Source organism: Gastrolobium bilobum, unplaced genomic scaffold (assembly GCF_033153095.1).
Source record: "Gastrolobium bilobum isolate Gb01-03AN ecotype WA unplaced genomic scaffold, APGP_CSIRO_Gbil_v1 utg11804, whole genome shotgun sequence".
Classification (NCBI taxonomy): domain Eukaryota; kingdom Viridiplantae; phylum Streptophyta; class Magnoliopsida; order Fabales; family Fabaceae; genus Gastrolobium; species Gastrolobium bilobum.
In genome coordinates, this window is record NW_026897403.1 from 222,444 (window position 1) to 294,532 (window position 72,089).

At 33.1% G+C, this 72,089-nt stretch overlaps 5 protein-coding genes across 13 annotated transcripts; all 5 read right to left on the minus strand.

Annotated features, from left to right (window-relative positions):
- Window positions 1-10,275: 10,275 nt before the first annotated feature.
- LOC133306664 (uncharacterized) lies at window positions 10,276-11,051 on the minus strand. The gene has a single exon (XM_061506990.1). It carries the CDS (start codon window positions 10,987-10,989, stop codon window positions 10,276-10,278), a length of 714 nt encoding a protein of 237 aa, XP_061362974.1. The 5' UTR covers window positions 10,990-11,051.
- Window positions 11,052-25,918: 14,867 nt separating this feature from the next.
- Window positions 25,919-28,395, minus strand: LOC133306681 (glucan endo-1,3-beta-glucosidase-like). The gene is made up of 2 exons (XM_061507022.1): window positions 28,305-28,395; window positions 25,919-26,865 (listed from the first exon to the last, which is right to left on the minus strand). The coding sequence occupies exons 1-2, from the start codon at window positions 28,393-28,395 to the stop codon at window positions 25,919-25,921; spliced, it is 1,038 nt and encodes a 345-aa protein (XP_061363006.1).
- Window positions 28,396-29,862: 1,467 nt separating this feature from the next.
- On the minus strand, window positions 29,863-37,735 carry LOC133306675 (uncharacterized). Of its 6 annotated transcripts, XM_061507005.1 has the most exons (9): window positions 37,656-37,735; window positions 37,138-37,354; window positions 34,123-34,188; window positions 32,133-32,176; window positions 31,931-32,017; window positions 31,681-31,782; window positions 31,208-31,586; window positions 30,216-30,266; window positions 29,863-30,114 (listed from the first exon to the last, which is right to left on the minus strand). In XM_061507005.1, the coding sequence occupies exons 5-8, from the start codon at window positions 31,979-31,981 to the stop codon at window positions 30,235-30,237; spliced, it is 564 nt and encodes a 187-aa protein (XP_061362989.1). In that variant the 5' UTR covers window positions 31,982-32,017; window positions 32,133-32,176; window positions 34,123-34,188; window positions 37,138-37,354; window positions 37,656-37,735; the 3' UTR covers window positions 29,863-30,114; window positions 30,216-30,234. The 6 variants fall into 6 exon arrangements, with proteins under 6 accessions (XP_061362989.1, XP_061362995.1, XP_061362991.1 ...); XM_061507011.1 differs by lacking the exon at window positions 37,656-37,735 and having other exon boundaries at window positions 31,211-31,586; window positions 37,138-37,437; XM_061507007.1 differs by lacking the exon at window positions 37,656-37,735 and having other exon boundaries at window positions 31,931-31,996; window positions 37,138-37,435.
- Window positions 37,736-48,262: 10,527 nt separating this feature from the next.
- LOC133306677 (uncharacterized) lies at window positions 48,263-52,352 on the minus strand. Its single transcript, XM_061507014.1, has 2 exons — window positions 51,943-52,352; window positions 48,263-49,376 (listed from the first exon to the last, which is right to left on the minus strand). Exons 1-2 carry the CDS (start codon window positions 52,013-52,015, stop codon window positions 48,562-48,564), a joined length of 888 nt encoding a protein of 295 aa, XP_061362998.1. The 5' UTR covers window positions 52,016-52,352; the 3' UTR covers window positions 48,263-48,561.
- An 8,814-nt stretch (window positions 52,353-61,166) lies between these two features.
- Window positions 61,167-66,770, minus strand: LOC133306678 (DNA repair protein recA homolog 2, mitochondrial). Of its 4 annotated transcripts, none has more exons than XM_061507017.1 (8): window positions 66,531-66,770; window positions 66,316-66,371; window positions 65,955-66,178; window positions 64,846-64,933; window positions 63,131-63,303; window positions 62,255-62,401; window positions 62,003-62,137; window positions 61,167-61,773 (listed from the first exon to the last, which is right to left on the minus strand). In XM_061507017.1, exons 1-8 carry the CDS (start codon window positions 66,581-66,583, stop codon window positions 61,495-61,497), a joined length of 1,155 nt encoding a protein of 384 aa, XP_061363001.1. In that variant the 5' UTR covers window positions 66,584-66,770; the 3' UTR covers window positions 61,167-61,494. The 4 variants fall into 4 exon arrangements, with proteins under 4 accessions (XP_061363001.1, XP_061363003.1, XP_061363000.1 ...); XM_061507019.1 differs by having other exon boundaries at window positions 62,003-62,126; window positions 62,235-62,401; window positions 65,955-66,172; window positions 66,316-66,376; XM_061507016.1 differs by having other exon boundaries at window positions 66,316-66,376.
- Window positions 66,771-72,089: the final 5,319 nt, after the last annotated feature.

The window sequence follows — 72,089 nt, forward strand, 5'->3', positions numbered from 1 at the left end:
TTGTTGTTTTTCTTACTCGGTCTCTGACGAGTCGGGCATCGTCCTCGAGTTTCGATGTAGACCTTCTGCATGTCTTCCACGTCAATGTATTTATCCGACCTTTGTCGGAACTCTTCCAGATCGTTCACCGGGTTCTTATAGATAGACCTCGCCAGTGGGGAGTCGCCATCTAATCCTGAAATGATTAAGTGGAGGTGCACTGCTTCAGTTAAGCCCCGGACCTTGAGGACGGCATCCTTGAATCGATCAAGGTACTTCCTCAGTGATTCGTTCTCCTTCTGCCGGATTCTTTCCAAAGCATAGGCTGGCATCGGATGCACCGTACTTGTTGCAAAGTTAAGTCGGAAAGTCCGAGCTAGGTCCTCAAACGAATCGATTGAGTTCCTAGGGAGCCTGGTTATCCAGGTCATCGCCTGACCAGTCAATGTCGTCGCGAAGATCCTGGCCTTAATAGGTCCAGTGAACCCGTTGAACAACATCTCGATTTTGAAAGCCTCTAAATGGGCTTCTGGGTCCTGACTTCCGTCGTACGGAGGTATCCTGGTGCTCTTGAATCTCGGCGGTATGGCCAAGTTCATGAGCCTCCCAGTGAATGGGCTATCATTAGCCTCTTCATCATCCAGATAATTTTCGTCCTGGTTGTCGTTCGGACCTCCACCATTCCGGTTGTTGCCGATGTAAAGGTTCTGCATATTCTGCGCGTTTCCTTCGACTGTAGCCGCGTTCTGACATTGCGGGCCATCATTAACAGTGTGGCCTTTCCTACCAGATCGGCCTTCAGCGTTTTGATGTCGGAGGTCTTCGACTGTAGCCGCGTTCTGACGTTGCGGGCCATCATCAACAGCGTGGTCGTTCCTTCCAGGTCGGACTTCAGCGTTTTGACGTCGGAGGTCTTCGGTGTTCCGATTTTGGACGCCTTCAGCATTTTGCTGTTGAGGTCCGGAGGTTGCGGCCTGTCCGGCTACCCTAGGTCGGCCTTCCGTGTTCAGATTTCTCAGCTCGGCCTCAAATGTCGCCATCCTTTGGGCATCCATTCGTTGCTGAGTCAGGAATCTATTTTTCATCTCTTGTAATCTTTGAAGGATTGCACCCATGGCCATCGTGGTCACGTTCGGTGGCTCATTGTGTGGAGGCGGACGAGCTATAGCCGCCATCGTACTGATCTGGGGTCTGAGAGTCGGTCCCTGAGTGTCGACCTCGCCGACCTGTACCTCTACTAGCACCGGGTTTGCGTCCGATTGGAGCTGTTCCAATGCAGATTGGTGTTGAGGCATACCATAAGGCTAAGGCTGGGATTGATGCGGCGACATTTGGGCGTTGCTAGACGTCGAAAGAGTGTTCGTCATCGTGGAATGGGAGTCGAAATTTATCGTCCCCACAGACGGCGCCAATGTTAGGTCCTGGATAAATCATATTGCTATACCGTATGGTATGCGCTCAGAGATAATGTATACCAACTGTATACTAGGCTTGTAGCCGAGGTCCCAATCACTGTGCACAAGCAATAGGCTTATAGCCAAGGGGTGGGTGTGTGCACAGTGTGGGTAGTATTAGTAAATAGGTTAAAAACGTGTTTACCTGGGGTCCTTAGGCTCTTATTTATAAGATTACCTTCCTAGGCTTGGGCCTTTTGAGCTCCCCCAACTGCATTAGGATTTAACTCCCTTTCTGTTGGGATATGATCCATATCTTGTGCCTCTTGGCTGTTTAGAGCTGTTGAGATGTGTATGACTCTATCTCTTAGTAGATTCTTAGATGGGTAGTTGGGATATGATATTCATGTCCATAACAGATTCTATCCCCAAGAATAATCATTCTGACTATTTTGCCACTCATATTCTTTTGCATGTTCAACAAGAGCACAATGCTGTTCCCAAGAGTCCACTCTATGATTTTCATGCAGATTTGAGTCCCAACCTTGGTCAGCAGGATTTGGATCTGAAGGCTTTGGTATTTCTGCTTCCGCATCCTCCGATCCAGTACAGGAAAATGACTGATTCGAGAGTAGAGAACTACCAAGAATCACATCCTCCTCATATCTTTCTTCCTCGCCGAGTACAGTTGCTTCTCTTTCCGAGTCCAGAACAAGTTCAGGGTAAACGCTTAAATTCCAATCTACATCGTCAATGTAAATGTCAGGATCAGGCACAGATATGTTGCAGGGAAGGCCGTTGATCTTAGCCCAAAACCTCTTTTTTGCATTGTCAAATGCCTCTTTGACAGCAGAGTCATCCCAGTGCACCACATTGTCATGTGGATACATGTACCTCTTGCAATCTATTAGCTTTTGCCATGGAACTGAACCAACTATAGCACAAAACATCTTTTGCCATGAAGGCACAGTTGAATGACTACTATCTGTGAACCAAAAAGAATAATTCAATCAGCTGATAATTAAAGTGAGGACCTACTGTGATACCAGGAACACATAATAATAAAAAGTGTCTCATTGTCTAAAGCAATTAGAAAACATGATTTGCATGAGTAGGAATATGAATGAATGGACACAAGTCATATTCATATGAGAATTTAAATGAAAAACCAATATGAATGAATACATAACATGACAGGGATTTCGTGATGGCACCAGGCACCATCAAACCAGAACTCATCCCATGTGAAAAAATTTCAATTTTTATATATATCTAACTAAAGCTAATTCATATAAACTTATGACTAGCAAAAAATTAGTAATTCATCCCATGACACAGAAAAGCAAGAAAACAATTCAAAACCACCCATTTAAATTAATTAATTAAATAATAAATAAATGAATAAGTGAACCCCACTTCTGAAACCAAAACCCCAATTGAACCCATTCAAAAGAAGGAGGATCATGATATATTTATCAATTCTAAAACTCACCCATTTTTTTCAAGTCTGTCTTGAAACAAATTAAAAAGAAAAAAGAAAAGAAAAAGAATAATCCATGCAAAAAAAAAAAAAAACCCTCTAAAAAACAATTTAACGCGCTCAAAAAACCAAACTAAACAAAATTAAAAAAACAAAAGAGAAAGAAAGAAAGAATGAATGGTACTAACCCAAAGATGGCTTTCTGTCATTAGACGACGATCGACCTTGTTTTCTCCAATTAGTCATGCTCCAAAGCAAAATTAAAAGACCCAGATTGTTACAAAAAAAAAAGAGACCCAGATAAAGAACTTTGAAAACTATGCCAAGCAGTTTAGAGGCACAAAACAACAAAAAAATTACCAAACTTTGGTACGACACATATCTCAGGAATTCCACAACAGATAGAGAGTGAGAAAGACTTTTATATGAATGTACAGGGACACTACGGTACCAACAAAAAGAAAAAAATAGATTGTGGGCAAAAAGACAAAAAGGAAACAGCAGCAGCAGCAGCACCAGAGAGTGTAATTAAGGAGTGTGAAGACACCCATTGACCCCACTCAGAGACAGCGATAAATCTACAGAGAAAGCGCTTTTTAGAATTTTTTAACCCGCAAAGAACCAATTCGAATAAAAGCTTTAATTCGTAAATAATGAGGGTTTTTCAATCATTTATATTACTTTTTAACATATTTATTATGGGTTAAAGAATAGATAATGTATAGCCCATCTAGGCTATTTGATCCTTTTACTCCTTATTAATTAATTAATAATTATTTTGTCTCTTATTTAGAATTATCTATCAATCTGTCTCTATTTAACCGATTAACTTAAAGATTTAATCGATTAAAAGGTCAAACTGAAAAAATGGTTGATTTGAAGATTTAATCAATTAAATCTTCAAACTAATCGACTAAATCTCCCTCTTAATTTATTTAATCGATTAAAACTTATATTTAATCCATTAAATATACCAAATGAGCGTGAAAGCATTGATACCAATTCGTAAAACGCAATCAGCTATTATTAAATACAAAACACAATCATCTCCTTTTATTAAATACAAAACACAATCAGCTCCTATTATATATGAAACGCAATCAGTTCCAATTAAATACAAAACGCAATCAGCTCCTATTACATTAAATTCAAAATTCAAATAATATCCAATACACGAAAAACTGATTGAAGATTCTGCTAAGTATTACATTAAATTCAAGATTCGCAATCAACTCCTTTTGTTTATGGAGGAGATTTGACCTTTGTTGTCTGTTGCGATTTGATAAGAGCTGATTGCGTTTTGTATTTAATAGGAGTTGATTGCATTTTGTATTTAATTGGAGCTGATTGTGTTTCGTATATAATAGGAGCTGATTACATTTTGTATTTAATAATAGGAGTTGATTGTGTTTTGTATTTAATAAGAGCTGATTGCGTTTTATTAAGAGTTGCCATTTTTTTTTTTTGATAACAAGTTGCCATTTTACGAGTTGGTATCAATGCTTTCATACTCATTTGAGATCTTTAATTGAATAAATATAAGTTTTAATCGATTAAATAAATTAAGAGGGAGATTTAATCAATTAACTTGGAGATTTAATCAATTAAATCTTCAAGTCAACCATTTTTTTTTTTCAGTTTTGACCATTTAATCGATTAAATCTTCAAGTTAATCGATTAAAGAGGGTTGATAGATAATTCTGAGTAAGGAGCAAAATTGTTATTAATTAATTAATAAGGGACAAAAGAGTCAAAAAGCCAGCCCATCTATCTATATTAAGAAAATTTAAAAAAGAAAAAAAAGAAAGGTGAAGGTGATTAATCAAATCTATCATATTCGTTTTTGTATTTATAGCACGTGGTTTCTTTCTGATTATTTTAAATAATGTATTCATATGGGTGCCTCTATTTTTAAGACCAGGTCAGTGTAGCACTTTTATTTTATTTTATTTCTTTTATTTAAAACATTTTTCTAGATTCATTTTTTTGGCGATTAATATAGATAAAATATTTACATTAAGTTTAAAATGATATTTTTCTAAGATAAAAATAAATAAATAAATTCAGATTATAATTTATTTGAGGATTATAATAATTTTTTTCACTATAATTTTAAATAACTTATCTATGACTTATTTTATTTTGGAAAAATCTTCAAATTCTTTGAAAATCTCGACATGATAATGTTCTTAATTTAAGAAAAAAATTTAAAAATACAGGCCTTTCATTTTTTTTTTAATTTAGAACAAGAAAAAGAAAAGCTTAATTTTTATTTTAAGTAAAAAAATTTCTTATTTAATTTTTGTGAAAATAAGAGTTATTATGTACGGGTGTTCGCGTTCTAGATTGGATCGATTTTGAAACAAAAATCATCTGATCTAATCTCTTCAGTTTGATCATTAAATCATCCATTCGGTTTGAATTTCTTTAAAATTATGATCCTATCCTATCCAATTTTATTCGGTTTGGATTGAATCGATTTTTTGATTTTTCAAAAAGTCTAAGATTTCAGCCATATAAATTATTAGCTATATCAAAATAAGTTTCAAGTTACAAACTACGGAAAAATTCAAATCTTCAAACGAAAACAAGTCTTAAAACTCGTTATGAGTTAAGATAGATTAATAGATAATAAAAATATAAAACAAGATAGTTTACTATCAAGAACATCTAAGATTCAAAATAACAAGATTTCAAGTATGGGTGTAAATGGATCAGGCTGGCCTAGCCCAGCCTACAGGCTAGCCTATAGGGGTGTTCAAAATATCCAAATGAACCGAACCGATCCATAACCAAACTGCTCCACATTTTAAAAACCAGTTATTTTTAAAAACCGGTTTCATACGAAAATGCATTTCATTTTAATGGGTTATTTACCAAACCATAAAAATAATTGGTTATCCATGGTTATTCATGACCACCAAACTGCTCTACAATTTTATATATACTTTGCGCTGCTGCTGAAGATACCTCTCTGCATAATAAATGCAACTTTAAATCTATTGTCGGTGCTTCAATTTTCCTGGTTCGAAAATATCCAGGTTGCTTACAGTTTTTGATGAAAATTGAATGTTCACTCTGCATACAGAGTATGAGGTTGTGAAGGAAAAGAGAAAGAATAACAATTACAAGGGTAAGAAATCAAGATAAATAAACTTAATGCAAATTTAGATTCAGTATGCGCTGACATGTGGTTATCTTTTACGCATGTAGCTTTTTGTTAGTTGTAAAAAATAAGAGTGGTTTAAAAAAATAGTTGGACAACCATCAGTATATTTTAAGACTTTAAAGGGTGAATAAGTGGATGAATTAGAACTGATCAGATCTTATATAAATTCATCATTGTTTCTTCTGTATTTGCGCAGTGCATCACTTTGGTGGACTATTATACACAAGAGTTTCTACTTAAGTAGAGTCCTACGTAACCATGGAAGGAAGGAAGAAGAATACAAAGAGTTTATACTTAGGTATTTTTTATTTATTTAAAAAAAAATAGCACAACTCATCAAAAATTAGTTTTAAATTTGTTACAAAACCGGTTTTAACTTAATAATCAATTTATGATTCAAAACCGGTTTTGATTTAAAATCGATTTTGAATTAAAATCGGTTCAAAATCGGTTTTCAATCAAAACCGGTTACAATTCATAAACCGATTTGGAAAAACTAAAACCGATTTTTAAAATAGAAAACCGTTTCGGTTTAAAAACCAAATCATTTAAAGCCGCTCCATGCGCATCCCTACTAGCCTATATTTGGCCTGGTCTAGCCTAACCTTTTTTTTTTCTCTTTCAATAATTAAGGAGATTGGTAAACTACAACTTATAAGAGAATTTGCAAAAAAAGATTTCAATTTTTTTCCCATCAGTTTGCCTTTCTATATTATTTTCTTCGTTGGAGCGGACGTTGCACGTAATTAGAAATGAGATAAATTTTTAATATTTCCTAGTACGCATTTTTTCTAACTATATTTATTCTACCCATTTATTTTATTTTTAATTTCATATAAGCTTAAGTTTTTCTAAATTTAATGAAGAAAAATAAGTACTACATTACACAGTTATGAATATCGTACGATATACGATACAATTCACAAGTTCAACGATACATATCGTGAGGTGTATATATTAAAAAGAGATTTGTATCGAACGATACGATACTGTATCCTACGATTTGAAAATTCAAGCAAATTTTTTAACTTTTAATATTAAAAAGAACAAGAGCAAAATAATATCAGCATACTTGATAAACGAAATAATATTGTTAACAATAATGACAAGGGAAAAGTACATCAGATTGTTGAATAAGAAATGAGAGATGAGTCAAATGACCATTCTAATAAAGAGGATGATAGATTAATTATGTCACCAATAGATACTGATAGTAGTAATAATATTAATTTTAATTATTAATGAGTGAGATAATAATTGGTTTGCAATTTAGTTACTGATCCGGATAAAATATAAGCTCAACCAGGGCCCAATAGCACATGGAAACCCAAACCCATTAAAGACCTAGAACAAAGCACAAGGAACAGGCACGAACGCGATGACCATATCGCGGCACACAAGGCAACGCCACCGCGCCTTAACACTAGTAAGCAACAGACAGCTCCAGCTCGCCACAACTCTACCACTAGACACTATGAAAGATAAGGCTACGAAAGGTCCCCTGTCTGACCTGCAGCCCAAGACTGGCCACTCAGAAGCCATGCCGCCTTAACAAAGGCGGCATCACAACTACTATATAAACACACGATATACCACCAAGGTACGATCATCTTTTACTTTCACAACATAAAACACCTGCCTCTGATAGTGACTTAAGTATCAGAGTGTCTTCGCAGGTACCCCCCATTTGGTGCAACGTGAAGGACAAAGGGCTCAAGCTCGCTCTAACAGCAGTACCAGGCTCAGGCCAATAACCACCAAAGGAGTCTCAACTGTGTGTGATTGGGCTCAATACGTATCGGACAGTCCATACCGTATTTGGTCCGATCAGTTACTAATGTATTTTGTTTATTGGATCCTTTTTAGAATTTGGATCTATCTGTCACTTCTGCTATCTATCTCTGTCTTTAAAAAATGATTCTATTTGTCATTATTTTTGTCATATATCTATTTCGCTACTTCCTCAACTGCAATACGCTATAATGCTATTGGGTTTTTCGAGATTAGCCGCAACATGCTGCAATTCGCATTTGATAACTATAAACCAGGCACCATCAAACCAGAACTCATCCCATATGAAAAAATTTCAATTTTTATATATATCTAACTGAAGCTAATTCCTATAAATTTATGACTAGCACAAAATTAGTAATTCATCCCATGGCACAGAAAAGCAACAAAACCATTCAAAACCACTCATTTAAATTAATTAATTAAATAATAAATAAATGAACAAGTGAACCCAACTTCTGAAACCAAAATCCCAATTGAATCCATTCAAAAGATGGGCGATCATGATATATTTATCTATTCTAAGACTTACCCACTTTTTTCAAGTCTGTATTGAAAAAAATTAAAAAAAGAAAAAGAGTAATCCATGAAAAAAAAAAAACTCCAACCCGCGCCCACAGAAACCAAACCAAACAAAATTAAAGAAACAAAAGAGAACGAACGAAAGAAAGAAAGAATGACACTAACCCAAAGGTGGCTTTCTGTTATTGGACGAGGATCTCAAGTGACCCACTTGATGATGACCCTCACCTTGTTGTTTTCTCCAATTAGCCATGTACAGATGAAAAAGGGAAAGAACCGAGCCACAAAAGAACAAATTTTTTTCCAAACTTTGGCACAACACGGATTTCAGAAATTCTCTCAACAGTAAGAGAGAGAAAGAGGGGTACATGCATGTATGGGACATTGACCATGTTGCCGCTCCTTTAATAAAAAATTATCGGATTGTCAAGCCAGGAAAAAATTTGTCAAAATGCCACATCACAATCTCTCTAGTCTGACAAGCAGGAATGGTCTGGACACGTGTCAGCGTATGAATGGTCAACCATTCTCGCTGGACTGTCTAGGTAGAATGACAAAATGCTGACACGTGACAAAAGTACAGGCATACAGAGAATGCTTGTACTTTTGCAGAGTGTTAGCATTCTGTCATTCTAGCTGGGCAGCCCAGCGAGAATGGTTAACCATTCAGACGCTGACACGTGTCCAGACCATTCTCGCTTGTCGGACCAGCAAGATTGTGACGTGACTTTTTGACGAAAATTTTTTTTGACATGACAATCCAGTAATTTTTTGCCTTGACAATATAGTCAATGTCTATGCATGTATAGGGACACATAGGTACCAACAAAAAGTAAAATAGAGATGGTGCGGAAAAAGACGAACAAGAAGCAGCAGCCGATGCAAAAGAAGACGGTGTAACTGAGGAGCTCATTTAATGTGGGCCGGGAGTAGAAGCTCCCATTCTAAAAATGAATAAAAAAATGAATTGAGATGTAATTTAAAAGAAAAAAAAGGATATAAATGATTTTTTTTTTCTTTTTTAATAAAGGACCGCAACATAGTGTCATGGTCCTGGGCCACATTAGAAAATTCCGTAACTGAGGAGCGTGAAGATGCCCGTGGACCCCACTCAGAAACAGAGCAACCACTCCGAGGTTTCTAAATTTTTTTATAACTGCTAGAAAATCAATTCAATCAAATGTTTAAATTTGTAAATGAGAATTTTTGAATGATTTATAGTAATTATTTTTTAACATGATTTTGGTGAGCTTAAAGGGTAAAAAATATCCAGCCCATTTCATAAAAGAAAACGAAGGCACTAAGAATTAAATCTATCATATTCGTTTTGTATTTATAACACGTGTTTTCTGTCTCTTGTATTTTTTTTTATTCACTTTTTTTATAATTTACTGTACCGGTTATATTATTTTAATTATAATATAATGCATTCATATGAACATAAATATAGATCATAATTTAATTAAGTCAACTGGTTAAATTGATAATTTAATATAGATCATATTAAAAAATATAAAGATAATTAAATCAAATAAAGCTGGTTTGCACTCTTACCGATTGAACCAACCGAGCCGTCCATTCATGTGAAAAAATATGTAAGCAACAAAGAAATACTTAAAAGAGCTAATTTTCTCCATTCTAAAAAATATAGCTTCTCTCGACCTCCAAGAAGATTTCTGTGGTCTTTCTCTGGTTAAATATTTATACTAATTTCAAACATTTTTATTATAAAGTTTTTTCCTAATGTCAATAAAAACAGATCAGAGATGAAATTATGAACAAAAATAAATAAAAGCAGCAATAGATCATCAAGGATAAGGCCTTATTGTATATTACGTGCTACCCATATAACAAAACTTGTATCTTCGAGCCACATTCACAAAACATAAGTTTCATAGGAGTCCTTGCAGTATAAGACCTTTGATCCTTAGCCTTTATCTTCATTTATCATGCAGCAAGAGTAGGTATTTTGTCAAGTTGTCTACATAGGGACGTTCATAAGTAAAATTTCCCCTCTTTCCTCTATTCATCTGATACCCGTTACCATGATATGCAGGAGAAGTCTTAGACAATGCCATGTTTTCTCTTTTTCTATTATATTCATCCCATGTTCCCCATTTCCCATTCCCACCAGTTCTTCCTTTGCCCATGTTATTCAAGTCACCACTTTGGTGCTCCCTCTGATTCCATCCCCAAGAATAATCATTCTCACCATTTTGACACTCACATTCTTTTGCATGTTCAACAGGAGCACAATGCTGTTCCCAAGAGTCCACTCTTTGATTTTCATGCAGATTTGAGTCCCAACCTTGGTCAGCAGGATTTGGATCAGAAGGCTTTGGTATTTCTGCTTCCGCATCCCCCCATCCCGTACAGGAAAATGACTGATTCAAGAGCAGAGAACTACCAAGAATCACAACCTCCTCATATCTTTCTTCCTCGCCGAGTACCATTGCTTCTCTTTCAGAATCGAGAACAAGCTCAGGGCAAACGCTTAAATTCCAATCTACATCGTCAATGTAAATGTCAGGATCAGGCAAGGATATGTTGCAGGGAAGGCCGTTGATCTTAGCCCAAAACCTCTTTTTTGCATTGTCAAATGCCTCTTTGACAGCAGAGTCATCCCAGTGCACCACATTGTCATGTGGATACATGTACCTCTTGCAATCTATTAGCTTTGGCCATGGAACTGAACCAACTGAAGAACAAGACTTCTCTTCCCATGAAGGCACAGTTGAATGACTACTGTCTGTGAACCAAAAAAGAATAATTCAATCAGCTGATAATTAAAGTGAGGACCTACTACGATACCAGGAATACATAATAATAAAAAGTGTCTCATTGTCTAAAAGCAATTAAAAATCATGGTTTGCACAAAAAGACAACCAAGAAACAATATGGAAAATTGGAAGAAAGGAAAGAGCCTCAGTAAAATGAATGGACACAAGTCACATTCATAGGAGAATTTACATGAGAAACCAATATTAATGAATACATAACATGGCAGGGATTTCGTAATGGCAACGGGCACCATCAACCAGAATTCATCCCATGTGAAAAAATTTCAATTTTTATATATATCTAACTAGGCTAATTCCTATAAACTTATGACTAGCAAAAAATTAGTAATTCATCCCATGGCACAGGAAAGCAACAAAACCATTCAAAACCACCTATTTAATTAAGTTTTCCTTTAATTAATTAAATAATAAATAAATGAAGGGTTTTATTAATCTCATGTTAAAGGAGATAAGTTATCTCATGTCATAGAGATAAATTTGTGGGCTCCACCACTTGAAAAATAAAAAGAAAAGAAAAGAAAAAGGTGGCACCGTTATCGAATAGTGTCTAGTTATCGAAGAGTGTGTAGAAGATAAAATTATCATATGTAACATAAAAGTAGTTTTTTCCATAAATGAATAAGTGAACCCCACCTCTGAAAACAAAACCCTAATTGAACCCATTCAAAAGAAGGGCGATCATGATATATTTATCTATTCTAAAACTCACCCACTTTTTTCAAGCCTGTCTTGAAAAAAATTAAAATAAGAAAAAGAGTAATCCATGCAAAAAAAAAAAAAAGAAGCTCTAAAAACAATTTACAGCGCCCACAGAAACCAAACCAAACAAAATTAAAAAAAAACAAAAGAGAAAGAAAGAAAAAATGGTACTAACCCAAAGATGGCTTTCTGTTATTGGACGAGGATTGCAAGTGGCCCACTTCATGATGACCCTCACGTTGTTGTTTTCTCCAATTAGCCATGCTCAGATGAAAAAGGGAAAGAACCGAGCCACAAAAGAACAAAACAATTTTCAAACTTTGGCACAACATGGATTTCAGAAATTCCCTCAACAGTAAGAGAGAGAGAAAGAAGGGTACATGCATGTATAGGGACGCATAGGTACCAACAAAAAGTAAAATAGAGATGGTGTGGAAAAAGACGAACAAGAAGCAGCAGCCGATGCCGAAGAAGACAGTGTAACTGAGGAGCGTGAAGATGCCCATCGACCCCACCCAGAGACAGAGCAACCACTCCGAGGTTTCTAAATTTTTTTATAACTGCTAGAAAATCAATTCAACCAAAAGTTTAAGGGAATAACATGGTAACTTTATACCCTTTTATATTCTAACCGTTGATTTTCGTCCATCGACAGTTATAATTTATTGAATTAAAATTATTAATTAATTAATAATAAATTTGGCCTATTAAGTTTGGTCCAATAGATTATAACTGTTGATGGACGGAAATCAACGGTTAGGATTTAAGAAGATATAAACTTATATCTTCTAAAAGGATATAAACTTATATCCTCTAAAAAGATATAAACTTATATCCTTTAAAATGATAGATATTTTTTTCAAAGTTTTAAATTTGTAAATGAGGATTTTTCAATAATTTATATTATTTTTTAACATGATTTTTGTGAGCTTAAAAGGTAAAAAATATCCAGCCCATTTCATAAAAGAAAACGAAGGGAGTAAGAATTAAATCTATCATATTCGTTTTGTATTTATAACACGTGGTTTCTGTCGACTTTTTTACTCATTTGCCTCTCATTACTTATTTAATAATTATTTTGTCCCTTATTCATAACTATCTATCAATCTGTCCCTCTTTAATTGATTAAGCCAAAAATTTAATCGATTAAATGATCAAAATAAGCAAAAATCGTCGACTTGAAGATTTAGTCGATTAAATCTCCCTATTTAATCGATTAAATCTCTTATAGATAAGGTTGTTCTTCTGATAAAGAAGAAAATTTAATCGATTAAGTTGAAGATTTAATCGATTAAATCTTCATTTGATCATTTAATCGATTAAATATTCAATTTGATCGATTAAAGAGGGACAGATTGATAGATAATTTGTAATAAGAAAAAATAATAATTATTAAATAATTAATGAAGAGCAAAATGGTGAAAAAGTCGATTTCTGTCTCTTCTATTTTTTTTATTCACTTTTTTATAATTTACTGTTCCGGTTATATTATTTTAATTATATTATGTAATGCATTCATATGAGTGCCTCCATTTCTAAGACCGGGTCACTGCAGCACTTTTTTTTTTTTTTATTTCTATATCTTTTTGATAATATTTTATTAGATTCATTTTTGTGAAATAAGAGTTATTATATAAGGGTGTTCACCGATTGAATTGGATTATTTTTGAAAAATAAAAATCATTCATACGATCTCATCATTCAATCATTTATTCGGTTTGGATATCATTTGAAATCCGTCCAATTTTATTCCATTTGAATTGGATCGGTTTTCAATTTTTCAAAAAGTCTAATATTTTAACCATAAAATTATTAGCTATATCAAAATAGAATCATTTAAAATTACAAATGAGGCAAAAATTCAAATCTTTAAACAAAAACAAATCTTAAAACTCATGACGAGTTAAAATAGATTAATAGACAATAAATATAAAAAATAAAATAGTTTATTATCAACAAATTCAAGATTTCAAATCTACAAAATAACAAGATTTCAAGTCATCATATTTCAAAAATCCATAATACATTGGATGGATTTGTTTTCACCAACTAAATCGAAAATTAGTACAATCCAATTAAAATATATATTTTTGGTTAATTAATTTATCGGTTTTTCGCTTCGGTCAGTGTTATTTGGATCGGTTGTTGAACATCTTTTTTTTTTCTGTAACTTATTAGTCATCTTTATTTACTTTTTTATGAATTTTATAACTCCTTCAATTCAAAAATAAAAGTTAATTGTTTCTTTTTGTTTTTCTTTTAATATCCTTCAGTCAACCTTTTTTTTTTCTCTTTCAATAATTAAGAAGATCGGTAAACTACAAGTTATAAGAGATTTTGTAAAAGACAATTCCTTTTTTAATTTTTTTTTCATCAGTTTGCCTTTCTATATTATTTTCTTCGTTGGAGCGGACGTGGCATGTATTTAGAAATGAGATAAATTTTTAATATTTTCTAGTACGCATTCTTTCTATTAAAATTAAAAATAATTTATCTAAGTATATTTATTCTACCCATTTATTTTACTTTTAATGTCATATAAGCTCAAGTTTTTTCTAAATTTAATGAAGAAAAATAAGTACTACATCACATAGTTATCAACATCATATAATACACGGTACAATTCTTACGATACAATACAATTTAGGCTCAACGATATGAATCGTGAGGTATATTAGAAAGAGATTTGTATCGAACGATATGATATTGTATCATACGATACGTGTATCGTATGATATGAAAATTCAATCAAATAATTTAAATTTTAATATTAAAAAGAACAAGAACAAAATAATGTCAATAGACTTGATAACAAAATGATATTGCCAACAAGAATGACAAGGAAAAATGACACTAGATTGTCGAACAAGAAATGAGAGATGAGTCAAATGACCATTCTAATAAAGAGGACGGTGGATTAATTATGTTAATGATAGATACTGATAGTAATAATAGTAATAATATTAGTTGTTTTTGGTAGACGTAATAATATTAGTTTTAATAATTGATGAGTGGGAGAATAATTAATTTGCAATTTAGTTACTTATGTATTTTGTTTATTGGATTCTTTTTGAAATTTGAATATATATGATATGAATTATTTTATATAATTTTAAATTATTTTTTATTGTATTTCTATATCCTATAATTCACGATATATGATAAAAAATCGGTTCATGATATACGATACACAATACGGTTCACGATATATGATATAAAAAATGGGTCAAAATAGGTATTATGATTCAACAACTTTACTAGATAGTATTAAAATTTTACTCTTCAGAAATGGCGTTCGAAAATCTCATTTTCCTGACTTTAAGGGAAGCAGAGCAAGGGGTTCAATCAAAATAATAAAATTAGCATATACTTCTTTTTTCATATAAATTGTTACTTGTTACAATAAAAAAAATATTACAGTATTCTTTTTTTACATTAATATGAAATTCATCGAAGGAAAAAATATTTCTCCTAAAATATCATTTTTTTTTTCAAATTTCAAAATGATATCATTCTAGGATTTTATTATTTGAATAAATAACTTTATCTTGACAAACACTAACTTCTTCATGAAAATACATTCTCATATTTTCTTTTAACATAAGCACCTCATATAAAAACAATAATTATTAATTAGCTGCATAGAATTTTAATTGATCTAAATAATAAATTTATAATTATTTATTACTGTGCTTATAAAATGAGAAAAAAATGTGAAGTTGCTAAGTGCTAACCAGATGCCAATCATTGATTTGTTATCGAAAATTATAAAAACTATATTTTCTCCTCATCTTAAGAGGAATGAATTAATTGAGAAAATTAAATAATATTATTCATTAACTTACAATAAAGACATTAAAAATGTTACTAAATTTCATTTGATTAAAGCAATATAATAGCAATTATATATAATCAATAAATAATATCCACAAGAGAACCAAAGATTCCTCCATCAAGACATGGGTAGATAGATGAAGAATAAGTTGATGAAATCCTTTGCTTTAGGTTCACAAATTTTACTGTTATATTGTTCTTATTTTTAAGTTATAACCAATAAGAAAAGTTTCTCATGTTCTCTCTTTCCATTCGATGCCTAATTAATTTCCTATACTATCTTATTTCTATCTTTCATATTAGTAAATTATACCAAATAAAAGTATAATAATTTCATAATCAAATTTTCCCTCATTGATGTCTTTATTTTCACATTTAATTCAAATATTATCTACTAATTTGTATATAAATTAATTAAGGAATCTTAATTAAACTAAATTCCCGAAAATTTCTCAAGTGATCGGTTATTTTTATGATGAAATCAAATCTTTTACTATGTCATATTTAATCACTTATTTTTCTTTATACTTAAAATGTTTCTCATGGACTACTACACCATTTCTAGTGAGCACAGTGATCACACTTGTTAATCACTTTCAATAACGACGTTACGATATTCAGCATTTCAAGCCATCTCCAACCCCCTAAGAACACCCCATAATTCTGCTTTGAATGAAGAACACCTCCTTAATTTATACGCAAAGCCACCAAACCACTTGCCTCACTCATCACGAATGACACCCCCACAAGCAGCTGTACCAGTGTTACCACGCGCAGCCCCATCCGTATTAACCTTGACAACACAGAATCGGGAAACTGCCAAGATATGTCCGCTACCATGATTCTTTTGTCAGAAGTCAAATTTGTACATTTGTTTGTAGCCTCTTCCACATCCTTTGCAAGATTTCGGATTAGGTTTTCCTTCACGAAAATGGACGTCAGCGAGGCACCATGCGTTCTTTCATTTCGCCAATGTCAAATCTTCCAACATGTTAGAAAGAAAGTAGTTAGCCATTTTTCATCTTGCCTCGTTAACATGCATGGAAATATTTTTCGACAGCCATTGGTCTATATCTCATAAGAAAAAATCATCAACTTTATCACTTGGAACTAGTTTAAGCTATAAGGATTTAGCTTCACTACAGTCCCGGATGACGTGTAAAATAGTCTTCCTCTCTCACAAACTGGGCACATGTCATCTGCCTCACCTCACTGTGTCGTTCTGCTTCTTGTAAGAAGTCTCTTGTGCATCACTTTCCACATCATTATTTTCACCTTTTGTTCACCCTTCCAACGCCAAAGGATTGTGCCATAGATTATTCTCCTCTACCAATACATCATTTTGCTTGAGAAGCACATCATAAATACCCTTCATCGTAATTGTATTATCACCCTCTAGATACCAAAGTTTCCTATCTTGCTCATTAGCCTCATTCGGAGTTAGAGTGCCCTGGAAAGTGGCAATAACATCCTCATGAAGAAGTTTCTTAAGTATTTCATAGTTCCAAGCACCACTAGGGATAACCATATCAGCGAGTGTTACATTATGGTCAATAATTTCCTCCCTCTTTATAACATGATATTGTAGAAAGTAACAATGGGAAAACCATTTATCGTGCCAGAACTTAATGGATTGCTCATCACCAACCTCCCAAACTAGCCTTTCCTCCATGGTCTTCCATATTCTACACAATTTCTCCAAAAATTGCAGTCACCACCACGAGTGACAAAGATACCATCTCTTGATCTTTTTTTCTCATATTTATGATATAAGATCTTCGACCAAAGTTGATCAAGATTTGTGTAGTGCTGCCAAGTCCTCCTTGCAAGGAAGACATCATTCATAAGTTCCAAGCATTTCAAACCAAGACCGCCATTCATCTTTGGGAGCGTTATAGTACTTTATTTGATAAGATGATGGCTTCTATTAATGTCCTTGTCTCTCCAGATGAAACTTCTTTGAATCTTTTCTATCTCTGCAAATAGAAGAAGGAGTCTTGCAACTTTGCATTTGAAAATATGGTAAATAGGCCATAACCGACTTCGCCAATTTGATACGCCCAGCTTGGGATAAACTTTGTTGTTGCCATGCATTGAGTTTTCCTCTAACTCTCTCCACAATTCCAGCATAGAGGTCCCTTGATACCCTCCCATGTTGCATCATTGATCTTATATAACGCCCCACATTTTTAATGAGCTTGAAACCACTCCTCTGAACAATTTTACCACACAAATCTGCATTTGTGTTTTTTGAAATGAAAACACATGTTTTTTCACATTAAGCTTCTCCCCATGCACTTCTTCAAAAATGTTAAAACATCTCATCAAGACTTTAAGTTGACCTCACTAGCCTCCATGAAAATCATCATATCATCTGCAAAGGCAAAGTAAGAAATTTAGGTTCCCTTTTCCCTCGTCCCTATGGGTTTCCACATACCTCCATTAACTACACTATTTATGATGTGGATGAATAAGGTGATTGGCAAAAAAATATTTTTATGCCTTTTGATGCTTTGTGATCGGTATAGACATGTTTTGTGTTTCCTCGTTTCCTGTTCTCCGACCACGCTTTCTTCATCACCGTACGATCATTCCATCACTAGCATCATCAGATGCACATAAAAATACATTTAAATGATTTGAATTACATCCAGCAAAAAAATGACAACTAATTTTAACTTTTGAGATCTCCGTGAATACAAGAAATTATTGAATGAAGTTGTAGCTCAATTTAGGTGCATTAGAATGGGCATGAAAAGTCAAGTATATATTGATCCAGAACTTTTTATGATGAGGCGAAAATAAAAAATATTATATTATAAATAAAAATATTTAAAATATGATATAACAAACATTAGAAAAATAAATTTATTAATTTTTATTTTTAAAAGGATTTTATTAAATTATTTACCAAAAAAAGGATTTTATTAAATTTCATTCCATTCCATTAATCCCAAAGATTATACGTACAATATTAATAGAATTTTCCATAAAGACTTTTACTCTAGTTGTACTAAAGTACACCTCTTGTTTTGAATTTTTTTTGCCTTTAATGTTATGCTAAATTTATTTTTCAACCTTCAATAAATTAAGAATAATGAAATACGTAAAAAAGGACGCGGGCAAAAGAATAAATTTAATGAAATTATGTGAAATTCTAGAGTGATTATCTAAACCACGAATAACATTGTGAACTGAGATATTTGAGGGAAAATGAGATAGATGTCGTTATGGTTGATGCTTTATCTTTTTCTTTAAAACTGTTTTTTATATATAAATAATCTGGAATTCAATCACCAATAAGGATTCTAACAGGCCAGGACCGAAACAAAGACAAAACTCTTTATATTAGGTTTTTAACGTAGCTACATAGCTATGACTCGAACTTGAGATCGTTGGTTAATGTAAGAACCCGCACCGTTAATTAAAGAATTTAATTAATAAATTAAGAGAAAATAGGAAATGATTCCATAATTGACCCTAATAATTATTTATGAGGCTTAATAATCGTAATAAGGGATTAAGAATGCTGAAAGTCGCTTTTCGGAAGAAAAGTGTAGATACCGGTTCTGCTAGTCGGTATAAATGCGTGCCGAAAAAGTATCCCGGAAAATTAATGTAAGTGCATGATAATTACTAGAATAATATGTTGGACTTGTAAAACGAGTTTCAAGTCCAGATAATGAGAACTGGTGCTAGAAACCGGTACTGGCTTGGAAAAGCGCGTACCGGAAAAGTACTCAGAAAATTATAAGAAAAATATGATAAATCTTAGAAAATTATGTAGTTTAATAATCCAAATTTTGGGATTAAAATGCTAAGCGTAGCAATTAAAGTTAATACTGTGTGTTAATCTTTAAGTGGGCTATTTAAGCCTTAGTGGGCACTAAACCCTAGGCCATATTACCTTCTCTACGTGAGTGTGTGAGGGTGGCTGATCAGCTTGGCTGCTCCTTGGGGTTTCCTCTACATTTTGTGTCCAAGACACTTCCTTTCTTGGTTTTCTTCACCTCCAAACACTTGAGCCTTGTGTGAGTGGCCTTGTGAGTGTGTAGAGAGCTGGTGTTCTGAGTTGGGAGGCTGTTGGGAGTCAACTTTGAGGGCTGAGTTGGAGAGTTGAGTGGTGGGAACCTTGGAGTTGGCTTGTTAAGCTTCAAGGTGTGTTCTTTGTGGAGAAAGGACCAACCTTCAACTTACATTTTCGTGTGCAGAGAGAGACAGAACCTTTGAGCTGTTGTGTGAGCTCCAAGAGCACCTTTTTTCTGAGTTTGAGCTTTGGTAAGCCTTGTCACCTTTGATCTTGAGTTTTATGCTTAAAAATGAAAGCTTGATGCATGTTAAGGCTTAAAGATGATAACTTGTTGTGGGGTAATGTTGAACACACCTAGAAATGCATGTTTAGGTGCTTTAAATCGTTAAAAACCCAACCTTGGAAGGATATCTTCACGAAATGCATTTTCTGCATTCTGTCATGAAATATCTGGATATGTGCCCGATGAATATCCGGATATGTGATATCCGGATATGGGTTTTGTGTATCCGGATAATAGATATCCGGATATGTACAGTGAGATATCTGGATATTGCATATCCGGATATGGTCCCGAGGAATATCCGAATATTCTGCGATTTCGTTGAACAGTAGTTGTGTTGTGTGTACAGTAGGCTATTGGGGGTTTGTGGACCCTAGATTGATGAAGTTGAACTTCTGTAATTTATGAACTAAGTCAGAATCGTTGTGATTAAGGACTTATGGCTTGGTATGGAGCCTTAAGACGTAAAACGTAAGGAAAGGCGTTGTCTTTAAGTTTTATGCTTGTGTTGCATTATTATTGATATAGTATTGGTCCATAACAGATTGTGAATCTGCTATGTTTGGACTTTGAGCTGTGGACTCTTGGCTTTTGGAGTTAGCTTGCAAGGTAAGCTTTCGTGTCCTCGGTTTAGCCATGTTGTGGTTCCACCATGTCCCATGGGGATATGGTTTATGCATGCTGTGTACATGCTTTTGGATATTTGATATGTTGATTGAACTTTACATGTAATGGCTTTTAATATGAATGTGTTGTTTCATCTTGACGGGAAGCCTGGGTATGTAGCGCCATACAAGACGGCGTACCGGGGTGAATGCAAGTGGTACTTGCACGGTGTGTAGGTGATAGACGTATACCTGCACTGTCTCTGGCCAGTAGATTAGTATTGACACACATGACATGATTATCTGCTGCATTGCATTGTTTTGAAATGATAAATGATAAACTGCTTTTGAACTTATATTGCACATGTAAGTGAGCTTGGGGTGGAAGATCCTTGAGGACTCACTGACTTACTGAGATTTCTAGATTAGAGATCTTACCCCACGTTTGGGGAATGCTTATTTCAGGATCAGGTAGTATGGGTACTGATGCCTCAGGCGGCAGGAGGCCGAAGCTTAGCTGATCTTGTTGTTTCTGCTTAGTTGTTAGCATGACTGGATTTGGATGCTGTTTATGTTTTCCGCTATTTATAATATGATGTTGTTGAGACTGATGTTGGGCATGTTGCCTTATTTGAGTGAGCATGGGGATTGTCCATGACGCTTTCTGTTAGTACTTTTAGTTTGGAGTTGTATAAACTGTTAGATGGTCCGGTCTACATTGTTGTAGTTCTGTGACTAGAGCCACACTTATATTATCTATGTTATGAGGTATTTCAGTTAGCTGTTTTATTGCAATTACATACAGGCGATGTTTTATTAATTGATTATTAAGCAAGTTGGTAATGTTAATGGCATCATAATTGAAAAGAAAAAGTAATTCCGCATTTTAATTAAGCGCAGCTTAATACGATATTGTGATAACATTACCGGATATATACGGGGTGTTACAGTTAAGCTGAAACGAGCCCGTGCCAATTGTTTCATATGCTTGATGATTTTTTTTTATAGAATTGAGGCAACTGTGGTTGGTCGTGAATAAGGATTTCTTTATTTTTTTTTTTGGTTGAACAAATTTCTTTATTTTTAATTTTAGGGGGAACTAACTATTAGTACTAATAATAAGGAATTATCCGTTTACAATTTTTTTTTACAAACTTACAAACTACACTGTGTCTGACCGGTAATACTCTACTTAAGAGTGTGACCGGTAATACTCTACTCAAGAGTGTATTACCGATCAGACATAGTGTAGTTTGTAAGAGTTTGTAAATAAAAAATTTGCAAATATAACATTTCCCCTAATAATATACTAATATTACAAAAAATTCCATTTTATATATTTAATAAAAAATAAAAATTTAGAGAGGGGTGACCGCCGACCTTAGCCCCTCCCTACGGTTCCAAGCACGTGGATCAACTGGTAAATAATTGTTTCAACTTAATCAGTAGTTTCAAGTTTGAGTTCGTGAGAATGCAATTGTGTTAAAACTTGGTAGGAAGAGCTTTATCACCCTTGTCATTCTATCCAACTTGAATCGAACTAGTCAAGTTATCAATGAATTGATGGATTATCAAAAAAAAAAAATCAAGTATATTAGATTATTATATTTATTGATAAATGGTTATAACTAATTAAAACCTAATTATTATAATGAATACTATGTTAATAAATTACTAATTTTTTTATACATAATAAATTACTAATTTAATAACACCCAACTATAAATATAATTTATATAAAAATTTATAAATCATAAGAAAATATTAAGTGTTTCTCAAAAAATTAAGTCAGATCATGTTTTTATTTATTCATATGATAATAATTGATTTTAATTAATAATAGCATTAAGACTTACTTGGATATTTAATATTTTATTGTTTATCTAAAAAATTAAACATATAAGTAAGTAATACTCTCATTAAAAATTAAGAGTTAAATTGTCGATATATACAAAATTTTACGTGACAGAATAGAACAAAAATGTAATAATATTTCTAGAGTCAATATGTACCATACAACTATTTATTTATGTGAGACTGCACTTTTTTTTTTCAAATCCTTTTAACTAATTTAATGAAGTCGCAAATACGTGACTTCAACGTATACATTTCCGCGTCCGTGTACCATGTGTCAAATGTTAATATGTCTTTTGTGTAAACGTGCAATTATCCCGTATGCGACTTGAACATGTTTGACTTCTTATGTGTGTGTTTTGATAAAATCTTTGGACTTATATTGACCAGTGAGTTGTGTTTATAAATTTTTTATTTATAAATTATATTAGATATTTTGAAAAGTACATTTATTTAAGAATATATTTTCCAAAATATATAATGTAGCTTGTAAACAAAAAATTTGTAAATATAAATTATTCTTATATTGATTAAGTTATTTGGTATTAAATGAATTAAATAGCCATATTTTTTAACTTGCATGTTAGAAGGACATGTGGACCAACCAAGACCACTCCGATACTTAAACTTCATGAATGTCATTATTGGGATAATCAAGTAAGATAAAGTTTCACATTGCTCATAATGAACTAACTAAGTATATACAAATGTGATGACTCGTGAATTTAATGTTTTAAATTTTTGGGTTGAGACATCATATTAAGTTCATGACGTGATTATTCTAACTTAGCTTATTAATAATGATCTCTTGCTATAGACTCTTCGAGACCCACATGATAGTCATAATCATTTTCTATTTTTTCACTCTGGTGTTTCTTGTATCCTTTGTCATGACTATATGTTAGGATGTACTTATGTACACAATCTTTTCTCTTTAGGAGAATATCTTCCAAAAGGAAAAACGATTTTCGAGAGCTTTTTCTAGGACCAAAGGAAAGTACCCGGGTTCTTCCAATAACTAAAAAATGTATCATATTTGAATCTAACTAGAATTTCCAGTGATGAAGGAACTTAATTGAAAAAAGAAAGAAAGAAAGAAAAGGTTTATAGTTATAAGATTGAATCTGTGTATGTATTAAGAATATGCATGAAAGTGAAGAAAGTTTAATGGAAGGGCGAAACTAGTGTTTTGTGTGTAGGGATAACAGTTTGGGTTGATACGATACAAATTTAACACGAATATGAATATATTTAATACTATACGTGTGAATTTGAAAATGGCTCAAAAAATTCAACATAAACATAACCCTCTTATTTTGTGATTTGCGGGTTGACATAATATGACACGAGTAATCCACTAATTTAAAATATGTTGCTTGTTATATAGATTTATCCGATATGTCACGAACAAATAACCTATCAATTTTAAAATGTGACACTTATTATATATATTGATATGACACGAGATAACACGTCATGACACGAATGTCTTGTAAGAATAGTAACACAAGTCACTCTTATATTTGCAAATTGACGCACAACATGACATGAATTTATTTTAATTATTTTTTATCAATATAAATATGACGCAAATTTAAAAATAAATTAATCCAAATACAAAATTCTCTTATCGTAACTGCCGGTCCTAAGGATTGGTACATATAAGACAAAAATGCAGGTTGCATCATTGTGTTCTTATTTTTTTTTAATGGGGGGTTTGGCAGAGGAGAAATTTTTTTATCCGGAAATTTCGATTTTCAGAAATATGATGAAAACATTCAATTTATAATAATATTCTAAAATTAAAAATTTAATAAAGTTCAATTTAATTTCCCAAAAATCCTAAAAAATACCTTATATCAAACTCCCCTAAGCGTTTGGTTCAGGAAATTTTTTTGGAATAGTATGGAAATGAGATAGATAGAGAAATGATTGGAAAGATAGATAAAGTGAGATAGGTAGAAAAATGTAAAAAAAAGTTGTTTGGTGAGGAAAAACTTTACTGGGAAAATTAGGTAACTTTATGAAATCAACAGTGCATTAAAAGCCAGATAACCAGTTTTCCGAAAAATCTCACCTTCAAATTGAGTTTCTAAACAGTGCGGATATCTATGTTTCTCATAAATCCAGACAAATTGGATATATGGGTTTTTGGTGAAAAACGTTGAAACAAAAATGATATTTCTAAAAGCCATACTTGAGAAAAATAGATATTCGCTGAAAGACTCCCAACCAAACACCACCTAAAAAATTATGAGCGATCGCATATACATGCAAAGCCATTGTAATCGATTTATATATATTTTTTCAAGTCAACTTCAAAACTTCATGGCCCCACTTATTATTCAGCACGACGCTTCCGCCGCCACAAATGCCTGCTGCTCCGCTTTGACAGGAAAAAAATAAAATTTATTTGTAAATCTACAATTCTTTCATAATTTTTAAATAAACCTTTGCAATTTGAGGAAGCATCAGATTTAACATTTTTATATTTTCCTGTAATTTTATATAAAATGTAATTTTTATTTACTTAAACGTTGAATTATAATTATTTATTATTTTGATCATTTATTTTCCAATTTTATAAATGTTGAACAATAATAAAAATATAATCATATCCTTTGCAAGATGCAGGGCAAATGAGTAGGCTCCTGAGCTAACTTTCTTTAAAAAATAAAATAATTAAAGAACACATGATACAATTTAATTTGTGATATGAATAGAATCATCAATTCGTCCTTGGTCCATGCATCTTGTTTTTATTTTTTTAGCCCAAACCCTTCAGATGGACACTGGTTATCTGGTGTGGCAATAGCCAACAAACAACCTTAAACATTTCAGATGTTGGCCTAACCAGCTGGATTGGTCCATTGCAGGCTTTTAAAACTCCTTTATTATAATAATAATAATAATAATAATTGTGGCCTGTGAAAGCTGAAAGATATCTAACATTAAAATATATTGTTGTTTGGAAACTTGGAACAATTTATTTAATTTTTATTCCATCAGGCCATTCAATGCTGCTCATTATTTACTCTTTGATATTTGAGAAAAGTGTGTGTCATTCTAAAGGATATAAAGTTGTGTCATTCTAAGAAAGTGAAAGAGATAGATAAAAAAGGAGAAAAAGTTGATAACAAAAATAAAGGTGTGAGTCCTACTTCATTGTGAGAGTGAAAGGATGTAAGTTGGGTCGTTTAAAAGGGTAAACACTTTTCTCTTTATATTTATATACTGTTTCATTTTAAGTTTTTAACACCAGTTGGTCTACTTTGTAAGAAAGTCATAGTCATGCAAGGGGTTCAGAAAATTTAGCTTTAGAGTCAATGCTGTAGAAGAAATTATTCATTTTATATACTATAAAACATTAATAACAAAACTTTTATTTAATGCTAACACTTTGCATATAAATGGGCATTATGAAAGTTTCATTTGGAATCATAGCCCTTATTCCTTACTGAATCTACTTTGCTTCTACTAGTTCAGATTAATTGAGTATTTTGGCCGTTTATTTGGAAGGAAAAGCCCCCAAAATTTCTCATACTCTGGCTGCTTCTGATTTTCATCAAACATAGCAAACACATAAGTTTCAATGGGTCTGCGAGGCCTTTTTGGGGTCCCTCCCTTTACATGTTGAACCAAGTTTGTGTTGTAAGTTCTTGCATTATCAAGTGAAGTTGCTGTCCCTCCAGATGAAGGCCAACCTGTCTCAGACACAACAATGTTCAATGACCCTCCCCCTGCTTTCTCCAATGCAGAATAAGTAGCATCCACAATAGCATCAAAAAGGTTACGGTAACCAAGTGAACCATCACTCACTATCACTGAAGGAGAATTGAAAAGAGCATAATCAAGACTAATGTCCCTTGTGTCACTAATGTAACTAAAGTAAGTGTACACATTAACTAGTAATGGGGATCCATTACTACCTAGAAACCTTATCACATTATCAATATATGCTCCTCTATAATCAGACCTGAATGAGCCCTTTGATGGAGGGTATGATTCTTCTAGAGCACCTGTTTCAATTGCAGTGGAAACTTTGATTTGGTTTCCAAGGCCAGCTGAAGAAATTGCTCTTTGAATGTTTTGCATGGCAGGGAATAAAAACTGTGAAAATGAGTCACCAGGTTTCACTTCATTCCCCACTGAAATGTATCTGAATTTGACATTACCATAGTTTTTGATATTGTCTTGCACCCATTTGTTTGCATTGTCTTGGCTAGTAGCTAGATTTTGGAGTTCATCATTTGGAATATCTAAAAGAAGATCAATGTTTGAACCTCTTAGAGCTTGGAGAACTTCTTGGTCTGGACTATAGATTCTCATCCTGCTAATGTTGTGTTGATTGAAGATAGCCACAACTTCTTTTGGGGATGGCAAATTGTTGCCAAGTCTTCCATAACATACACCAGATTGTGCACCTCATCACATGGAACAAAATGGTTATTAGGGTTGAATTCATAGTACTATAGGTTGTAAATTACATGACATGGTTTTTAAGATGAGTACATAATTTTATTAGTTTTCTAACTACTTAAATACAGTTAGAACATTGTCTTAAATGCTGCCTTTATTTCTACCTTAAATTTTAAGACATGATATTCATTTTCCTCTTAACTCAGATAATAATGGTTGATCTGCTTAATTTTTTTTTTTATGGTGAGTCAAGAAATAATCTCTTTACATAATTAAAAAAAATAAAAGAATTGAAATTAAGAAATATATTTCTCATAAAAACATTAGTCTAAGTATTGAAAAACATAATATAAAATTATTACTGATGAAGTTAGAACTTTATATTATTAAAAAATAAACCAACATCAAATTTATATTAAAAAAATAGCTTATTTGATAAACAAGTTAAAAAAAATGCGATTAGTACACTCGTCTCATTCCACCCGAATCTGCTATACCTCGTAATTAATGTAGGACGAGCTATATGCAGATTGATGAGTTAATTTATATGACTCAACTCGTTAAAAGTAACAAGCTAAACAAGAAAAAAAATATTTTCATGTTATATTCAAATTTAAGTCACCCATGAAACTGTGCACATTGTCGAGTTTCGAAAGATTTTTAAAAGAATTCAAAAGAATAAAATTTTTTGATTTTCAAAACTTGTTATTAGAGATATTTGCAAGAGTGGCGGCACATCAAATCCGTGACATATGCAACGTCGAACAAAGCTGTAAGGATTTTCTCCGAGGGACAATTTTTTGCTGGTGCGTGCAACAGATATTCTCCTTGGTATAGAGTGGTAGAACCGAAACTTCTACTGTGGAGAAACAAACATGACGCATCTTGACTCATGAAGTTGAATAATGAGTTTATTTTTTTGCTGTTGTTGAACTATGCTTTGCACTACAAAATTTTAATATTCGTTTGAGTTTGAGAAAATATGGAAGTAAAAGAATTGAACTTTGTCTGTTACGTACTTATTATTAAATAAAAATTTGTGTAGATATTTAAAAAATTCTGTGTGAATGTTATAATTTTTTAAAGTTCAAAAATAGCACAAAATAGCATGACAATCGTTTTTTTTTTTTTTATATAATTCTCAAGTAAAAAGTGTGCTTTTTTGTTTTTTGTTCCTTCATGTTTATACCACCATCGTAGTATCGTTGAGAACTTGATATCAAGATGAATGTGTTAAACGGCGACAACAATTTCGTTCTTTTTTCTCCGGACATCGCATGAGTAATTTACTAGTTTATATGTACACACAAACACACACTTGACATATGATATAAGTATCAAACATTGACGCGAGTGCCCTTAATTATTCAAAACTGGAAAAATAACAATATCATGTTTCTAGGTGAGTGCGAAGAGAGATAGAGAGGGAAGAAAAAATAGTCACCTGTTGTGGCTGTGCTAGCAATTAGTAGCACAATAAGGAGAATTATACAAGTCATGGAAGAACTTTTCCTAGTTGAATGGGATTGAGCCATTTGAGATAAGGGAAATGGTTAAGGAATTAAGAACTGATAAGGCTTGTATATGGAATCAAGCTCCAAAACTAGTTGGTTTATATATAAAAGGGTTATGATAAGAAGTTGGAACAGTCATGTCTTTTCGTTTGCGAACAGTCGCGTTTCTTCGGTTGTGAACAATAACACCTGTTCGCTTTCGAAAAGTTATATCTCTTCGTTTTCTGATAGACGTGCCTCTTCAGCTTGTGATCATTAATCTCCTATATATACTTATCTTCAGTGAATCCAAAAATAAGTTTTTCCGACTTTTTACTAAAACTCTACCAAGATTAATCCTTCCATATTGCCTTTGTTTCCGAATAGTCGTGCCTCTTCGGCTTGTGACTGTTCATCTCTTATATATACCTATTTTTAGTGAATCCAAAAAAAAAAAAAATTCCTGACTCTTACCAAAATTCTACCAAAATTAATCTCCTATATTGTCTTGGTCTGCGATTGATTAGCGTTTATTGTGTCCACCGATATTTTTACTTATAGTAGTGTCACTTTCAAAACAAAGGTAACTCGTTCTATCTTGGGAGATATTTATATACAAATCTTAGGCACCGTTGAGGGGGCAAAATTGCCTTAAGAACATAACATTTAATACTAAGTTCGAGTTTAATTTTTTGCAATTTTTATGCCTTGCATATTGCATTCTAATTTTTTGTGATTGCGTGCAAATTTGTGTTTTCTCTTATGTCTCCCAAACCAATAACATAGATTTTTATGATGTTACACTGATTTTATGTGATTGTGTGCAAATTGAGAAATAAAGTTAGAAATTAAATAATTAGAGTTTATAACTTTTATGGATATCTAATTTCTATTATTCATTTCTTAATGTTACACATAAAATATGTAATTTTAAATAAAGAAAAGTGTTTATCCTTTTAAATGACACGACTTATATTCTTTCACTCTCACAAAGAGGTGTAACCACTACAACAAAATTTCTCTTTAGCCACGGCAAAAACAGTGGCGAAATATGATAAAAACCGTGGTTAAATGAATTGTCCACTGTTTCAAAAACCGTGGCTAAAACAGGCGTTGCATTATTTTAACCACGGTTTTTGTTGCATTTAACCACGGTCTGTATGAGTGTGGTAACATTGAGTTAGCCACGGTTTATGTTATATTAGCCACGTTTATTCGTGGCTAAACGATTTGGATCCCAATAATGAAAAGTTTTATTTTGCCACTGACAAAACCGTGGCTAATTATAAGGATTTTTTTTTTAAAATAAAAAATATTATAAATTTTTGCAATCATATAAAAAACAAATAATAAAAATTGCATTTGATACGAGAACCAAAAACCAAATTAAGAGAGATAATCAAATAAAATGGAGTACACAATTTAACACAATATATTTTTTTTTTCTATTCATATGAGTATATCATGTTTTTTACACAATTTTTCAAAATTCATATTTTTTTTTCCATTTCATATAAGCTGAAGGAGTTTCCTTTACCAGCAAAAAGAGCTAATCATGTTTTTCACTTACATCATTTAAGAGAAATATTTGTCAAATAAAGCTAAAACTATAAGTTTGTGATTGTCACTAGACATCTATACAAAATATTAACTTCATTCTTCAACTAAACAAAATATGACAACACATTTTTTAAATCTGTCTTCCAAGAATTGTTGTTGTATGCATCCTATCCTTTTAAAAAAGCTTATCACAAATCATACCTGTATAAAAAAAAATTAAATAAGATATGTTAAAATGTCACATGACTTTTCAATGTCAAGAAATTACTACCAATTATGTTTTAGATTAAATATGAACAAACCTTAAAAGCATTAATTCTGTTAAGAGGAGGAGCATAAACCTTCGGGCCCACCTATTCAAAAGTAAACCATCAAACAATAAATTAGTAAGCAATAGAAAATAAATATAAATGTAATTAATTAAAAGACAAAATGCAAAAAAAAAAAAAAAACATGTGAAGAAGGCTTGTGGCAGTAGAACTATTAAGGCTAAGTTACAACATAGTTGCAGCTTAAGCCTTATCTGAAAACACAGTTACATGGTGAAAAGAAAATGTCATTTCAGTAATTTGATGGAACCGCACAAGTCAACTTTGATTAAAAAAATCCAAATTGAAAAGATCTTCAACAATGCAAACACAAAACACAGTGCACAAAATCAATAAAATGAGAATTTAAATTTGGAAGCAAACACCCACAGGTTTTGAAATTCATTTGACTGCAATTATTATGACACATATATATGAAGTCTGAATTCAAGTAATGTCCAAAACATTTAAAGAAATTAACAGTAAATTATAGCATGGTAGCTGCACCCACCCCATTTTCTGAAGAGGGTCAAATTTCACATAATTAAAAAGAAAGAAAAAGGTTCCCAGAATATGAATCAATAACACCCCACAGAGAAGCAGATCTCATCCATAATACAATCAAGTTCACAAAACCATTCACAAGCATAAAGGGTCTCTTATTCACAGCTTTGAGAGCTGCAAAAAATATTAAAAAAAAAACTCACGTGTATGTATATGTTTGAGACAGAGAAAGAGAGTTGTGAAAGGTAAAGTAGGAAATAATGAGTTGAAAAGAGTGTGTTATCGCTTGTCTTTATAGAGGAGGAGGATTGGATCATTATCAGTGAAGTAAAAGGTAATTACCTTTAGTTGTAGAAATAGGAGAATAGGGATTAATAATAAACTATTAATCCTAAAGGATAAATCAATTTATTAACATCAATTCATGCATATTCTAAGTTTCTAACAAATTATAACAAAGAGGGTGAAAATGGGTAACTCACTACCAAATTTATCTAGTAGAAATTTGTGAAGAGTAGCCATTTGTTTTTGGGTTTGTACAAGTTGTTCCTTAGTCTCTTCATATCCAACCTTCATTTCTTCATATCCATCCAACTTCACTTCCAAAGATTTGACTTGCTTTTTCAAGTCCTCAACACATTGTTGATTGGAGCCACCAACATTGACAAAACCAGTAAAACGCCTAGACATTCCAAATACTTCGGAAGGACAAATACCATTGCCTATACCACGCACTCGGCCAGAATGCTCAGCTCCACATACTTTTCCAATAGCATCATCAGGATAAACATTTACCTTTGATGGAACACCTACAGTGGCAGCACGGTCTTGATCTTGAGAGAGGTGCTCTGATATCTTGTCCTATAAAACAATTAGCAAGAAGCCATCAAATAAAAGAAAAACATAAATATGAATAATAATGGTGTCATATATTTTTCATTCTTCATTTACTTACAACCAAACTCTTTCCTTCTTCATTTATGTAGTTTCCATCCTTCTTCATTAAAGTCGACAAAATAATTTCACTTCGACACACAGGTCTTCCCAATTGTAACTCCTAATATCATTAATAAAATATGAATGAACAAATAAAATGCACATGCAAAAATTTATAGTACAACATATGCAGGTTTGAAGAATATAATGAAGCAACCTGGAGTTTCTACTTCATACATAGACCTATTGTAAGGTTGTTAGAGACTTACCATTTCACGGCCTCTCCTAGCATTGCTCTTACTACCTCCAGCTTGTATCATTGCATGTGTGTTTTCCTTAACAAACAGATGTCCCCACTAAGACTAGGTTATTATAGATATAAAAAAATCATAAAAGTATCGCATGTCTTGAACCGTAAAATTATAGATATAAAAAAAGTGAAGAATTAAACAGAGCAAAGTAAGGTTGTACCTGATATACTCTGCGGTGGCTGAATGAGATGTGGGGTGGAAAATCTGTTCAAAGGAAAAAAATTTGGCAGCTAAGTTACTCACTGCAGAGAACATAAATTTGTTGGTTAGTCAGTTATGTTTTCCTCCCTTTGAAATAAGGGGTGTGTTATTGACTTATTGCACATCTCTCAGCATCATTATTTGAACAACGCCAGTAAATATGATCAATTTTAAAAAATAAAAATAAAAGATAAAAACAAGTAGTACGTCATACAGATTTAAAAAAAGAAGATAAAAACAATAAAAGATAGATCAATTTGTATAAGGTATGTGAAGAACTACAAGGACAAAATAATAAACAACAAAAAAAAGTATAAAGAAAAATATGATATAAAATAACATAGGCCTGTACAAATCAAATTTGGCTTTAAGGTAAAATAGCTAACACAAATAGATAAATAGAATCACCTGTCCAAGTCCACCTACACGGATCAAGTAGTTAATCTACAAGTCTTGATCTAAATTTGGTGTAGTGAAGAGATATATTGTATTTACATATAGTACAAGTAATATAATTTTGATGTAACAGCTTACGTTTTATATTAAATATATAAATATACATACATATATATAATATGAAATAAAAGTTCGATCTATTTAATAGAAGCCAAAACGTCTAGAATGATAAAGGCACGCACCACGAGGTGATAATCAATTGTTAACATATAAATTTTGATGTAACATCACTGGTGTGTGGGGCATCTCATCCCATTAGATACTAATAATTTTCTAGAATATTAAATAGAAAAGTGTTAAGAAAAATAAAAGAAAATTTTAAATAGAAACTCAGAATATTACTGAATCAAATTTGCAGTTGCTACTGGCTATGATATCTTGTGATGAAAATAGATAACATAGGCACGAAAAAAAGAAGACATATATTGGTTTAAAGCAAATAAGTAATTAACATCTTTAGATCAATTTGTATACTGAATAATGTATTATATTGTCTCTTAAATTACTTTATATCAATTACTTATATTACTTTAACAATCAAATAAAGTACAGTTTATTTTGTGGTGCGTTTTCTTTTGCTATTTTAGCAAATAAAAAACCCCAAATCTAACGTCATGGAGGGAGTTGGGAACTACTAGGCGGTGACAAATGCCAAACCTACCCAAATCAAACAAAAAGTCATTTTCAATATAGCTTTTGGGGGCAAGAAATTATATATCAATTCTGTGTCTAATGAAAAGGGATAGAGCAGTGAATGTTATTTTAAGCAATATATATTAAGGATATCAGTTAGACATCTTTATATGAATGACAATGCAAATGATGTGTCTAATCATAATGAGCAATGCTACCTATTAGAGCTCAAATAAACTTTTGTCTCCCAAAACTAAAAACAGAAGGTGACAAGAAGTACTGCCCATTGGCCATAATGCTTCAAATTGCTTCTCTTCTCTATCCAAACCAAACAAACAAATTAAAAAGAACACGAAATCACTTCCGAGAAATAAGCACTGAAAAAATGCGAAGAGGTTTCTGTTTTTGGCAAGAAGTTATATTGATCATCTAAGTAATGCAAGAGTAGGAAATAATGAAGTTTTAGCTCCTAAAAGCGACACTACAATTTTCCTTTCAAATAGTGATTCTTCTAGATGAATCTAATTAAAGTGAATATTAGACAGTGGGACAAAACTTACCTGCTCTGCCAGCTAATTGATGATTATTATGAGCGACAAGAAGATTTGAAAGGGGAAAAGAAAAGAAAAATAAAGATCTAAGATACTTGATAAGGAAATTTGCATATATGTAATAAAACATGTAATAAATACTATTCTTTATATAAAAGCTACTATTTCAAAACAATTTATGTAGACAGCATCAATTTGACTTCACAACAATACTATAATATTCCACCCTTTTAATCTATGTCATCAAGGAACTACAACCAGTAAAACTTATATTTGAGTAAATAAGGTTTATTGTAAGGAATAAATTACCAAAAGGACTGGGTTGAGAGGTAGCTTTTGTTAAGTGCCAATGGTCTTGTGACTGCTGTCTGCACCCTGCAATTAACTTGTGAGAAATCATAAAAGTATCGCATGTCTTGAACCGTAAAATTATAGATATAAAAAAAAAGTGAAGAATTAAACAGAGCAAAGTAAGGCATCAAACTTTACTTTCTGAACTGTTAAAAATAAAAGACTTTGCAGGTCTCATTTATTAACTCAAACATTATTATTTGATCTTTTCACATGATGCTATCAATTAACTGTTTGTTGTTGCAGCATAAAGGAGCACTTGTAAACAAGGGAACATAGGAGATGGATGCATCAACGAAAAAGTCAAGTCAAAAAGAAAATGTTTCAGTCACATCATATAGTATGGAATTAACCTAACAAGTGGACAGTTATTTTCCAATCACCTAAAATCTGAACTTCATAAATACCAAATTGAAAATTAACAGAAAATGGTTTGAACACACCAAACAGTCAATGACTTGTCCTTAGCAACAAACTCCAGGGCTATAGTTTATTACATCAATTTCTAGGACTGTAAATTAGAAAGATAACACAAAAAAATTCTTTGAATAAAAATAAAGATTCATTAAGTTGAAAACTTTAGCTATGAAAAATGATGGTCACTTTTATGCAAAAAAAAATAAACAAATGGTCACTTTTGTAGTAGTTGGCTCACATGTCTGATGTACGCAAACTTCATTTTAGACAAATAATCTTTATGGGAATCTTTTGAAATGATTCACAGTAAATATATATGTGACCTTAAAAATCTCACACATGTTGATTTCAACACCAATTTCATTCCTGGGGAGTTCCCAACATATTTCTATAAGTGTTCCAAGTTGGAGTACCTTGACCTGTCTCTGAACAACTTTGTTGGTAACACTCCTGAGGATATTGACCACTTGGTTAACTTGAAGTATCTTAATCTTATCAGGGCAGAAGATGAGGCTGCAGCAACAGCCACACCTCCAGTGGAAGGTGAAGCAGCTTCAAAACCAAAGCCACCACCAATCGGCCCCAAGAGAGGTGCTAAGGTGAGTTACCCTATAGCTCAAGTTTTCACTAACAAGTATTAAGAATAGCTCTTTGTAATTTGGAATCACTGTTATCACATGAATATGATCCTTAGTGTTTGACTGTTTGTAAACATACTAGAATCCCTTTTATTTTCTTGGCCACTCCCCATAAACATGATAAAATGTTCAACTCGGAATCTCAAAACATGCCACCATATTGTGCAGTTTCTAATGAGGGAATTTGCTGTATTATATTAAGGCGAATGTAATAACAAGGGTCGGCTCTAAGTCCTTACCTATTGTGCAGTTTCTGAAAACATGCCACCATATTGTGCAGTTTCTCATCAAGTTATTTTCCTATCACGGTAGGTGTACACCAAGGGTCGGCTCTATGTCCTTACCTATTTGCCTTAGTTATGGATGAACTAACAAAAGATATTCAAGAGGAAGTGCCATGGTGTATGCTTTTTGCAGACGATATTGTGCTTATTGATGAGAGCAAGGAGGGTGTTAATAGAAAACTTGAATTGTGGAGAAGCACATTGGAATCCAGAGGATTCACATTAAGTCGAAGCAAGACTGAGTATCTGAAGTGTGAGTTTTCTCTGGTACAAGATGAGGACCAAGAACCTGTGCGTCTAAATGGTCAAGAGGTACCCAAAAAAAATGCTTTTAAATACTTGGGCTCCATTTTACAAAATGGTGGAGAGATTGATGAGGATGTAAATCACAGAATCAGAGCAGGGTGGATGAAATGGCGTAGTGCATCTGCATTTTTGTGTGACCGCAAAATTCCCCTGAAGTTAAAAGGAAAATTCTATAAAACGGCAGTACGACCGGCAATGCTATATGGAGCGGAATGCTGGCCAGCACATAGGCAACATGAGCATAAGATGTGAGTAGCAGAGATGAGGATGTTAAGGTGGATGTGTGGGTACACAAGGATGGATAAGATAAGAAATGAAGATATTCGACGAAAGGTCGGAGTAGTACCGGTAGTCGAGAATATGAGAGAACATAGATTGAGGTGGTTTGGGCACGTGATGAGAAGACCCATGGATGCTCCTGTAAGAACAGAAGTTTGTTACCAAGAGCTAAACACAAAAAGAGGCAGAGGTAGGCCGAAGCTTACTTGGGGGAAAGTAGTAAAACAAGATTTAATGGAGTGGATATAGATTGGCGGACAGTATGTCTTAGAAAGGAATGGAGAAAAGCTATAAGTATGGTGGAGGGTTAGACTCGCTGTTATTCCTATGTTCCAGATGGTCCTTTTTTAGTCCTTTTCCCCTTCATTTCCCCCACTTCTTCTTGTCCCTTTCTTTTTTACTTTTATTTATTTATATATACATATATTTTTATTTCATTTTATTTTATTTTATTATTTTATTTGTGTATTTTTATTTATTTATTTATTTATTTATTTTTTATTTTTTATTTTTTATTTTTTATTTTTTTTACTTTTTTTCAACCGTTTTGTATCTTTCATGTGGGTTCATCTACCACCGACCCCAATTAATTTAAGATAAAGGTGTTGTTGATGTTGATGTATATTAAGGCGAATGTATTATATGAGAACTGTGTTAGCTCTAACTAACTACACATCTTTCTAAACAATCATTTAAGCATCTTGGAGGTGTTAGATCTGAAAATAATTCAAATCATTATGGACAAGTAGCAGAGTTAGCGTGATATTTAAATGCAAATATATACTAAAAATTATTGGGACCAAATTATGATTCAAAAACCAGGGACAAGTAGCACAGTTAGAATTCATATGATGAATGAGCATTCAATAAACAGGAAAATAGATGGCATTTATCGAACAATCAGTCAGAGTAACTAAACAGAGATATGATTCCGGAAAGAGAGAGCAAACCTAGCTTAAATTTTGCAGATCGAACGAGCGAGTATGAAATGCATGTCAGATAAAAAAAAAAGTGTATTAATGTGAGGAATAGAGAAAGAGAGAGCAAACCTTGAATCAAAGAACCTCAACTAAAGCCTTGAATCAGATTAGGAGAACGGAGAAACTGACGGAATGGATTTAAAAAGAACGAGAGAGTGACGAAATCTGATTGAAGTACGAAATGAAGTGAGAAGTTGATTCTCAAATCGGTTGTAGTGAGTGGAAACTTCTAGGGATTTAGCATCTCAGCATTTGGGGATTAAAATCACACTCTTTACGTTGGGATCTATAAATAAAATCATGTTATTAACATATGAAATTATAAAATTATAAAAATATTATCAAATGTGTATAAATCAATTCTAAAAATTAAAAAAAAAAAAAATTTAAAATATCTAAATTAAAAAAGCAGATAATAGAATAAATAATAATTACAAACAATCAAATATTTAAATTCAAAAAAATTAAAATTAGCAAAAAGAGGGTCAAAGGCCAGTAAGCTAAGTCAGAGGCCAAATAATAATTAAAATAAGCAAACGGATAAGAATTCCTCTTCACGTTTTTAAACGAAAGTTGTGGTGAATTACCGTGGCAGCCTGCTGGGTCTTATATATCCCCAATATGGTTATGGTCAGAAGAGAGGCTTGAGCGTAAAGATGGATCACAGCTACAACACCTTATCTAAATGCAACGGAATTTAGTCATTACTAAATTACCGTGGTGAAAAGGCGTTTTTGTTGTAGTGAATTCACACTTTTATTTTTTTTGTCAACTCTCTCTTCTTTTATCTATCTCTTTCTTTCTCTTAAAATGACACAACTTTACATCCTTCAAAATGATACTTATTTTTCCCTTTTAAATAATAAGGTATTCCATTTCCTTGAAGAAAATAACGAAGTGAAGCCTGAAATTAATTAATCATATATTTTTCAGTCGCTAGCTATACATAAGTTTAAACTGACCACCAAATGTAAAATTGCAAATTACCCTAGTCATTCACCGTTTGTATGATTATAATGGTTTATCAATTATATTTTTGTAAATCAATAAATTAAATTTTACCAATATATATACATACATATATATATATATATATATATATGTATATATATATATGTGTGTATATATATATGTGTATTATCAAGAGTTAATCTTAAACTTTTATACGGTTTAATAAATTTTATAAAATATGAATTTTTTTTTTTAAAAAAATTTGAATCATGTGATATTATCTTGATTCATTTACACCAAATTTTATATAAAATGAATATTCATAAATATATAATCTCAGTCAAAATTTAATTTAATTTCAAAAGAGTGATGCATGAACATTCAATGTGGGACACAACACGTTAATTTTAAAAAATATTAGATTTCGATACGTTAGGACACAATTTGATATTAAATAATATTTTTAATTTATATAGTGCATAATATGTTTGATCTTCAATAATTTAACAGAAAAAATAAAGCTAAATTTATAATACCCATCAATTTTACAAAGAATCATAAGATATGCCAAATATTTATATTAAACTCAATAAAATTGTAATCGTAATCTATCAAATTTAATAGTTGAAATTAGAAATGCAACGCAACATAAATTTTGAACCCCTTTTTTGAGTCTTTGTAATGCGTGTTTGAATGTCAGAGAATATTAAAAAGTGTTAGACATGACACGTCAGGCTTTTCAAAATGTTTGTGCATCATAACTAACAACAACAACGATAGCTGATAGGGATGAAGAGAAGTTGCAAGTGGTGGGTTGAGAGTGGAGATATTTTTATTTTAGAATTGTTAAACATGTTTAATTCTTGTAATGTGATAGTGCAAGTGAATTATTCATTCAATTGAAAAACAGGATGGTTTTCTGAACAAACATCTATGTACATGGTGATTTTATATAATTTATTCATTAATTTTTTTATAATATAAAAATTGATAAACTTGATCTACTTAATAAAGGGATTCAATTTAATAGTTGAATTCTATAAAGCACCGACACTTCAAAAATCTTGACGTATTGTGTCTGACACTTCCCAACACTCTCCGACACTTCGACACGCGTTGTAGAAACTCAAATAATGGTTCAAAGGTTGTGTTGCGTTGCATTTTTAGTTCCAACTATTAGATTCGTTAGATTACGATTATCATTTTATTAAATTTAATATAAATATTTGGGATATCTTATGTTTCTTTGCAAAATTGATGAGTATTATAAGTTTAATTTCATTTTTTGTTAAATTATTGAATATTAAATATAATATATACTACATAAATTAAAAATATTATTTAATATTAGAAGATAAAAACAATCATGTTTTTGATCTTCTGTAACAGTTGTAATGTTATTGATCTTTTATAACTATTGTAATTTTTGATCTTCTGTAACAGTTGTAATGTTATTGATCTTTTATAACTATTGTAATAATTTGTTTTCAATATTTTGTAACAGCCATGTAATTACTTAGTTTCAATCTTTTGTAACTGTCATGTACCTGAGCGTCTATATATTATGGGCGCATTTCTTCAATAAGAGGACATCTGATATTCAAAGTTATTATGGTATCAGAGCTAAACGTTCCCCGGGTTGCTGTGTAGAGATAACAACATGGAAAAAGAAAATGAGACTGGTGGTGCGGGAGGGCAGCCAGAGAAAGAACCAGAGGGCAGTGGAACGGTGCACTTGAAGACAAATGACCAGAGATCACCTTTCTATCTTGCCCCTTCAGATAGTCCAGGTATTTTGCTCACCAATGTGTTGTTAAAAGGTGAAAATAATTCTGATAATTGGTCAAGGGCCATGAGAAATGCTTTACGAGCAAAGAACAAACTAGGATTCATTCTTGGATCTGTTGAGAAACCAGCAGATGATGCTTCTGATGAGGGGCATGCATGGATAATGTGCAATTCGATGATAAGTGGGTGGATCCATAATGCTATAGATCCATCAATACAGCCTTACATTCATTACTTTGACACAGCCAAAGAGTTGTGGGATGATTTGAAGGAAAGGTATTCCGTGGAAAACATCCCACGTATTTATCAATTAAAATGCAGCATCATGTCTATAAAGCAGCAAGGATCAACCGTAAGCAACTACTATACAAGGCTGAGAGCGGCTTGGGATGAGTTGGATGCCAACAGAAAGATTGATGCTTGTACCACTGGAGATAGGTGTGCCGTCTTGAGGTATGTTGCCCAAGAAAATGAAAGGGAACATGTTTATCAGTTCCTCATGGGGTTGGATAGCGAAGTGTTTGGTGGATTACGCACCCAAATCCTTAACACTATACCACTGCCAAGCATGAACAGGGTATATTCAATGGTGACTCAAGAGGAGACACACAAGTCCATTGCGCGTGCTCATCCTGACCGTGGAGAAGCAATCGGTTATGCAGTTCAAAATGTGTTCCAAAAATCCATTTCAGATGTAGGTGTCGAACGTGGGAAATGTTCATATTGCAAAAGGCCTGGACATGATGTTTTTGGGTGTTGGCAGTTGCATGGCTACCCCAACAAGCGTGACGGACGTGGAAGAGGAAGGAGTCAAGGTGCCAGAGGACGTGGACTTCATACAAGCCGCTCATATGAGGACCATGAGATAAAGCGTGGTTTCTCTTTTCCCTCACATACTGCAAAAGCACATGCAGCACACATGCTTGAACAGTGTGAGAGTGTATCCAGCAACCTTTTGGCAGATTTAACACCTGAAGTTGTTCAACGTTTGTTACAATTGGTGGACACTTCCAATCCCACTTCAGAGAAACTTTCTGGTAAGAACGATGCTTCTCCTACTTGGCTAGTTGACAGTGGGGCCTCCCATCACATGACTGGTGATATTCATCTCCTCATTAATGTTAAAAAGATTAACCCTATACAAGTGGGTTTGCCGGATGGTAGTAAGACTTGTGCAGTGCAACAAGGATATGTGATCCTTGGACCCAATTTATTTCTTCACGCCGTCTTATTTGTACCTACATTACGTTGCAACCTAATTTCGGTTGCTCAGTTGCTAAAGAACACAAAGTCCTATTTGTGTTTCACTAATCAGTTGTGTCTTGTGCAGGACCCCATGTCGAGGAGGCTGATTGGATTGGCTAAAGAGAAGGGAGGTGTGTATGTTTGTGACCAGACTGCTTCTGCACTTGCTGTAAGACATGAAGAATCCGTAGAATTATGGCACAAAAGGCTCGGTCATCCCTCAAAACAAGTTGTTTCTCTTCTTCCTTTTACATTTAAAAGTTGTAAATTTGAAAATGTCGCATGTGATGTTTGCTATCGAGCTAAACAATCAAGAAGTGTTTTTCCTCTTAGTTCCTTTCGTAGCAAAACAAGTTTTGATTTGATTCACTGTGATTTATGGGGGCCTTATCGCATGAGTTCTTTTAGTGGTGCTCATTATTTCTTAACAATTGTGGATGATTATAGTAGAAGTGTATGGATTTACTTGATGGCAGAAAAGACCGAAACAGTCTCATCTATTCAAAAGTTTATTTCCATGGCACAAACACAATTTGGTAAATGTGTGAAACAAATTAGGACTGACAATGGCAGTGAGTTTATGGATGGAAAATTGAGCCGGTTGTATGAAGACTTAGGAATCATGCACCAAACTTCGTGTGTGGATACGCCACAACAAAATGGTAGAGTGGAACGCAAACATCGACACATCCTTAATGTTGCTCGTGCCTTAAAGTTCCAAGCAAATTTACCCACTGATTTTTGGGGTGAATGTGTACTTGCGGCTGCACACTTGATAAAGAGAACCCCTTCACAGATTCTCAATGGGCTCACACCGTATGAAGTTCTACATGAAACCAAGCCATCGTACCAACACATGAAAGTGTTTGGTTGTCTTTGTTATATTCAACAGCGTCCTCGTCCACGTGACAAGTTTGATCCTCGTTCCATTAGATGTGTGTTTCTTGGCTACCCTGCAAATAAAAAGGGATGGAAGGTTTATGATCTTGATTCACATCGTCTCATGGTCTCTAGGGATGTGCACTTTCACGAGACTGTATTCCCTTTTGCAAGCTCAGAAACCCAACCTTCATCGCCTCATGAGTCAAGTCAACACTTCCCACAACTGCCTACATCTTTTCCCAGTTGGCCTATTGAACCACTTGTTGAACATGACACTAACTTGGAGCAGTGTGTAAATCGTAACCCTGATGTTCTTGACCCCCACGACAGGGGGAGTAGAATTCCTAATGACCAAACAGACGATGTGCATGAACATGAGGATGTGTTACTTAATAATGAACAATGTGAAGGAGGACATGTGCAAAGTGATACCAGTCGTACCATGGTGGACCTGAGACGTAGCCAACGTGTACGTCGTCCTCCAAAGTTTTTACAGGATTATTCATGTCATCACATTGATACACATACACCTTCTCTAGTTCACCAATCCAACAGCACCTCAGGTAGCCTGTACCCTCTCTCAAATTTTGTTACATGCTCCAAGTTCTCACCCAAACACCAAAGTTTTTTGGCTGCTATTAGTGCAGGTACTGAGCCACGTAGCTTTAAGGATGCAATCACTGATCCTCAATGATGTGAAGCTATGAAGAAAGAAATTGTTGCGTTAGAAGAAAACCATACTTGGGATCTTACGGAGCTACCTCATGGAAAGAAAGCCATTCCTTGTCAATGGGTGTACCGTATAAAATATTGTTCTGATGGATCAATTGAATGATTTAAGGCATGTTTGGTGATTAATGGTAATAAGCAAATTGAAGGAGAAGACTTCTCAGAGACCTTTGCTCCTGTCGCAAAAATGGTAAGTGTCCGCATTTTTTTGGCCGTTGCTGTTGCCAAGAAATGGGAACTTCATCAATTAGATGTCAATAATGCTTTCCTACATGGAGACTTACAAGAAGAGGTGTACATGCGACCGCCACCAGGTTTCACACCTGAGTCTTCAACAACAGTATGTAAGCTCCGAAAATCCTTGTACGGACTTCGTCAATCCCCACGAAATTGGTTTGCTAAGCTTCAAGCTTCTTCGATACAATTTGGTTTTATTCAATCCAAGGCCGACTATACCCTCTTCACCTTTCAGCAGGGATCCATGTTCTTATCCTTATTGGTTTATGTTGACGATATCATACTTGCCGGGAATGCTTCCTCTATGTGTGTTGCGGTCAAAGAATATCTTAATTCATGTTTCAAAATCAAAGAGTTAGGAACACTTAAATATTTTCTTGGAATCGAGATGGCAAGGGGTCACTCCGGTCTTTTCCTTTGTCAAAGAAAATATGCTTTAGACATTTTAAATGAAGCAGGTATGATTGGTTGCAAACCGGCTGATTTTCCGATTGAGCAACATCACCGCTTGGCTCTTGTTGATGGGAATGACTTTTCCGATCCTGCTCGTTATCGTCGTTTAGTTGGTCGCCTTGTGTACCTTACTATTACTCGGCCTGAGTTATGTTATGCGGTCCATACTTTATCTCAATTTATGCAAGCTCCTAAGCAACAACATTTTGATGCTGCCTTGCGTGTCTTGCGATACTTAAAATTGAACCCAGGTCAAGGTCTGATGCTACCCACAAATAATAACATGCAATTATATGCCTATTGTGATTCAGATTGGGCAAGTTGCCCTATTACACGACGTTCTCTTACTGGTTATTTTATAACTTTTGGTTCTTCTCCCATTTCATGGAAGACTAAAAAGCAAGCTACTATCTCTCGTTCATCGGCGGAAGCTGAATACCGATCAATGGCCGCTGCCACTTCAGAACTATTGTGGATAAAATCTTTCCTCGCTGCCCTTGGAGTGTCCCACCATCAGCCTATGCAACTTTTTTGTGATAATCAAGCAGCTTTGCATATTGCTGCCAACCCAGTCTTTCATGAACGCACGAAACATATAGAACTGGATTGTCACTTTATTCGCGAACATCTCATGGCCAAGACAATTTCTACAACTTATATCCGCTCAGAGATGCAGCCTGCTGATATCTTTACTAAAGCTTTGGGACACAAGGAATTTCATTTTCTTCTCGGCAAGTTGGGCATTTCCTCCCTCCATTCTCCAACTTGAGGGGGAGTATTAGAAGATAAAAACAATCATGTTTTTGATCTTTTGTAACAGTTGTAATGTTATTGATCTTTTATAACTATTGTAATTTTTGATCTTCTGTAACAGTTGTAATGTTATTGATCTTTTATAACTATTGTAATAATTTGTTTTCAATATTTTGTAACAGCCATGTAATTACTTAATTTCAATCTTTTGTAACTGTCATGTACCTGAGCGTCTATATATTATGGGCGCATTTCTTCAATAAGAGGACATCTGATATTCAAAGTTATTATTTAATATCAAAATGTGTCCCAACGTGTCAAAATCTAATATTTTTAGAATTAACGTGTCGAAGTGTCGTGTCGTGTCGCGTGTCACGTGTCGGTACCGGTGCTACATAGGTTGAATTAATAAAATTCAATGTTAAAAAAAGTTGTTAAATAATATAAATATAACTAAATTTCAAGGTTATTGGAATAAATGATAACTCATCTGCAAATTCTTGAAAATAGATTTAAAAAAAATTGAATTGGTTGGCTATACATAAATTTCACATTTACACATTTTGCCTAAAATTCCGTTGACTCAATTTTGGTCAAGTTATTAATCGAGTCATAAGCAGGTTCATTTTAAAGAAATTGCCCCCGTCAAAATATAAGGTGAACTCGTCCCATGAGCATAGTCTAGTTCCAGAGCAAGAGATAGTATTATGTCACCTGAAAACAATTCACAAGGCCAAGAATTTGGGAAGAGAGAAGCGAGATGAATGTTTAGACAAATATAAAACAATTAATATAGAGAGAGGATATTTTTTAGGGATAGAATAATATGACACCCAAGTTATGTTACACCCATGTGACACCCAGTCAATCTCACCGTTAGATCGCTTATGTTGATCCAACGATTATATTTATTTACATCTTTGTATGGTTATGATTTCCCAAATTTAATATTTTATATTTATTTCTACCTTCGTATGGTTATGATTTCCCATATTTAATGCTTTCACTTTAAATTTGGAAAATCATGACCATACAAAGATGGAAATAAATATAACCGTTGGATCAACATAAGCGATCTAACGGTGAGATTGACTGGGTGTCACATGGGTGTAACACAACTTGGGTGTCACAATATCCTATCCCTATTTTTTATGCTTACCTTTTTTATACCTACTCTACCTACTCATCTCCAATACAATTGGATCAGAATCTCATAGAAAAAAAAAGTGAAATTGATGAGATAGAATATACAAAACAAGACTACCAATTGATGATAACTCAGTTGGCGCCAGAGAACTGAGTAGATAGAGGTGAAAGTATATGTTTGATCCTCCCTGATAGCATCTTTGGGAGGAATTTAAAATCTTAATCTCAGGACCCGTCTCGAATCAGACTAATCACAAAGCGATGAACCAATTGGAATATCTCCAATATATATATATATATATATATATATATATATATATATATATATATATGGGTTATGTTTATCTCATTTTACATGAGATAAACTTTCCTACATACACAAAAAAGATTGGGTCCCACAACTCTTTTTTCTCTCTCCTCTTACCTGTGGATCCCACTTGTAATTTTATTTCTACAACATAAAAGAAGTGTTTCCATATATATATAAACCAAGACCCGCTCCAACAAGATAGGGCAAAAAGTGAAGAGTATTGAGCATCTTGTATGTGTCCACTGACAAGTTGATTACCAAAATTTGATTCAATTTTTTTCCAAAATTAAAAGTAAAAAAGGAATCATTTTTACAGACAAACAGCATAATGCATTCCATGCATGTTCAAACTCTAGTATTGTTATGATGAACAAATTCAAATAAGTATACAAGCTGAGATCACAGGAATTCATCACCAAGAAACTAGTCTACTTCTGAATGAAGGAAAGACTTACAACTGGAATTCACCACAGGAATTACATGGTTGAAAAATTAATTGCACAACCAAACATTTAATAAGTTAATGTCTTTGGTGGTATACCCAAAGATATTCAATATATATATATATATATATATATATATATATATATATGGGCTTAACATTTCTGCAGCAGCCGAAGATAGTGTTACCTACAGCTGACACAGAAAAGTGGGCCCCACGGCTTCTTAAAAAAAAAAAAACTCAGGATCTATTGCCGTATCCTAGGATTCGGACGTGTATCCTTGCTTGCTGTAGGTACAGCAGCTGCAAAAATCATTTTGCCTATATATATATATATATATATATATATATTCTGCAGCCGCTTTACATACAGTAATGACAGGTGTATGATTATGATTCCTCGCATTTAATGCTTTTAAGTATATATATGACAGGTATTTGATTGCTGCACGTACAGCAGCTGCAAAAATGTAAACATATATATATATATATATATATATATATATATATATATATATATATATATATATATGTAGGGTTAGGATCATTTTACACCAGTGTAAGTTATACTCTTAATCTTGTCCGCTGATCCCACTTATATTTAATGGTTCAAATTTTTTAGTAATGTGAGTCATTGGATGCAAATGGATAAATGGTCAAGATTGAGTGTAAGACTTCTAATTTTTACACCAGTGTAAGAATATCCTGCCCCATGTATATATATATATATATATATATATATATATATATAGAAAGCATTAAATTTCAAAAATCATAACTATTCAAAAGTAGAAATAAATATAAAACATTAAATATGAGGAATCATAACCATACAAATGTGAAAATAAATATGTTTCCTTTTTCTGCAATTAATTTTGAAAGCGAACTTCCTTTTTCTCATCCAAAACGACGTAGTTTTTAAGTGACTGCATCAATACTTATATGCAGTCACATTACAAATCATTTTGCCTATATATATATATATATATGGTCCATGGTGGCATTAGCTACTTATATCCATTTTGATGCATATTTGACCGCCCAAGCATCTACGCAGTGCAAAGAATATAATATTTTCCATAGCAACTAAGGGTGTTCATCAACCGATCCAACCGATTCAAACCGCGGTAACCGAACCGAAAAATCGATAATCGAATAAATCGAAAACCGAAAAACCGAGAACCGAATAAAAACCGCAAATTTTAATTGGATTGGATCGGTTTCCGGATGGGTTGATGAAAACCGATCCAATCCAAACCGATCCAATATATTAATTCTCCTCTACCTACTTGGGTCTTTCCTCCCATCGTAGCCCAAAAATTTTTAAACCCAAGACCTATTAACCTATCAACTAAACCCAAGAAAAAACCTAGTCACATCTCATCAACAAAAATTTATTTGTGTAAAGCATCATATCTCATTGCCAAAAAAAAACTATATTATCATTTACTTTTCTTTTTAATTTTTTTTTTACAAAGCCTATTATACAAAAAAATGTTATTTGCACAATAACCATAAAACAAATTTTAAGATTTTTAAAAGACCGAACGATCCAATCCAAACCAAAAAAAATTGGATTGGATCGGATCGGATTTGAAAAAAAATCCAAACCGAATGAATGATGACATGATCAAACCGAAGAGATTGGATCGGATAATTTTTGCTTCTAAAACCGATCCAATCCAGACCGCGAACACCCCTAATAGCAACCCCCAACAGTTCATTAATATTGCTTGGCTAAGATTTGATTATAAGCCCAACCCCTTGTTCATGACATAAGTACTCATAAGAAACTCAAAAACTTCTTTATCCAAATGAAGTGGTTCAAAAATCTGAAATACAGAAAGTCCGATATGTAACTCCAAGCTGTTGAGCTTCTTTAATAAATTGAAGTGCAAGTATTGTCTTACCAGCAGCTTCTCGTTCATAAATTTCCACAATCCTACCCTAAAATGTTCAAATCTGATACCTATTAAGGAAACTCATGAATATGGTAAAAAAAAAAAAAAATCCTAAGCTAGAAGAATCATCATTTCCAGCCATGTCAGTCAGGTACCCATCTGGAAAAAGTAGACTAACCAAAAATCAGATTATGTTAGCTGACAAAGTACCGAACTTTTTAGTTTATCAAAGGATCTTATTCCAATTTTAAATATTTTTATTATAAATTTTTTCCCTAATGTCAATAAAAACAGATCACAGATGCAATTATGAGCATAAATAAATAAAAGCAGCAATAGATCATGAAGGAGACAAGAACGAACAATTTGGCTTCAGCAAAAAATGACATTGCAGAGTTTATCAGTATATGCATAAACCTCTCACAACAGTGGGGATAATTCTTGAACTACAAACATGAAAAGACCATAAAGCTCTCTTATAAAAATGTATGAAAATTCAAAATGATGTCTAGTCTTCTTATAAGTCTTATTGTAAATTACTTGTTACCCATATACCAAAACTTGTATCTTCAAGCCACATTCACAAAACTGACCCCTTATAAGTTTCATAGGAGTCCTTGCAGTATAAGGTCTTTGATCTAAGCCTTTATCTTCATTTACCATGCATTAGGAGTAGGTACCTTGTCCACATAGGAACGGTCATAAGCAAAATTTCCCCTCCTTCCTCTATTGTTTCTTCTTCCTCTATTCATTTGATACTCGTTACCATGATATGCATGAGAAGTCTTAGACCATGCCATGTTTTCTCTTTTTCTATTATACCCATCCCATGTTCCCCATTTCCCATTCCCACCAGTTCTTCCTTTGCCCATGTTATTCAAGTCACCACCATGGTGCCCCCTCTGATTCCATCCCCAAGAATAATCATTCTGACCATTTTGCCACTCATATTCTTTTGCATGTTCAACAGGAGCACAATGCTGTTCCCAAGAGTCCACTCTTTGATTTTCATGCAGATTTGAGTCCCAACCTTGGTCAGCAGGATTTGGATCAGAAGGCTTTGGTATTTCTGCGTCCGCATCCCCCCATCCAGTACAGGAAAATGACTGATTCAAGAGCAGAGAACTACCAAGAATCACAACCTCCTCATCTCTTTCTTCCTCGCCGAGTACCGTTGCTTCTCTTTCCAAGTCTAGAAAGAGTTCAGGGTCAACACTTGAATTCCAATCTACATTGTCAATGTAAATGTCAGGATCAGGCAAGGATATGTTGCAGGGATGGCCGTTGATCTTAGCCCAAAACCTCCTTTTTGCATTGTCAAATGCCTCTTTGACAGCAGAGTCATCCCAGTTTACCACATTGTCATGTAGATACATGTACCTCTTGCAATCTATTAGCCTTGGCCATGGAACTGAACCAACTACAGCACAAAACTTCTTTTCCCATGAAGGCACAGTTGAATGACTACTATCTGTAAACCAAAAAGAATAATTCAATCAGCTGATAATTAAAGTGAGGACCTACTATCATACCAGGAATACATAATAATAAAAAGTGTCTCATAGTCTAAAGCAATTAAAAAACATGGTTTGCACAGAAGGGCAGCCAAGAAACAATATGGAAAATTGGAACAAAGGAAAGAGCCTCAGTAAAATGAATGGACACAAGTCACATTCATAGGATAATTTACATGAGAAACCAATATGAATACATAACATGCACTAAATAAATCTGAAGCAATAAGGGCTGTCCACAAAGAGATTTGCTTCAGTAATAACATTTCAATTTTCAATCCTTTTAGAGGTATTTTCCACTTTATCGGCAGAAAGAAAGCGTTACTCATACATTCTCCAAGCAAATATGCTTCTAATATACATGGCAAAAGAATGAATAACATGCAAAACTTGTGGAGAAAAAGTACAAGTAGTTCCAAAATATACCTAGAGCAACAATTACTCCGCATGTTTGTTTGATTTGAAGGTGTCACCAAAAAGATTCAATCAATAAATATCTACTTAGCAACTAGGTTATTAATAGGACGTGATTGCACTATGCAGGTAGCGGCCCCCCTTGGTTATTTCCGCCTTACAACATGATGATTTGCAGTAGCGGTCACTATGCCGCAATTACGGCCCAAATTGTGGCCAATCAAGGAGAAATTGCACCGGTATAGTGAAAAAAAGGGAAAATTCCCTCTTTGCCCTTGTGTAACTGGTGTCCCATGCTCAATTTAAGGGGATAAAATTGACTTTTATTCTTTTTTTCTGATACGTTACCGTTACACACTTTAGAACCCTATCTCTCTCGACTAACTGCCTCTCTCTCTCTCTCTCCCTCCCTTTCCATCAATCCCACCACTCACCAACCATTTTCTGGCAAGCCCACCACATTTCCTCAGTCGCACTTCATTTTGTCATCTGTTTTGGACTCATTTTGTGTTTTTCTGACAAGGCCACCTTTGTTTCCGCGAACCCACCTCCATTTTCTCCATTCCCTCCGCTGTCCGAAATTGATAACCATGCTTAGCAATTGGCAAAATATAGACACCTATGCCAAACCAAGAAAACTGACATTTTTATAGAGCAGAAGATACAAAAGATCAATGACTAAGCTTTCCTGTTTCAATAATTAAATGACATAGGTATTTGTTTCAAACATGCCTCCAAAAGTTAAAAACACAACACACTGGGTTATTATAAAGAATGTAGCGCAACTTAATGGGAAATTTAGTTATCTTTGCACTACTCTACTCCAATTCAATGATGTCACGTGTCGCTGGATGATCTAATCAATATATATCAACTTAGATATTGCCAAAATAAAGACAGTTTCAGTTCAAAACGTGACGGAAATCATAATGGCAACATGTACGAAAAATAGACTATGAAAGAAAATTTATTTTCATATAAGCTTTATGTAATTAGCCTCTTTCAATGTAGAAAGAGGAGCCTTGGCACAACGGCTGGCGTGTCGCCACGTGACCTAGAGATAATTGGTTTGAATCATGTAATCAACCTCTTCCAAACAAAGTAAGATTTCCTCCTACCTACACAATGATTCTGGACCTTGTGTGTAGCAGAAACTTCATATAGCACTAGGTTGCCTCTTTTTCTTTTTCTTTTACACGCTTCACCAATATAATGAGGTAGGGTTTTGTTTATAATGTGTCACTACTAAAAGATTCAATTTCTAGACATCCACTTGTAAATTGCCCAACTATAGACAGTTTGAGTTCAAAGCACAACACAAACAAAAAATATTACAGCGCAGACTTTGCAGAAGATCCACTACAAAAGGAAACTCAATTATCTTTAACCCTGTCCATTTCAATAATTCAATGATGTAGGGACTAGGGACCAATCAAACTGATGAACACGCAGACCTAACAACCTACCAACCAAAGAAATGGCAGCATTTCATAACCCAAAAGGCCCTCCCTTCGATTATTGAAATTCTTAGTTATTTTTGTTGACAAGGAAATGGAACCTAAGCTTCCATCTTAAGGCATAACCCCACCCTGCCCTTACCACTTGAGTCACACACAACAAAACCAAGTAGCTTGGAGCCTTGAATAATCAAAAGCTTAAAAGAGGCATCAAACCAGAACTCATCCCATGTGAAAATTTTTCAATATATATATATATATATATATATCTAACTAAAGCTAGTTCCTAGAAACCTATGACAAAGCATAAAATTAGTAATTCATCCCATGGCAAAGAAAAGCAACAAAACCATAATTGCTCATTCAAAACCACCAATTTAAATAAATAAATTAAATAATAAATTAAATAAATGAATAAAGGGAACCCCACTTCTTAAATCAAAACCCCAATTGAACCCATTGAAAAGAAGGGCGATCATGATATATTTATCAATTCCAACTCTCACCCACTTTTTTCAAGTCTGTCTTCAAACAAATTAAAAAAAAAAAGAAAAAAGAAAAAGAGTAATCCATGCAACAACTCTGAAAAACAATTTAACACGCCAGAGACCAAACCAAACCAAACAAAATTATAAAAAAAATTGGTACTTACCCAAAGGTGGCTTTCTGTTATTGGACGAGGATCGCCAATGACCCTCACCTTGTTTTTTTCTCCAATTAGCCATGCCCAGATGAAAAAGAGAAAGAACCAGAAGAAGAAATTTGAAAACTTTGCTTGCAAGAAGTGCAGAGCCACAAAAGAAGAAATTTTTTTTCCAAATTTTGGCACAATAAGGATTTCAGGAATTCCCTCAACAGAAAGAGAGAGACAGGTGTATATTATTGTATAGGGACACAAAGATACAAACAAAAAAACGATGGTGTGAAAAAGTAAGAAGAAGAAGAAGAGAATGAAATTAAGGAGTTTAAAGAAGGAGCATGATGATGATCATGTCCTCCATGGACTCCAGAGACAGAGGAAGAACTCCGAGGTTTCTTGAATTCTTCTAACTCTTTCTAAAGCGGTTGCTTCCGAGAGAAACCTATCACGTTCGTTTCAGTATTTATAGCACTTGCTTTCCTTTTTTTTCTCTCTTTTTTAATTCACTTTTTTTATAATTTACTGTACGAGATTATATTATTAAATAATATATTCACATGATATGAGTGTCTTCGTTTCTAACACCACTACACTTAATTTTATTAAATATAACTTTAAAATTAAATATTTTTTATTTTTTTTAAATAAAGTTATATCAATTTAAAATGTCAAACGCTTAACCCATAAAAATTAACTTTTTTTTTGTTTTTCTTTTAAAATCCTTTATCCAACGTTTTGTTTTTCTCTTTCAATAATTAAGAAGATTGGTAAAATAAACTTAATTAGAAATGAGATAAATTTTTAATATTTCTTAGTACGCATTCTTTCTATTAAAAATAAAAATATAATGTATCTAAGTATTTTATTTTTAATGTCATATAAACTTAAGTGTTTCTAAATTTAATGAAGAAAAATAAGTACTAGATGATATTAAAATTTTACTCTCCAGAAATGGTGTGTTAGAAAATCTCATTTTGCTGACTTTAAGTGGAAAAAACAAATAATTTAATGTGATTAAATTTCAATCAAATTAATAAAATTAGCATATACTTCCTTTTTCATATTAATTGTTACTTGTTGCAATAAAAAAATCATTTCAGTATTTTTTTTACACTATTGTGAAATTTACGTATTAAATTCATAGGAGGAAAAGCTATTTCTCCTAAAATATCATATATATTTTTTGGGAAAAATATTTCTTTTGCTCCATTGAAGATAAAATTAACTCTAATAAACTCAAAACGACGTCGCTTTGAAGATACAAGATTAAAAAATTATAATGATAAAGATTAATATAATCTTGCAATATATTAAAATTTCAAAAACACCTTGATTTTCGTCCTAAAATAACGTAATTTTGGACTCACCGAAAATAATTTATCTCCGTTGACAAAGAAAAATTCTTTACCCATAATTTTTTTTTCAAATTCCAAAACAATATCATTTTAGAATTTTATTATTTGAATACATAACTTTATCTTGACAAACGCTAACTTCTTTATGAAAATACATTCTCATGTTTTCTTTTAACATAAGCACTTCATATAAAAAATATTAATTATTAATTAGCTGCATAAAATTTTAATTGATCTAAATAATCAATTTATAATTATTTATTACTGTGCTCATGAAATGAAAAAAAAATGAAGTTGCTAACCAGATGCCAATCATTGATTTGTCATCGAAAATTATAAACAACGATATTTTCTCCTCATCCTAAGAGGAACGAACTAATTGAGCAAATTAAATAATATTATTCATTAACTTACAATAAAGACATTAAAAAAGTTACTGTATTTTATTTGATTAAAGCAATATAATAGCAACTATATATAATAAAGAATATCCACAAGAGAACCGAAGATTCCTCCATCAAGACCAGTGAGATAGCTAAAGAATAAGTTGATGAAATCCTTTCCTTTATTTAGGTCCACAAATTTTACTGTTATATTGTTCTTGTTCTTTTCTAATTCTGAAAAAACTAATATATTTTATTTTTTATTTTTTTTGGAAATAATATATTTTATTTTTAAGTTATATCCAATAAGAAAAGTTTCTTATTCTCTCTCTTTTTATTCGATGCCTAATTAATTTACTTTATTATCTTATTTCTATCTTCCATATTAGTAAATTATACCTAATAAAAGTATAAAATCTTCATAATCAATTTCCCCTCATTTATGTCTTTATCTTCTCATTTAATTCAAATATTATCTGCTAATTTGTATATAAATTAATTAAGGAATCTTAATTAAATAAAATCCCAAAAATTTCTCAAGTGATCGGTTTTTTTGTGATGAAATCAAATCTTTTAAAATGTCATATTTAATCACTTATTTTTCTTTATATACTTCATTTTATTATTTTTTTCAACACCACTCTCTCTCATGATTCTGAAGAGATGCACATGATATATAACGACACGCTTTTATTGTCCCACACGCTTTTCAATTTTTTATTTTATTTTTTTTTGGGTGAAAAGCCTTTCCATCTTTAATATAGCTGATGCCGAACCACCAAGAAAACGTGGCAATTGAAGATAGGAATAATACGCATCGTTGACTGTAAAAAGAACCCTCATTTATGGAAATCAATCATGAATTTTGTGTGAATTGAATATCAGGCATTTTATTTTTATTTTCGGAATTATGAATCGATTATGATCATGGTAATTAAAATCAGAATTTTACTTAAAATTAGAAGGAGGATAAAAAATCGTAAATCGTAAAATCTTAACGTAACAAAAATCGTAAAATCGTAAAAGCGTTTGGAATTTTGATGAAATCGTTTTGATTGAAAAAAATTGTAAAATCGTAAAATCCAGATTTAAATCAGGATTTTAACTATTATGATTATGATGTTGATTTAGGGTGTTAACGGAGGGAGTCGAGCCGAGTCTTGATTTTAAAAGGTTAAGTCTTTGTTTAAATGTGTCAGTCTGATTAAGTCTGTTATATGTTATGAATATAATTATCGGCTTGTGGCCTGACTTATTTATAAAAATTAAAAGCTTGATTTAGCTTGTTTAAAAAAAATAAAACAACAAAAATTTATCCAAACAAAATATACAATCAACAGCACTAGTAATTCTATAAATATTCATAAATTCAATGTATATCCAAACAATATAATATAGAACAAAATCGTTCAAAAAGTCTGTTTAATCAATAAAATGGAGTGAAATGAATTGAGGAGAGAGAGAGGGAGCAATTACAAGTAGTATAAAAAATATAAAAAAATTAATATACTAGGTCAGTCTGAGAGGCTCTGAGGTCAGACTTTTGAATTGAAGTCTGAGACATTTTTTATTAAACAAGCTTTTATACATGTCCAAGTCTGGTTCAACAACTAATTTTAAACATGTAAGTTCAGGCCTTCACGAGCTAAGCGAAAGGCCCCTGGTTTGTTTATCATCCCGAATGTTGATATATTTTTTATTAATTATGAAGTGTGGTATTTATTCATATGAAAATTTAAATATTTCCAAAAAAAATAAATTAAAAAAATGATTTTTTGTTATTGATTTTCTATAACTTTTTTACTGTTTTTTAATTAATTATCATAAGATTGTTTTATATCTTTAATTAAATTTGCTCTTTCTTTTTTTTTTTCTTAAAGAAGGGTGGTTCACAAGTTATAAATAATTTATCCGTTTAATATAACATGAATAAAAATTTTATGATGATTCAATATTTAACTTGGGTGCAAGGAGAACTTGAGGAGAATAAACTCAAAATAGTTAAAATTGAAATCTTAACGGAAATTGAAAGGAAAAGAAAAAAATTGTAAACCGTGAAATTATAACACGGATAATAAGATCTCACTTGAAATACAAAATTACATTTACAAATAAATATAAAATGTTATTTTTATGAATTAATAGACAAAAAATTTATTAGTGATTTAAACATAGAAAGATGGCTGCTTCAATGTGCAATAAAAAAATTAAGAAAATAAATTACTTTTTCTAAACATATTATTCATTAATTATATCCAAAATCTCAAACATAAATGATTATATGTGGTGGCAGAACATAAATGATTATATATCGGAGTAATTGCTTTCACATTGTATAAATGGGTATTGGTAGCAGAATGTGCAAAACATATTATTATATTATATGTACCTTAAAAGAACCTGGAAGAATTGTGTAGAAGAATATATTCAACATATTACTATAAAAATAGGGCAAAGTTAGCGTTATGTAGCAGGGAAAAAACAAAATTTGCCTGCTGAAACAGAACAACCACGCGACCCACATTTTTGTAAAAAATTAAAAGATAAAATAGAAAGCACGGAAATCGATTTTTCAGCTGGACAAATTTTTGTTTTGCTGTTACATAACGCTAGCTTTTCTCATAAAAATATGGGAAAATATTTTATCTTTTTAAAAGAGAAATTTTTTCTCATGTCAGTGACTCATAGTATAAGTGAGGCTTACAAAATAGTAAAGAGGAAAAAAAATTCAAGGTGAGATCCACTTATTCTACGAGTCACTGATATGAGAAAAATTCTCTTCTTTAAAAGGAAAAAATATTTTCCCTAAAAACATAATTATTCAAGATGTTATCTATCATAATATAATATACCATTATACTATTCGAACATATACATCCATGACAAAAAAACACAGCAAGGAGCAAACCCAAATTGCTCTGTTTATTATAAACCAAATTACTCTGTTTATTATAAACTATCTTCTTGTTTAATTATACAGAAAATAGAGCTTCATTTTAAATTACCTTTTTTAAGTCTATTTTATATCTTGGGAAAATAAAATAGAAAATGCTTGGTGCATTATATTACCACTTAATTACAAGTAGCAGAATCAGAATTAGATTATAGATACATTTAGAATTTTGATAGAATTAATCATAATGAAAGGGTAAAAATATAAAATAATATATATATATATATATATATATATATATATATATATATATATAACATTGAATAATAAAAATAAGAGATGCATCGAGAGTGTACTTTCTAAGGACGAAGGTGTTCTCTAGTTGTTTCTTCTTTTCGTTTTTTTGGTGAGTTTCTTCTGTCTCTTTTTTGTCTTTTTTCAACTTACCCAAAAAAAAATAAAAAATCTCATCACATAATTACAGCCCCTGGTAAAAATTAAGCCTATTGGTATTTTAAACCTGTTTAATTTAGTCTATTTCAATATTTCATTCAAATTTATTGACTGGTAACCCATCAATTTGAATGAAAATACGAAAGATGAACAATATATTTCTTAGAATAACAAAATTTGTAGACTACGTTTTGCTTTCTGAAGGTTAGCGTTATTTGAACAATCACACTTGATTTCTCATTTTTTTTTTTAGATTACAGGAAATAGAACACACAACCACACACTCACACATATCCTATTACACACACCCACACCAGTAGGCTAGCCCCAGTGGATTTCACACTTGATTTCTCTTCCACAATGAAAGAATGATAAATTTTTAAAGTATGATATGGAAATTAAGGACACACTGCAAAATATTTAAAGCCAAATAAATGCAATTAATTTATTAAACCAGAAAAGTGATTGCATATCTACTTTACGCTAAATATTTACCCTTATTTATGAATCATGAAGAAAAATTTCAGTGATAGCTATTGATGACATTTTAAAAAATAGCAAGAATAGATTTATGAATGAGGTTGGTGATTGATTGCATTTGTTGTTTGTTTTGTTATGTCGACTTGTATCTGGTGGAGACTATTAAATTACCGACTCAAACCACAACGAATGAAGGAATTGACGACAAACAATAGATTTTTATGCACGTCGTACTTTGGGATCAATATAGACATGGATTCCGTTTCCCGTTTCCTGTTCAACGACAATGGAAAGTGGAAACGTAATCATAGTATACGTCTATAAAATGTTTTTTTTTTTTTTTTAGGGAAGTATAAGATGTTTTTACTCCTTTTGTTCTTCGCTCTCTTCATCACCGTATGATCATTCCATCAGCATCATCATCAGATGCATACAAGAATGTCACTAGATGCACATAAAAACACATTTAATCAAATGATAGTAACTCAGTTAGCATATGAGAGTTGAATAGGTAAGGGTGAAAGCATGTGTTCAATATTTCTCAGTATCTTATTTGAAAGGGATTTAAAATCTTAATCTTAAACTGATTCAAACAGGATTGCCTCTAGTGGAGGATACCCGTAGTTTATCCCAAATAAAAAAAACACATTTAAATTATTTGAATTACATCGAGAAAAAATTGATCACTAATTTTAATTTTTGAGATCTCTGTGATTACAAGAAATTATTGAATGAAATTGTAGCTAAAGTTAGGTGTATTAGAATGGGTGTGAAACTTTTCGAAAAGAAAGAAAGAATGGGCGTTTGAAAAGTCAAATATATTAGTTTTTTCTATTAATTGATAAATATTTATAACTAATCAAAGCTTAATTAATATAATTGATGTAAAGAACCTTGGGATACACCACCCCAAAAGCTAGTTCAAAGAGTAAAAGTGTTCAAGACCTTATAAACTCCACATTAGTTGTCCATATAACTAATGTAGACTATATATCTCAATACGCCCCCTCACGCAAGAGCCCTTTGGGCTTGAACTCAACAATTGATAATATGTTAAGAAATTACTAATTTTATGACACCCAACTTAAGTAAATTATATAAATATATTATAAATCATAAGAAAAAGTTAAATGTTTCTTAAAAATATTAAGTCAGATTTGTTTTTATTTACATGCTAATATTTGATTTTAATTAATAATAGAATTAACACTTACTTGGATATTTACTATTTTTTTAATTTAAGAAATTAAATACATAAGTAAGTAATAAACTCATTAAAAATAAAGAGTTAAATTGTCGATATATAGTAGACCAAAAAAAAGTTGTCGATATATCCACAATTTTACATGACAAAATAGAACAAAATTGTAATAATATTCTAGAGTTAAATCTACCGTACAATTATTTATTTTTTCAAGACTGCACTTTTTTTCAAAACCTTTTGACTAATTTAATGAAGCCACTCGTAAGTCGTACCTGACTTGAAGGTGCATATTCTTGTGTCCGTCTTGCGGAAATAGTTAATATGTTACACGACCATCTAATAATTTAGTGTTTTTATTATAAAATAAAATAAAATAATAATTTAGTGTTTTTTCTCACGATACTAATTTTTTCTTTCTTATTTTATTTCTGTTATTTTTTTTTTTCAATTTTATCCTTCTATTTACACTAAAGGACCACCTAAAAAGTGATGGTACCGGATAAGAGTAAATTCTCTCCCCTCTTGCAGAGACTTGCAGTATACCATGTGGCGTATGATGATATGTCTTTTGAGTAAATTTGTAACTATCCTCTATGAGATTTGAACATGCATGACATCTTATGCGTCTTACACTGTTTTGATAAAATATTTTGGATTTATATATATATATATATATCTATATTTTATATAAATAAGAATTAAATACACAACCTAATATATTTTTGACTCAGTGAAAAGTTTTCTGTGAATCAAATAGCTATTTTTGAACTTGCATGTTAAAAAGACATGTGGACTAACCGAATCCAGTCCTATACTTAAACTTCATTTATGTTATTATTGTGATATTGAAGTTAGGTGGAGTTCCACGTTAGTCAATTAATACCTAACTGAATTTTATATAATTGGAATGACTCGTGAATTTAATATTTTAATTTTTTGGGTCAAGACAAGATGTTAGTTCCATTATCATGATAAGTCTAACTTAGGCCATTAATATTGGTCCCTAGTCACCCATATGATAGTCATGATCATTTTAGATTTTCTTCCTCTGGTATTTTTTTTTTTTTTTTTGATAACATAAAAAAATACACTAGAGGGAAAAAATCTAAAATGAGTTACGATGTACTTGTGTACAGAATCTTGTCTCTCTCGGAGAATATTTTCCAAAAGGAAAAAGATTTTTGAAAGCTTTTTCCTGGACCCAAAAGAGAGTACTTGAGTTCTCCCAATAGCTAAAAAGTGTATTATGCCTGAATCTAACTAGGATTCACAACGATGGATGAACTAGATCCAAAAAAAGAGTTTCTAGTTGTAAGTATGTGGGTGTGTAGTTAGAATAAGAATGAAAGTGATGAAAGTTTAATGCAAAGGCGAAACTAGTGTGTTGTTTGTAGGATTGTAAATGAGTCAGATAACTTGTCAGGGCCCTACAGTTTGACTTGCCTTTAACCTATTTTAAAAAAAATATAGACTTGAACTTATTAAAATGTTTGTTTAGAAATCAGGCCACAAGCTTATTTTAGCAAGGTTGGTCTTTAAACCTTTAGATCCGGCTTGTATTTTTTAATAAACAATATTTTAATTTTTAATAAAATAACACTATTTTTTTAATAAAATAACACTATTTTTTTAATAAAATAATATCATGTTATTTTTAAACTAAAAAATATCTTGTTATTTTTCAATAAAATAATATCTTGTTATTTTTTAATAAAATAATAGAGATAGTATATTCAACATCAACATCAACAACACCTTTATCCCAAAATAATTGGGGTCGGTGGAATAGAGATAGTATATTATTTATAAAAAATAATAGAGATAGTAAGTAAGATAGATATAAAAAAAAAAGAATAGGGTTATATTGGCAAACTTTTTTTTTTCAAACTATATTTTGTATGACCGGGAATACACTACTCAAGAGTGTATTACCGGTCAAACATAGTATAATTTGTAAACAAAAAATTTATAAATATAACTTTAAAAAAAAAAAGTAAAATATGCTATCCCGTTAATATAATCTCATACAACAGCTTAAACTTTTGAATTAATTTGATTATTTATTTGATATCAGAGCCATTAAAAAAAACCACTTCCCATTAAACCTCGACTAACGAGGGTGAAGCGAAGACAATCCTTATAAGCAGCCTTATTCTTACATAATTATAAAAAAGCTATTTTTCGGATTTGAACCTATAACTTTTCAGTCACAAAAACTTTACTATTGCACCGGTTCACCCTCAATATAACTAAGCGGTCATTATTTTTTATGCTTACTCTCGGATTCTATTAATAAAAATAATTAAATATTCTAAAAAAATTATCACAAATAAGATGGACTTGATGCATCGTCAACTCTTTAAGTCAATTGAACTTTCATGTGATAGCACATGCTTTTGGATTTTGGATTGATTTGGTTGTTTACGTTATGCTCAATAATGTACATTGCAGTTCCACAATTGGCACGTTTCTTTAACAAATGTTACAACAACCGTTTCCTAATATACAAGAAGGTTTCAAATGGTTAGCAAGAGCAATCAAATTTCTCTGTTTTGAGAGTGTGATTTTGCAGTACTCCATACCTAGATCTATAGGCCTCACATTAAACCAGCCCTTTTGTTAATCTACAGAATAGTTTATGCCCCCTGAAGGCAATACTGATGATGCCTTGGGAACGTGTTTGCAAAACTCAATCACATAAAATCTGCCAAACTTACCATGGAAAGAGATTTGGCCTAGTAAATCGATGCTGGTCAAGTTTAAGGGAAGTCCTATATTTAAAGGTCTACCTGATTATTAAAAATAAAGCCTTCTCAAGTCCATGACCAACTTGTCACAAACCCCATCATTTTTGGACAAAAACATTTCAGCTGCTTCTCTACTATTAAAAGTCTCCCCTTCAATAAAGTAGCTCCCCTCATCTTTCACAATGATTCCATGCTCACAGGCCAAATCTAAGACCTCTGATTCATGGCAAAAGCCTCTTCCAAACTTGATACCCAATTCTGCCTTCTTCTTTGCTGCTGGTGCTAGTTTATTTTTTATGACTTGCACGCACACCAGTAGACCCTCTACCTGAAGCACCAGATGTCACACGGGAAAAGAAAAGAATTAGAAGAAGAAAAAAATGTGTTTGGGAAAGGGGGAAACTGTGTAACTTTCCACATTTTACTAAACAGCATTAAAATACAAAAGTAATACAATAAAGGTGGCAGGGTTGAGAAGTCTTCTTCAGTAGAATAATTTGGTCTTTCCGGTTAGTCATATTCCTAAGAGTACACTTATAAAGTACTTAAAGACTCACCTTATCCTCAGTTTTCATCAATCCCATTCTTGAAAGTCTCAAACGAACAGCTGCATAGAATCTCAAGGTGTTTCCACCACAAGTGACCTCTTCCATTGATCCACATCCCTTAACTGATTTTGGACTACATCTAACCTGTATAAGAAAGACATATTGAATTGATAAATCTAATGGTTCATTGGTATATTTTACAAATCAACATTCAAGCAATGAGATGCACAAATTGTTTAACTAATATGGCTTGGCTTTGACCTGATTAACAAAAATGATAAGAGTTTGGGAGCGAGATAATGAATAATGAATTTTCCGCAGTGCTTGAGTCATCATTCTAGATTGTAAATCTTGTTTGGTGCCAACTCCTAATTGATCAAGTTCGCATTTGGGGACAAGGGCAGCAACCTGGAAGGACAAAATCATCTTACATTCATATGAGAGTAAAACCAAAGGTTAAATGTATTATAATATCTAGAAAACATCTCACAATATCATTATTTAATCCGAAAACATTTTAGAGTATCTTAGATTTAGGAGTGGTTTCCCTATTTCACTAGATTTCATGATATGTTTCTTTATTTAATTATGATTAGGAGTCTAGTATTAGTATAAATAGAGGTCAGTGGTTTGTATTTAGGATAACATCAATCAATATCAATTTCATATATTCATTAGATTATTCTCTCTTTTCCTTCTTCCCTACCTAAATCCTATAATTTCAGTAAAACGATTGAAAGCAATGAAAGAATAGCTAGAAAGGATAAACAAAGCTAGTCTAAATTCTTAGATGAAGGCTTGATACAGCTGCAGTTGGGTTGGACAGAAGACTTTTATAAGGCTTTTTTCTTGACAGTCAGACACTGCGTTTGGATCTCGTGACAGATTCAATGCAGAAGAAGTTCAACAAAATGTTGGTTTTGCTAAACTAATAAGAATATCTCCTCCATAGGGGGTAACTGATATTTGGAGAGAACCTTCTTCTCCTATTCTAAAATAATGCAGCGCCAAGCTCAACAGAAGTTGAGAAAGAGTCAACATGGCTAAGATTATAAGCAGCATAATCTAAAGTCACTCCACTCTACCAAATGCTCATGTAATATACATATGTGTAAACGACGAAACACAGTAACTTACACTATCAACCACAATCACATCTACAGCTCCACTTTTTGTTAATGTATCAACCATGCTCAATAAATTTTCAGCACAATCAGGATGCGAGACAAGAAGGTTTTCGGTATTTACACCTATGGATTCCACAAGTGAAAGATCCAATGCATTTTCTACGTCAAGATATGCACAATATCCTGCTGACAGAATAAACAAAAGTTATTAAATCGACGGGATACAATACACAAAACAACTCCCGGCCCAAAAGAGATAGGGAAAAATGTGAAGAGTACTGAGCATCTTGCATGTGTCAACTGACAAGTTGATTACAAAATTTGATTCGATTTTTTTTCAAAACTAAAAGTCAAAAGAAATCACTTTCAGAGACAAACAGCTTAATGCATTCCATGCATGTTTACACTTTTGTTATGATGAACAAATTCAACAAAATATACAAGCCGAGATCATCACCAAGAAACTAATCGACTTCTGAATGAAGGAAAGACTTACAACTGCCTCCAATCCATTTTACGTATTTAACAAATCTTTCTTGGATATCCTGCCTCCAAATTATTTGCTTAGTTTGAAATTCAAACAGGCTTCTTAACTTCTTGTTGCCCTAGTTCTTTCTCTATGCTTCACTTTTGACAAACCATGAAATGATATGATGCTGATTATAGCAAAATTATAATTGATATGATAATTTACAAAATAACTTAAGAGCTCATGAGGAAGTTTCTACGCAGTGAGTCAGTGACATAGAGCCCTTAACCTGTACATTTTCCACTTAAAGGAAACTAAACACAGCCGTGCAAAAGAAATTCTTATTACATGGTTGAGGAATTAATAGCACAATCAAGCATTTAATAAGATATTGTCTTTGGTGTTATACTGATACAAACCTTGGGGTCCACATCAGAAATAAAAGATTCTGGTATAGGGTTTATATGGACTTTAGGCTCTGCTACCTTACAAGCTAGCTTTTAGGGAGAGACTTTCCTAAGGTTTGTATCAATTGGTATTAGAGCCTCAACTATGTCTCCCAGTTGCAATCGAGTGACGCGACTAGTGATGCTAGCATTGCAGTGTTCACCCAAGGCTAGTAAAAAACTAGCCCAAGCCAGCCCGTGTGGGCACCGGGGCTACGGAGTGTGGTGGGATGTTACAATCAGATTGTAAGGAATGGGACTTGGAGTTCCACATCAAAAATATAAGATTCTGGTGTGAGATTTATATGGACTTTGGGTTCTCCTACCTTACAAGCTAGCTTTTGGGGTGAGGCTCTCTCAAAATTCGTATCATATACCCAAAGATATATATATATATATATATATATATATATATATAGAGAGAGAGAGAGAGAGAGAGAGAGAGAGTATCATGAACAGTGCAATGGCAGTGGAATTGACTCATGTTGAAACTTAAGATAGCCCAGGGTGGCAGTAGCTGTTTATATACATTTTGATGTATATTTGATCTCTCAAGCATCTACACTGTGCAAAGAAAATAATATTTTCCCATATCGAGCTCCAACAGTTTATTATTATTGCTTGGCTAAGATATGATTATAAGCCTAATCCCTTGTTAATGACATAAGTATTGGTAAGAAACTCAAACTTATCAGATTTCAGAAATCTACACTAATAGAGTTTTTTCATATTATTGAAGTACAAATTGAGAACTTCTTTATTCACATGAAGTGGTTTAAAAATCTGAAATACTGAAAGTCCGATATGTACCTCCAAGCTTTTGAGCTTCTTTAATAATTTGAAGTGCAAGTGTTGTCTTACCAGCTGCTTCTCTTCCATAAATTTCCACAATCCTACCCTAAAATGTTAAAATGTAATACCTATTAAGGAAACTCATGAGTATGGTTTAAAAAGTTCCTAAGTCAAAAGTAAGAATCATCATTTCCAGCCATGTCAGTCAGGTATCCATGTGGAAAAAGTTGACCAACCAAAAATCAGATTAATGATAGTTGACAAAGCACTGAAGTGGCATATTTCTTTTAAATGACCATCTATCATCCCATGGTTAAGATCTCGGGGGAGAGAGTGAAAGAGTATACCAAAAGAAGAGAGAGTCTGCTATTTGGGAGGAAAAAAAAAGTTATTGTTGCATACTAGTGTAAAATTCATGTGGTTTGCTGCAGAATTAAACAGCTGACTAATTCTAACACTGAATAATACTTATAATATCATTGAGAGGCTTGAAGAAAGATTCCTTTTGGTTACAAAAGGTTCAAATTCTGAATCTTAAGGGTAATTAAAAAATAAAGCAATTGAGTCAATATGGCTGGAATAAATTGTAACACTATATCTTAAAAATAAATAAATGAAACTGAAAGGATTAATTTTTGGTTTTTTTATAGAAAAGCTTCAAGTTTATCATAATTAACAATGCAAAGAAAAGCCATTCTAAGCTTCTATCTTTTCATATTAACAGTGTGAAGACATTAATTGGTAAAGGAAACTAGAATGATGAAAAGGAAAGAGAGGCAGGCCACTTCTGTTTGGGCACTCATGACTCCTAGATTCCTTGTATGAATATATCTATACCTAAATTTCAATGTTTTTGTTAGTTGAACTCAACCTAAATTGTTTTCCTGTTAAGTCCATATTGCTAAGAATTGTTTTAAGGCCTCATTTTTACATTGAAATAGACTAGTAAATCCGGAGCATTTGAGGCCATCTAACCATAAGAGAAAAATCAAATATAAGAGCTACACAATTTCAATGGGGTCATTCACCAGCAACTGCAAGCTCATGAAACATATCCCAACCTTTGTGGATGTGCAACATATTTTCTTACACCAAACAATTGTCTAAAGGATTAATCCTATAGTTACCTTCGGTAATCCTCCAATTCCAAGAGCTAGGTCAAGCTTCAAGGAGCCTGTAGATATGACATGAGCACGGCGTACACCGAAAAACTTGTGCAAAGATAACATTGATTCCTTGCTAAACTCACTAGCAAGCTGTGAGACAGCCAAGCAGAGTGCATTATCTTTCTCTGCTGCTCTGACATCATCGCGGGTCTCATCACATTCTAAATCCGAAGCTTCAGCTGAAACTGAAACTAGAAAATGTTTCCAATATCATTAACATATCATTTATGATTATTTTGAAAGTATAAGCACCTAGTATTTTCCAACAGCAAGAAAGATAGATAAAGACTCAGGTAAATTAGGAGACATGAGAACTTGATACCTGCAGAATAAAGAGTGCAAGCATTCATGCCAATCCTGGTCATTATTTCTCTACCTCTATTCTGGGAGAAAAAACGCATAATTTATCATGTGGAAGTGCAAACCTTAGGAACCAACAATTCACCTAATATGCTTGTTCAAAATTGATTCCTCAATAATAATAACAGTAATAATAATAACAATGAAATGATGAAAAAGTGTAGAGTAGAGAGAGACCTGGTGCGAGGGGTAGAGGAGAGAGGAAGAAAGTAAAGGCCTTGCGAAAACATAGAGACGAGTTAAAAATGGCATTTTGATACAAAAGAGAGACTTTTACTATCACAGTCAGAGGAGGTAGCAGTTCCTCACTTCATACACACCCAAATAGAGATAACAGACAAGCATGGAACAAACAAGGCAAGGGTTTTTGGCACCACCCCATTCACTTCATTTCCAGAGTTGAAGAGAGCTACCCACACCCACTACTACAACCTTAAACCCACAGGGGAACCAGCCCTTACATGTGTGAACACACTAATATTCATGTTCGAATTTTTTCGGTCTGGATTAATGACATAAATATATAATTAAATAATAATAATAATTAATAACTCTCATTTCACTTGTAGATGCTTTAACCTTTTTGGTGGATTTTTTTTTTTTTTTTTAATTTGCGCCTGTCATCTGCTGTTATAAAAATTGACCCAATCCAGCAATTTCATCAGTTGTTGCATAAGTTGGGTTTCTAATCGGTTCGGTTTAGATATTAGATCGGTCATGCATTTGATCCAATATGAAATTGGTAAATTGGTCCTAAACTAGATTCATCCAATATTAAATTGACATTAATTTTTTTGTGAAATTTTTAACAAAATGCTTGAAAAATATTATTAATGAGATTCGACCTAAATCATATAAATTATAACTTATCATAGTTACTTTTAATCCAACCTTTTTTTTTTGTAAACGGTTCTAATTTAATTCTAATTATTAATTAAAATGTTTTTAATTTTATATTTAATTTGTTATATTTTATATATATCTAATTCATACGATTGGTTGATCCGATAATCCATTAATCCATTATCTCTACTGAGTTCATTCGAGTTTTATAACGCTTGTTGTCATCTCTTAATTTCCCTAGAAAATATAATAAATAAAGACATACCTCAACCAATTTGCCCCTCCCCTAGAACTATCCACCATCCTGCCCCCATTTAGTCGATCAAGTTACACTTTTAATCGACTAAATGGGCAAAATTCAGAAATCAAGAAACACGAATTTTAGTCGACTAAATATTCACCTTGATCGACTAAATGTCGAGCACTTTTAGTCGACTAAGGCCATTATTTAGTCGACTAAATATCGCAGAAAACCCTATATCCAGACCTCTCTCGGTCTCATTTGCAATGTTTTCGAAATCAAAACCCTTTTTTCTCTTGTTTGTCAGCTGTGATCCTTCCAATCACCCTTTCATTTTATCCCACCATCTCCAATGCATAGTAATTGTGAAATCATTGTCATTTCCCTTATTTTCTTATTTGTTTCCCCCAAATCCGAACCCGAAACCCTAAAATCCGATTCCTACCCCCAAATTCGTGTGAAAGATGAGCTCAAGTCCAAACATGTATGTTACCATGATTTACTATGATGGAAAGCATTATGAAGGCCCCAACGGTGTTCAATTTGAAGGAAAAACGAAAATGTTGAAAATCAAACGGGACACCACGTACAATGAGTTTAAGGGGAGGATTCACCAAAAATTGGGGCTACAAGGCAGCCAGTGCGTTCAACGGATGATCGCCAGGGTAGAGTCTACAGTTGGTAAGGATGCTATATTCTACATTGGTAATGATATATGTGATGATGAAGATATGGAATGTGTCATAGATGCAATTGTGGACCGAAAATTTCAAAACTTTATTGAGATATATGTTGAAATAAACTGTGGTCAATCTTCATCTGCACCTATGCATGAAAGAAGTCAAAGTCAAGAAGACAGAGTGGTCGATTTATCTGCTCCTGCACCTGTCTTAAGTCAGATAACACTGAGGGAAATAGACGATGATGAGGATGAGCATGAGGAGGATATGGACAGTGAAGACGATGGTGAACCCGAGAGTGTTATTCCGCTGGGTGACAGCTCATATACGGACGTAGAGGGGAATTTTGACCCTGACACTAGTTCAGGAAACTTGAGTTCCCAGGTGACGCCACCACTCCGTGTTGACCCTGTTAGCAGTGGTAAGATAGTAAATTAAAATTTTTAAATGAATATTTCCTATTTGTGTTATCAATCTACTGACGGAAAACTCCTGGAATTTGGACGTAGGTTCCGATATTGAGCCGTTTTGGAACGAAAGTCCACATTATTCCTTCATTAATTAGGCTCACCCTAATGATGAGACGGAGATATTGTATGGCGATGATGACTTCCACGGTGGCTGGCATTTAGGGGATCCATTATATTTCTAATCGGATGATTTCCTCGAATTTTTTTTGTATGGAACCGATTGTAGTCTAATGTACAAGCGTATTATGACTTGGGGAACACAGGTTCAGGTACAAAACAGTCAACGGGGGGTTATAAACCATATATGTACATGTATTGCATAAAACTTTGGTTTAGGGTACCCGAAACTTGTGTTCGTCATTTAACTCTCTTATGAGTGACTGTTCTGAATTGCATTGGACATTTTAGACCCTTTGGACTGTGATTAGACCCAAATTGAAAACAAGAATGAAAAAATACCATATTCCTTCTTGCGGTAAACAATAAAAATGACATAAATAAGTAAACGGTTCACAACATGATCGGAACATTAAATAGTTTAGCTCCTAAACGTAAAAATACATAAACTACAAATGTCAAATAAGAAGACCGAAGTCAATTACATATCAACACAGACACTACAAACGTAAAGTAAAAAACATAAACCCTAAATCTAATCCTCCTCCTCCTCCTCGGACGCCGTCTCCTCGTCATCCTGGTCGGACACATCAGCCCCCTGCCCTGCAACACCCTCAACCTGCTGCTGTCCTCGTCCAAGCTCTAGACGAGCAAGCCTATCTTCAACACCCTTGAACCGTCCCTGTATATGTCTAAACCTTTCATTCCCTTTCTGGATGTGACTCTTCCTCCATTTTTTGTGTTTCAGCGCCATTTTTCCTATTTTCTTCAGCGTGGCGTTTATGCCCTTCATGACATCACGCAATGAAAACCCACCCTCAGGCTCAGCTATCACCTGCTGGTCACCCTCATCATCATCGTCAGCATCATCCTCCACCTCGGGCTCAACCATGTCTGCAAGTGGAGCAACATCAGGAACCTCAACATCAGCCGCGCCAGTGAACTGCCACACTCATGTTTGTATGTTCTTTGTCATCTTGCACTGCTCCAGTAGACGCTTCCCAAACTTATGATTATACCATGTGGTCTTCTTCAAGGTCACATTGCCCATGGGAACACCAAAGTGCTCCAATATCCTCTGAACAAGACAAGCAAATGGAAGTGCACCCTTGTGTTTGGCCTTATACATCATCCAACAGATGTAGTGCCTCCAGTTCACCAAAGTACCATGTCGGATAGCCCACATGATGGGAATGTCATGTTCCAACACCCTGGAATGGTTGAACGCTCGCGGAAACAGAATGTGGGTGATGACATAGTGTAGTATACGGGACTCCACAGTAAGCAACCCCACCGTATAGGCAATATGTTGCCCACGGACTCTTCTCTGCTCCTGCACGGCATCACCTCGTGTATATCTGGAAGTGTGGAGCCGCTATCTGCGTCATATTCCACAGTGTCCGCAGAATCAAAGTCATACCCGACCTCAGCTCACCCTGTACGTAGCTGAGGTTATGGTAGAAGGCCCGTACATGCAGCTCTGAATATGAACACGACAGCTCAGCCAAAACCCTAAGATGTGCTCCTTCCAACCAGCTCACAATGTTAAAACCTTCTGCTTCAAAAAATGCTGTATCAAGTGATTTGGCCCCACATATGGGTCGGTTAGCAAAGTCACGGACAAATGAATCATGAACCACGGGGTCATGCTCGAACAAGTATCCGAATGGGAGGTCGACAGGAGCGGGCTCTTCATCTTGTTGCCTTGACGAAGACGGACGGTCTTGTCGTACCTTCTTACGTCTCTCATTTCCCACGTTATCCCATCTTCTACGCTCAGCCATGGGAACAACGGTACCTACAATGCAAGTGGAAACAATATCAATGGACAATAACAATATCAAAAAAAATTAAAATTCAACATAAAAAACTAAACCCTAACCCTAAAATAAAACATAAAACAAACCCTAAACCCAATCAAAAACAGCAACCCAAACCCAAACCCTCAACCCTACACCCCAACCAAAACAGCAGCCCTAACCCTAACCCTAACCCATCACAGGAAAACCAATCATATACCCTAACATAAAAACAGAAACCCTTAACCTACACCCCAACCAAAACAGCAGCCTTTCCCCTAACCCTAACCCTAAGCTACCACATCAACCCTAGTCAATTACCCACACATCAAACTCAACACACTACCCCTAACCTAAAGCCACAAAACCGCAAACAACCTTCTACCATAAAAAGGAAATTTAAAATAACAGAAACCAAAGCATGGAGAAAACAAAAAAAAAAACCTAAACCTAAAACCAAATGCAAGTCAGAAAACGTTACCTACAATGTCAATTTCGCAAGTTGTGAACCAATGATGCTTCAATCGGACCTTCAAGGGATGAGATTCGAACTTGGTTGAGGAGAGGGGTTCTTGGCGTGGCCTTAGTCGACTAGGGTTTGAAAATAACCCCCATTGCAAAATTGGGGGGTTTTAAAAGACCTAGTCCGCGATATTTAGTCGACTAAATAATGGCCTTAGTCGACTAAAAGTGCTCGACATTTAGTCGATCAAGGTGAATATTTAGTCGACTAAAATTCGTGTTTCTTGATTTCTGAATTTTGCTCATTTAGTCGATTAAAAGTGCAACTTGATCGACTAAATGGGGGCAGGATGGTGGATAGTTCTGGGGGAAGGGCAAATTGGTTGTTAATTAATTAATGAGGGGCAAAAGGGTCAAAAAACCTCAACAATCAACTTATCCTAAACGTATTCTCTTGTTTAGTTGTATAGTTTACGGTATTGAATTTCACCAACATGTTACATAAATGTTATGATGGATGTTTGGCCCAACTGGTTTTTTTTTTTCATCCAATAAATATTGAGTTTAATGTTTTTCATATTATAGAAAATAAATTTATCTTTTATATATACATAAAAATATGTATGTCTCGTTTTTTTTCTCTTTTTTCTCACAAGGATTTACATGGATATCACACTTTTTATATATATGTAAAAGATAAAATCAATTCAATTGGGATATTGAGTCAATGGATCATCGATTCTCCTAGTGAATCGCTAATTCAATTGTATAAATTAAATATATATAAAAAATATGATAAATATAAAATTATAAAAATATTTTAGCTAATAATTAGAGTTGGTGCACTAATAAGTACTATTAAAAGTTATAATTTACAGACTAATTTTTTTTTTATCCTCAGCAAATTTCACGATACCTGCTTTAGTCCCTAACAAATAAAAAGACTATTCGTGACTCATTTAGTTGAAATCGTGATAGTTGATAAATTTAAAAAAGACCTAGATTATTTCCTCAAAGGGACTAAAATGGATTCACTTTAAATTTCTTAGAGACCACGAATAGCTTTTTTATTTGTTAGGGACAAAAGTGGACATCATAAGATTTGCTGAGGACCGCAAAAGACA

Coding starts and splice junctions, on each gene's coding strand:
- LOC133306664 (XM_061506990.1), bottom strand. CDS start 10,989: ATGTATCCACATGACAATGTGGTGCACTGGGATGACTCTGCTGTCAAA.
- LOC133306681 (XM_061507022.1), bottom strand. CDS start 28,395: ATGGCTCAATCCCATTCAACTAGGAAAAGTTCTTCCATGACTTGTATA. Junction 26,866..28,304: donor TGCTAGCACAGCCACAACAG/GTGACTATTTTT, acceptor CCATGTGATGAG/GTGCACAATCTGGTGTATGT.
- LOC133306675 (XM_061507005.1), bottom strand. CDS start 31,981: ATGATACAAGCTGGAGGTAGTAAGAGCAATGCTAGGAGAGGCCGTGAA. Junction 31,587..31,680: donor AAGAAGGAAAGAGTTTGGTT/GTAAGTAAATGA, acceptor ATTGTTTTATAG/GACAAGATATCAGAGCACCT. Junction 30,267..31,207: donor TCTACTAGATAAATTTGGTA/GTGAGTTACCCA, acceptor ACTTTTGAATAG/GTGGGCCCGAAGGTTTATGC.
- LOC133306677 (XM_061507014.1), bottom strand. CDS start 52,015: ATGGCTAATTGGAGAAAAAAACAAGGTGAGGGTCATTGGCGATCCTCG. Junction 49,377..51,942: donor TAACAGAAAGCCACCTTTGG/GTAAGTACCAAT, acceptor TTTGGTTTACAG/ATAGTAGTCATTCAACTGTG.
- LOC133306678 (XM_061507015.1), bottom strand. CDS start 66,605: ATGCCATTTTTAACTCGTCTCTATGTTTTCGCAAGGCCTTTACTTTCT. Junction 66,377..66,530: donor TCCTCTACCCCTCGCACCAG/GTCTCTCTCTAC, acceptor TTTTTCTCCCAG/AATAGAGGTAGAGAAATAAT. Junction 62,138..62,254: donor TTATCATTTTTGTTAATCAG/GTCAAAGCCAAG, acceptor TTTCTTATACAG/GTTAGATGTAGTCCAAAATC.